Source organism: Cannabis sativa, chromosome 3 (assembly GCF_029168945.1).
Source record: "Cannabis sativa cultivar Pink pepper isolate KNU-18-1 chromosome 3, ASM2916894v1, whole genome shotgun sequence".
Lineage (NCBI taxonomy): Eukaryota > Viridiplantae > Streptophyta > Magnoliopsida > Rosales > Cannabaceae > Cannabis > Cannabis sativa.
The window spans coordinates 11,082,027-11,154,115 of NC_083603.1; the positions used below are offsets into that span (position 1 = coordinate 11,082,027).

The following is a 72,089-nucleotide window of genomic DNA, read 5'->3' on the forward strand; positions in this document are numbered from 1 at the left end:
AAGTTTTATTATGTTTTTTTTTGTAGCAAAGTTTTATTATGTTATTGTGTTTTTGACTAGAATTTGTTTGGTAATTTACGCAGTGTAATTGTGTTTTCTGAGAATTTGTTATGCTACACCAAGCTTCTACCAGTTTTCAAAGGCATATATGTATCTTTAAAAAAAAAAAAAAGAACCACATATATGTATATATATGGGTAAATAGAGAAGACCTATATATATAGGTCATGAAATATATATATATTATGAAATATATGACAAGCGTGAGAAGTTGTGAGAATAATAGATTATGACTTTTCAATTATACATAAATAATATAAAATATAATAAATAATATAAAAATTAAAATTAAATATGATGATGGTGATTGAGTTGGACTATTCAATTGTACCAAAATATATATCTCAATGTCAGATTTATATTATAGAAGATGTTTTTCAATTAAAATAATAATAAAACATGATAACAAACATAAACCATCAATATATGCATCATACATGCATCATCAAAAATTATATATATATATATATAATGAATGATAAAGAATTAAAACTCACCTTGATGTTGATATGTGGTTGTTCCTCTCTCAGAAAAAAAGAAGAAGAAGAAAATAGCTGCTGCAAAAAAAGAAACGAAAGAGAGAATAGAAAAGTAGTTTGTTTAGGGTTTAGGGTATATAATATATATATAATAGGGTATATAATATTTGGTGGCAAAAGTGTCTTTTTGTTTTTAATAATAAAAAATAAATAAAAAACTAAAAAATAGCATTACCCGTAATGGTTTATACCTGAAGAAATTGGGAGGAAAACTTCTCCCATTCTTTTCTCCTAATTTTATGCCTTTCCCTTAGAGTATTCCAACCATTAAATAAAGTAAACAAATGAAAAGGAGTGATTACCATACCTATCACTCCCAATCCTGATTAGTAAACATGCCATAAATGCAATATATTAGTGTTTAAGAAAGCTTAATGATTTAAATATGTTCTTAAGTTAATCCAAAAATAAACTAAAAATTGATGTTCCAATACTTAAAGAAACATTACTTAAATGGGAGTAAGATAAAAAGAAAATTAAAAATCAATCTCTAAATTGTTGATAATTGAAGATAGCATTAGTATAAAAATTGTAGATAAGAAAACTAATGATAGTCATTGGTAGATTTCAATCTTCATTTTCTTTGATAGAGACAATAGTGTAATTTTTGTATTTTGCACTTTTCATTCTAGCCAGGTCCGCATATATCTGGATTATCCATTTTTCTTTGATAAATTGAATATGGTAGTGTCGACAAAGCGGCGGTGTTCCTACAAACAGTGATGTATTTTCATGTAAGATGATTAGACATGGTGTGCATAATTTATTTAATTAAAAAATTAACTTATGAAAGGCATGTAAAACTATTTAATTTTTTAAAACTACACCTCTGCAGTATATTTCATTAGACTAAATAAATGTGAACTCTATAATCAGTTCACATTTATTGATTCACTACATATTTTGTTTTATAATTAATTAATTGTTAATAATTTTTTTTTTCTGTATCTCTAGAATTTCTATTTCTTTTATTAATGTGAAACTTTAGCCTTAATTAGTTCCCATCTAACCCAATAAAATTAAGCCAGATCTACTTCTCACTTCCCTTTTATTATATTTTAATTGATGTTTCTTTACGTGATTCTTTATCTATTCTCTATATATTTTTCTAGATATTTAGTCATTGTTATTATTAATGATTTAAAATTGAATTATTGATCTTAGATATTAATTGATGATCAACATTATTATTAAAGATAGTGTTGGAGAACTTCATCCACTGAAGTGTGCCCGTAAGCATGAGGAGTTCCCGCTGGTGATAAGATGACAACGGTGATTTGAGCGCCGCACTTGACGCATAACTCACTCGCCTTCTTGAAAAGCCCATCCCGTCTCTTAGAGAAACTGACAAGCATATTAGAGGGTTTTTTTTTTGTTGTTTTTGTTTTTTTTTTTGGTTGTTGTTGTTCTTCTCCCTCTTCCAAACTTCTCTTACCCATAATACCTGTAGGAGAAGAAAACATAAAAGTATTGTCTTGGTTCAAAACTTCTCAAAACAGGGTAATTTGTAATAAACGATAGATAAATTAAGTTATCAATACATCCCAAACGATCAGAAAAAGGAATTCAATTTAATTTGACAAAATCAAACTCGAGAAACAACCCAACCGATATCAAATTTTCTATCATAGAATATAATGATCCGCTAACCAAATCCTAAATAAGAAATTACACGTTTGGTATTCATCGTGAAAAGAAATAAACGTACAGTAATTATCAAATATAATCACATAGTGACTTCATCAAATAGCATACACACATATATACTACTACAATTCTTTTTAAACTTATTTCAGAGAGGATAATGAAACAAAAGAAAACTTACAGTAAAAACTCTGAAACGGTCACAAAATCAATAAGAAAAAGCCAAAAACCTAAAAAGCACAAGTGTTCGGTAGAAAAAAAATTAAATAAAAAAATAAATAAATAAAATCATGGAATTCATTTTCTATCCCTAAGATGAGATCAAAACATAAAAATAACATGTACGATTATGATTTGTAAGGGGCAACGAGAGCATACAAGCAAACGAGGTGAAAGAGGAAATAGCAGAATAGGAACGCCGGACTGTAAAATTTTTTAGTCTATTTATCAAAATAAAATACAAAATAGCATATATTTATAGTTCTAAGAAAAACCCATAAAAATTTTGAAGAAAAAATACCTCAACAATGGCTTAATCAGATCTGTGACTCCCTTTCTTCCTGGTCGCGACTGAAAGTCGAAGAAGGAGAGAAGAAAAGATTTGAGGCTGATAGACCCCTTTGACTCCTTCGACTATTTTGACAAAATAGCATATTATTAACTTGAGTACACTGCCAACGCCATGAGCATGCACAAGATTGTTTGCTCAAATCTCCTCTCCGTATTAAATCTCTGGTTGTTTTCTTTTTAAATAGTTTGTGATTCTAGAATATCAGTTCAAATATCAATTCAAATATTAATGAGATTTGTTTTATTGTTATTTTATTATATATAAATAATATTTTATTATTTTATTATATAAAAATAAAAAGTCACCCATGAATTTCTCATAAACCAAGAATTTCAGTTATATAGGCACACTTTATATAGAATAGATATATAGATATATATATATATATATATATACTAAATAGATGTTACGTGCCAAGTCACGTATGTTAATTTTATTTTAGTTATTAGTTTTTTTTTAATATCATAATTTTAAAATTAATAATATTCAATGTAGTGATAATCATTAAAATTTGAAAACATAATAGTGATTTAAATAAAAATAAAAATTACTATTATACTTTGTAATAGTAATTAAAAAAAAATTATTATTCGTGCTAATTTTATCTTCGCAATTAATGAAAATGCTCATCTGCTTAAACTATCAAAACATTCAAATTTAATTTAAAATAATATTTAAAATTTAACTAATTCTAAATATCAAAATTTGAAAATAACTTTTAATAAAAAAATAAACAATATGAACAAATTTATTATTAATTTTAACATTTTAGGTGGATTAATTATATTTAGGTTTAAGTAACTACATGATACTGACCCGTGGCAACATCTAATAATTTGTTATTTTTTTTTATTTTAAAAAACAAAGTCACTCAATAATTTTTCATAAACCAAAAATTCTATTATATAGCCACATTTTACATAGAACAGATATATATCCGAGCAAAGGTTTGTTCATGTCAAAAAATTAGAGGCTTTCGATCGATCAACCTTTTCGTTTTGTTTTTTAATTTGTTTATCTTAAATAATTTAAAATTAGGCTATATAACCTTCCAACTGTCTATTTCTTTCACATGCATAAATCTAACATATAATATTAAATTGACCATTATAATATTACATTGATGCATACAAGAGAATCATTAGTTTTATTTCTAGTTTGCCCCTCAACTACTACTAATTTGATGATCAGCATTATTATTAAAGATAGTGTTGGAGAACTTCATCCACTGAAGTGTGCCCGAAAGCATGAGGAATTCCCGCTGGTGATAAGATGACAACGGTGATTTGAGCGCCGCACTTGACGCACAACTCACTCGCCTTCTTGAAAAGCCCATCTCATCTCTTAGAGAAACTGACAAGCATATTAGAGGGTTTTTTTTTGTTGTTTTTGTTTTTTTTTTTGTTGTTGTTGTTCTTCTCCCTCCTCCAAACTTCTCTTACCCATAGTACCTGTAGGAGAAGAAAACATAAAAGTATTGTCTTGGTTCAAAACTTCTCAAAACAGGGTAATTTGTAATAAACGATAGATAAATTAAGTTATCAATACATCCCAAACGATCAGAAAAAGGAATTCAATTCAATTTGACAAAATCAAACTCGAGAAACAACCCAACCGATATCAAATTTTCTATCGTAGAATATAATGATCCGCTAACCAAACCCTAAACAAGAAATTAGACGTTTGGTATTCGTCGTGAAAAGAAATAAACGTACAGTTATTATCAAATATAATCACATAGTGACTTCATCAAATAGCATATACTACTACAATTCTTTTTAAACTTATTTCAGAGAGGATAATGAAACAAAAGAAAACTTACAGTAAAAACTCTGAAACGGTCACAAAATCAATAAGAAAAAGCCAAAACCTAAAAAGCACAAGTGTTCGGTAGAAAAAAAAAAGTAAATAAAAAAAAAATAAAATCATGGAATTCATTTTCTATCCCTAAGATGAGATCAAAACATAAAAATAACATGTACCATTATGATTTGTAAGGGGCAACGAGAGCATACAAACAAACGAGGTGAAAGAGGAAATAGCAGAATAGGAACGCCGGACTGTAAAATTTTTTAGTCTATTTATCAAAATAAAATACAAAATAGCATATATTTATAGTTCTAAGAAAAACCCATAAAAATTTTGAAGAAAAAATACCTCAACAATGGCTTAATCAGATCTGTGACTCCCTTTCTTCCTGGTCGCGACTGAAAGTCGAAGAAGGAGAGAAGAAAAGATTTGAGGCTGATAGACCCCTTTGACTCCTTCGACTATTTTGACAAAATAGCATATTATTAACTTGAGTACACTGCCAACGCCATGAGCATGCACAAGATTGTTTGTTCAAATCTCCTCTCCGTATTAAATCTCTGGTTGTTTTCTTTTTAAATAGTTTGTGATTCTAGAATATCAGTTCAAATATCAATTCAAATATTAATGAGATTTGTTTTATTATTATTTTATTATATATAAATAATATTTTATTATTTTATTATATAAAAATAAAAAGTCACCCATGAATTTCTCATAAACCAAGAATTTCAGTTATATAGGCACACTTTATATAGAATACATATATATATATATACTAAATAGATGTTACGTGCCAAGTCACGTATGTTAATTTTATTTTAGTTATTAGTTTTTTTTAATATCATAATTTTAAAATTAATAATATTCAATGTAGTGATAATCATTGAAATTTGAAAACATAATAGTGATTTAAATAAAAACAAAAATTACTATTATACTTTGTAATAGTAATTAAAAAAAAATTATTATTCGTGCTAATTTTATCTTCGCAATTAATGAAAATGCTCATCTCCTTAAACTATCAAAACATTCAAATTTAATTTAAAATAATATTTAAAATTTAACTAATTCTAAATATCAAAATTTGAAAATAACTTTTAATAAAAAAATAAACAATATGAACAAATTTATTATTAATTGTAACATTTTAGGTGGATTAATTATATTTAGATTTAAGTAACTACATGATACTGACCCGTGGCAACATCTAATAATTTGTTATTTTTTTTTATTTTAAAAAAAAAAGTCACTCAATAATTTTTCATAAACCAAAAATTCTATTATATAGCCACATTTTACATAGAACAGATATATATCCGAGCAAAGGTTTGTTCATGTCAAAAAATTAGAGGCTTTCGATCGATCAACCTTTTCGTTTTGTTTTTTAATTTGTTTATCTTAAATAATTTAAAATTAGGCTGTATAACCTTCCAACTGTCTATTTCTTTCACATGCATAAATCTAACATATAATATTAAATTGACCATTATAATATTACATTGATGCATACAAGAGAATCATTAGTTTTATTTCTAGTTTGCCCCTCAACTACTACTAATTTGATGATCAGCATTATTATTAAAGATAGTGTTGGAGAACTTCATCCACTGAAGTGTGCCCGAAAGCATGAGGAATTCCCGCTGGTGATAAGATGACAACGGTGATTTGAGCGCCGCACTTGATGCACAACTCACTCGCCTTCTTGAAAAGCCCATCTCATCTCTTAGAGAAACTGACAAGCATATTAGAGGGTTTTTTTTTGTTTTTTTTGTTTTTTTTTTGTTGTTGTTGTTCTTCTCCCTCTTCCAAACTTCTCTTACCCATAGTACCTGTAGGAGAAGAAAACATAAAAGTATTGTCTTGGTTCAAAACTTCTCAAAACAGGGTAATTTGTAATAAACGATAGATAAATTAAGTTATCAATACATCCCAAACGATCAGAAAAAGGAATTCAATTCAATTTGACAAAATCAAACTCGAGAAACAACCCAACCGATATCAAATTTTCTATCGTAGAATATAATGATCCGCTAACCAAACTGTAAAGCCCGCTTAGTTAATTTGGAAATTAGCAGTTATTTATGTTAATCAGGAAATTATTTATAGCTATTTAAATAATTTATCATGGATATTTATGGAATTCAGATATGCATAATTATGTCTTCAGCAGTTTTTATATTTCGCATTTCCGGTGTCCGGTATTTTGGAACGCGGCGTTTGGCTCAGTAGAAATCACAACTTAGTTTGTTAGTATTTTGGGGACGGGTTTTAGACATTGGGAATGTCGGGAATGGCCGGGAATTTAGAATGTCCCAAAAATACCCCTTTAGTGTTTATTATGTGGTTTTAGTATGGAGGGGCAAAATGGTCTTTTTGCCCCAATGATATTTTGTCTTATGTGATTTGTAAATGGAAATAAATAATTATTTATGTGATTATTTGGCTGAAATAAATGTGTTATATTCCTTTTTTTCTAAAATTCCAACACTTAGTCATTTTTGAAGAAAATTCCAAAAACTCACACACACACAAAGCTCTCTCTTTTCCTCTCTTGTTCGGCCAAGCTTTGGGAGCAGCTAGGGCTGGAGTTTCTTGTTAATTTCAAGTTGTTCTTAGCAAGATCATAGTGATTTTAATCAAGGTAATTCTTGTCTTGCTTTTCTATTTAGTTTTCTTGAGTTTTTGTGAAATTAGATGAAATGCATGTTGGGTTTTTTTTATGTTGTTGTTGCTGCTGTAATCTGGTGATTATTTTGTGTTTAAGCATGTTAGTTTAGGGTTGTTTTGATGCTTGATTAATAGGTTGAGCATGCTAGAAGTTTATATGTGAAAATATGTGATTTTGAGAAGAAAATGCCATGTTTTGTTTCTGTGTTATTGCTGGATGTTTATGTTAGTTTGCAGAGGTATTTTCTTGCTTAGTTAAGTAGAATTAACTAGGCTAGGATGCATGTTAGTGGATTTAACCAAGTTTGAGTTCTTGAACTCAAAGCTTGGTCTTTAATGGTGAATTTTGCATGTGTGAGTTCTGGGTAGGTTTGATGCTCTAGAATTGTTATTTGGGACCTATGGAGGAGGTCTGGAAAGTTTGGGATCAATTGGGTTCGAATTGGTCAAGATATGTGAATTTTTGGTTGCTGCCTGCGAGGAACCGGAATTCCGGTTGAGCATCCGGAATTCCGGATGGGGTCCTGAATTTTCCCAGAACCGGAATTCCGGTTGGGCAACCGGTCTTCCGGTTGGGGATTTTTCAGAACCCTAGTTTTCCTCGTTTTTGGGTTTTTAGGGGTATTGCCATGCTTTTTATCGATAGGGAAACTTTTAGTTTCAAGTTTTAGTCCCCGGGAAGTGATTTAGCGTGTCGCTTATAGCGTTGTGATTTTTATGGTTTAGGAGCCGATGTCCGCCGTTCGGCTTCGGTTCCGGTCGGGTTGGCCAAGACACCCGAAATCGGAATCCGAGGTAAGATTAGTATAACGGTATGCATATGTAGATTACATGTTTAGCGTGCATGTAGGAAGCCTGTTAGATTACATTAGATATGTATTTAGGCTTCGAACCATCCAACCCCGTCACGTCGGTACAGTGGAGTATGACCAAGCGGAGTATGACCGGTTTGACCGATCAGTGACACTTGGTTGGTGGTTCCGTGCTATTGACGTATCCCGTCGGTACAGGAGTATGACCAGCAGCGGAGTATGACCGGTTCGGCCGATCGAGGAGGATATAGTAACACGTCGGTACAGTGGAGTATGACCGGCGGCGGAGTATGACCGGTTCGACCGATCAGGTTGTTACGTGTCAATAGTACCGTCCCCTGAACGTTCAAAACTCAGTACCATGTTGGACATGGCAGTAGTGCTCAGTACCATGTTGGACATGGCAGTAGCGGGACTCAGTATCGTGTTGGACACGGCAGTCAGTTTTATGTATGATATTAGTATGCTTTTCTTGCGAGTCCGTCGACTCACGGTTTACGTTCATGTGTAGGTAAAGGCAAGGCGATTCTTGATGGACCGTGAGCGAGCTTATGAGATTGTACATGTCGGGGCGGTTAGGCCTGGAGCGTACGATCCTCGGGACAGCACGGCTGAGAATTTTTGTAACTGTCGTTAGACGACTTTATTTTGATGTAAAAGTTGAACAGTAAAAACGTTTGTAAATATTTTTATAAATCGGGATCCCGAGACTTTTTGCAAAATGGTTTATAAGTTCAATGAAAAAGCAAAATTTTAATTAATCACGTTTTTCCATAAACCTCGTTGATTAGCAACGGGCTGCACAGTACGTTTAAAAATCACGTAATACGCCTAAGATAGTTAGGGTGTTACAATTTGGTATCGGAAGCCGCGGTGTTGTCTTCCGAAGATCGTCACGACATGTACAATCATCATCAGCAGTTAGCTCGGTTCACGGTTCAGTAAGCCTTTATTGCTTTAGTAGTTTATTTTATTCAGTTATAAAAAAAGAAAAGCCTGTTAGGAAGCATGTTAGTAGCCTGATAGTAGAATAGGCGCATGTTTCATTTCTAATTTCCAAATTAAGCGGCATTAGTAAGCTCGCCCTGAATACGACCTGATATGCCAACTCTTGGTTTCGCAGGCGGTTCTAATTAGATGGACGCCAGGCGGACCACGAGGAGTCAGGGCAACTCCGTAGGGTCGAATCAGGGACAGGGAGCTCAGTTTCCCCCACCTGCTAGGGGCCGAGGTAGAGGTCCCCGAGGCAGGGCTCGTGGTCGGGGTGATGAGAACCCACCACAGGCTGCCCAGGCTCCCCGGCCGATCGTGGAGCCCGGGTGGGAGTTACGGTTTGCGGAGATGCAAGCCCGGATCGAAGAACAAGACCTCGAGATTCGAGAGGTTGAGACGGCGGGGTGCTCCTGCCGGTTCCGGTGCCCGGTAGTTCCGGTGGCACCCCCTGCCGCCTGTGCCGAGATGGTAGTGGCGGCCCACGGCATTGGAACCTTTATATGAGCGGTTCGGAAGCAAGCACCTCCGGTATTCCTGGGAGGTCCAGATGTGTCAAAAGCCGAGCAGTGGCTTACGGTGATCACCAGAATCTTGAACTTCATGGGTGTCACCGGCAACGACAGAGTAGTGTGCGCCACATTTCAGTTCCAGGAGGATGCCCTGGTATGGTGGGACATGGTGTCTCAGATTCACGACGTAACCACCATGACCTGGGAAAGGTTCCAGGAACTTTTCAACGCGAAGTACTACAACGAGGCGGTTAGAAGCGCCAAAAGGAAAGAGTTCGTTCACCTGACCCAGCGGGAGAACATGAGTGTCACTGAGTATACTACTCAGTTTGACCGGTTGGCGAGGTTAGCCTCGGGTATTGTGCCGACCGACTTCAGTAGGAAGGAGAAGTATCTGGACGGGTTGAATCCCAAGATCAGGCATGACCTGATGATTACCACTGACGACAGCACCACCTACGCTCAGATGGTGGAGAAGGCACTGCGAGCTGAGGGCGCAGTGGGGTGTATGTCAGATTCAGCCAGTACTCCGGTTGGTGGCGGAGCTCCTACCCCTCCTGCATCAGGATTTAGCAGGGGGAGTAGTGGTTCGGCCATTGATCAGAGGAAGAGGGCACCCACTGCTTCCGGCGGCTCGAGTCAGAACAAGAGGTTCCGGGGGAACCAGAACAGAGGGAGTCGTCCTGGTGGTAATGAGACCCGATTCTCCTACCCCGAGTGCCCTATCTGCAAGAGGCACCATCGGGGAGAGTGCAAGGGGCAGGGATGCTTTCATTGTGGCATGCCCGGGCACTTCAAGAGAGAATGTCCCCAGCTCCGGCCAGAGGCACCGAGAGCTCCAGCGATACCCACTCCAGCCAGGGTATTCGCCATAACGCAGGCTGATGCAGATGCCAGCCCATCAGTTGTTACAGGTCAGATTCTTATTAACGACTCGTTTTATTCGCGTCTTTGTTTGATTACGGGGCTACACGTTCTTATGTGGCGGCCAGAGTCTTTAGTAAGTTGGGTAGACCCTTTGATAGATATGAGTCAGGGTTTGGAACCCTGTTACCTGGCGGAGAATTGGTTATCTCCAATAGGTGGATTAGGTCTATGCCGATCAGGATAGATGGTAGGGAGTTAAGCGCTGATCTGATAGAGATGAGCTTAGTCGAATTCGATATTATTTTAGGAATGGATTTCCTATCTAAATATTCGGCGAGCATTGACTGTAAGAGGAAGATGGTGGTCTTCCAACCGGAAAGCGAAGAACCGTTCGTATTTGTGGGTTCGGTTCAGGGATCTCGGATCCCGGTGATCTCGGCTATGTCAGCGAGAGAATTATTGCACGGTGGGTGCTTAGGGTTTCTGGCCGTGGTGGTGGACACCACTCGGCCAGACACCATTCGGCCAGAGGACATCAGCGTGGTTCGGGAATTTTTGGACGTTTTTCCCGAAGAACTTCCAGGGTTACCACCTCAGAGGGAGATTGACTTCGTGATTGACTTGGCACCAGGGGTGGATCCGGTTTCCAAAGCCCCGTATAGGATGGCTCCAGCTGAACTTAAGGAATTAAAGATTCAGCTCCAAGGGTTGCTTGACATAGGGTTCATTCGGCCCAGTGTGTCACCTTGGGGAGCCCCGGTTTTGTTCGTGAAGAAGAAGGATGGCTCTATGAGGATGTGCATCGACTACAGAGAGTTGAACAAGCTGACGGTGAAGAATAAATATCCATTACCTAGGATCGATGACTTGTTCGATCAGCTTCAAGGGAAGACGGTCTTTTCTAAGATTGATCTCCGTTCGGGTTATCATCAGTTGAGGATCCGAGAGGAGGACATTCCAAAGACGGCTTTCCGCACTAGGTATGGACACTACGAGTTCCTGGTTATGTCATTCGGACTAACCAACGCTCCTGCAGCATTCATGGACCTGATGAATAGAGTATTCAAGGATTTCCTCGATATCTGTGTGATTGTGTTTATCGACGACATCCTCGTGTACTCTCAGTCAGAAGAGGAGCATGAGTTACATCTTCAGATGGTACTGCAACGACTTCGAGAACATAGACTCTACGCCAAGTTCAAGAAATGTGAGTTCTGGTTGTCTCAGGTGTCCTTCCTAGGGCACATAGTGAGTAAAGATGGGATTAAGGTGGATCCCGGGAAGATTGAATCCGTCAGGGATTGGCCGAGACCGAAGACAGTGACAGAGATCAGGAGCTTTTTGGGATTAGCTGGGTACTACCGTAGGTTCGTGGAGGGGTTCTCCAAAATTTCAATGCCCCTAACCGAGCTTACAAAGAAGAATCAGCGATTTATCTGGTCAGATAAATGCGAAGCTAGTTTTCAAGAGCTGAAACAGAGGTTGATTACTGCTCCGGTACTAGCTTTGCCTTCGGACGAGGAGAAGTTCGTGGTCTATTGTGACGCATCCAAACAGGGTTTGGGGTGCGTATTGATGCAAGCCGATCGGGTTATCGCTTATGCCTCCCGTCAGTTAAAGGATTATGAACAGCGATACCCGACTCATGATTTAGAATTGGCCGCAGTGGTTTTTGCACTGAAGATTTGGCGGCATTACTTGTATGGTGAGAAGTGCGAGATCTATACCGACCATAAAAGTCTCAAGTATTTCTTTACTCAGAAAGATTTGAACATGAGACAAAGGCGTTGGTTGGAATTAGTGAAGGATTATGATTGTGAGATCCTTTACCATCCCGGGAAAGCCAATGTTGTGGCCGATGCCCTGAGCAGAAAGGGTCCCAAGCAAGTGGCTAGCATGGTTCAGATCTCACCTCAGCTAGCAGAGGATATGGTTAGGTCCAGCATTGAGTTTGTGGTAGGTCAGCTTCACAACTTAACGCTGCAATCTGATCTGTTAGAAAGAATAAAGGTTGCTCAGACAACAGATCCGGAGTTAGTGAAGATCCGAGATGAGGTATTGGCTGGTCAAGCCAAAGACTTTTCAGTGTCAGATAGTGGGATGCTTTTGTATAAAGCCAGGGTTTGTGTCCCGAACAGTGTGGACTTGAGGAACGAGATCTTTGAGGAGGCTCATTCTACCCCGTATTCTCTGCATCCCGGCACCACCAAGATGTACCAAGATTTGAAACCGTACTTTTGGTGGAGCGGTATGAAGAAGAATTTGGTAGAATTCGTATCGAGATGCCTCACTTGTCAGCAGATCAAGGCTGAACATCAGAGACCAGCAGGGTTGTTGCAGCCTCTAACCCTACCAGAGTGGAAATGGGAGGATATTACGATGGATTTTGTGGTCGGGTTACCTAGGACCACGGGTTTGTATGACTCCATCTGGGTAGTGGTGGATCGATTTACGAAATCTGCTCATTTTCTGCCGGTTAGAACAACATTTTCAGTGGATCAGTTGGCAGAGTTATATGTCAGGGAGATAGTGAGACTTCACGGGGTACCGAAGTCTATTGTTTCGGACAGGGATCCGAAATTCACCTCCAAATTTTGGCAGAGTTTGCAACGGGCAATGGGTACGAAGCTAAAATTCAGTACAGCATTTCATCCTCAGACAGATGGTCAGTCCGAAAGGACAATTCAGATATTGGAGGATATGCTGAGAGCCTGCGTTATGGACTTTGAGGGTTCATGGAGTAAATACCTACCGTTAATAGAGTTTTCATACAACAACAGTTACCAGAGTACGATAGGGATGGCACCCTATGAACTGTTGTACGGTAGGAAGTGCAGATCCCCTATCCACTGGGATGAGACAGGGGAGAGGAAATACCTAGGTCCGGAGTCAGTTCAGCGGACCAATGAGGCAATAGAAAAGATAAAAGCTAGAATGCTTGCCTCCCAGAGCAGACAGAAGAGTTACGCAGATCCGAAACGTAGAGATGTTGAGTTCCGAGTAGGGGACCATGTGTTTTTGCGAGTATCTCCGATGAAGGGGATTAAACGTTTCGGGAAAAGAGGCAAGTTATGCCCTAGATTTACAGGACCTTTCGAGATTCTCGAGAAGATAGGTCAAGTGGCATATCGGTTAGCATTGCCTCCAGCTTTATCGATGCACAACGTATTTCATGTCTCAATGTTGAGAAAATACGTTTCAGACCCCTCTCATATACTCAGTTATGAGGGCCTTCAGCTTCAGTCAGATATGTCTTATGAGGAAAAACCAGTGCAGATCCTGGATAGAAAGGATAAAGTCCTTCGGAATAAGACCATAGCGTTGGTCAAGGTTCTCTGGAGAAACAGTAAGGTGGAAGAAGCCACCTGGGAGCTAGAGTCAGATATGCGAGCTCAATATCCAGAGTTATTCAGGTTAGATTTCGGGGACGAAATCCTTTTAAGGGGGGGATAGTTGTAAAGCCCGCTTAGTTAATTTGGAAATTAGCAGTTATTTATGTTAATCAGGAAATTATTTATAGCTATTTAAATAATTTATCATGGATATTTATGGAATTCAGATATGCATAATTATGTCTTCAGCAGTTTTTATATTTCGCATTTCCGGTGTCCGGTATTTTGGAACGCGGCGTTTGGCTCAGTAGAAATCACAACTTAGTTTGTTAGTATTTTGGGGACGGGTTTTAGACATTGGGAATGTCGGGAATGGCCGGGAATTTAGAATGTCCCAAAAATACCCCTTTAGTGTTTATTATGTGGTTTTAGTATGGAGGGGCAAAATGGTCTTTTTGCCCCAATGATATTTTGTCTTATGTGATTTGTAAATGGAAATAAATAATTATTTATGTGATTATTTGGCTGAAATAAATGTGTTATATTCCTTTTTTTCTAAAATTCCAACACTTAGTCATTTTTGAAGAAAATTCCAAAAACTCACACACACACAAAGCTCTCTCTTTTCCTCTCTTGTTCGGCCAAGCTTTGGGAGCAGCTAGGGCTGGAGTTTCTTGTTAATTTCAAGTTGTTCTTAGCAAGATCATAGTGATTTTAATCAAGGTAATTCTTGTCTTGCTTTTCTATTTAGTTTTCTTGAGTTTTTGTGAAATTAGATGAAATGCATGTTGGGTTTTTTTTATGTTGTTGTTGCTGCTGTAATCTGGTGATTATTTTGTGTTTAAGCATGTTAGTTTAGGGTTGTTTTGATGCTTGATTAATAGGTTGAGCATGCTAGAAGTTTATATGTGAAAATATGTGATTTTGAGAAGAAAATGCCATGTTTTGTTTCTGTGTTATTGCTGGATGTTTATGTTAGTTTGCAGAGGTATTTTCTTGCTTAGTTAAGTAGAATTAACTAGGCTAGGATGCATGTTAGTGGATTTAACCAAGTTTGAGTTCTTGAACTCAAAGCTTGGTCTTTAATGGTGAATTTTGCATGTGTGAGTTACGGGTAGGTTTGATGCTCTAGAATTGTTATTTGGGACCTATGGAGGAGGTACGGAAAGTTTGGGATCAATTGGGTTCGAATTGGTCAAGATATGTGAATTTTTGGTTGCTTGCTGCGAGGAACCGAATTCGGTTGAGCATCCGAATTCGGATGGGGTCCTGAATTTTCCCGAACCGAATTCGGTTGGGCAACCGGTCTTCCGGTTGGGGATTTTTCAGAACCCTAGTTTTCCTCGTTTTTGGGTTTTTAGGGGTATTGCCATGCTTTTTATCGATAGGGAAACTTTTAGTTTCAAGTTTTAGTCCCCGGGAAGTGATTTAGCGTGTCGCTTATAGCGTTGTGATTTTTATGGTTTAGGAGCCGATGTCCGCCGTTCGGCTTCGGTTCCGGTCGGGTTGGCCAAGCACACCTGAAATCGGAATCCAGGTAAGATTAGTATAACAGTATGCATATGTAGATTACATGTTTAGCGTGCATGTAGGAAGCCTGTTAGATTACATTAGATATGTATTTAGGCTTCGAACCATCCAACCCTGTCACGTCGGTACAGGCTGGAGTATGACCAATGGCGGAGTATGACCTGGCTTGACCGATCAGTGCCGACACTTGGTTGGTGGTTCCGTGCTATTGACGTATCCCGTCGGTACGATGGAGTATGACCAAGCGGCGGAGTATGACCGGTTCGACCGATCGGGAGGATATAGTAACACGTCGGTACAGCTGGAGTATGACCGACGGCGGAGTATGACCGGTTCGACCGATCAGGTTGTTACGTGTCAATAGTACCGTCCCCTGAACGTTCAAAACTCAGTACCATGTTGGACATGGCAGTAGTGCTCAGTACCATGTTGGACATGGCAGTAGCGGGACTCAGTATCGTGTTGGACACGGCAGTCAGTTTTATGTATGATATTAGTATGCTTTTCTTACTGAGTCTGTCGACTCACAGTTTACGTTCATGTGTAGGTAAAGGCAAGGCAGTTGCTGATGGACCGTGAGCGAGCTTATGAGATTGTACATGTCGGGGCGGTTAGGCCTGGAGCGTACGATCCTCGGGACAGCACGGCTGAGAATTTTTGTAACTGTCGTTAGACGACTTTATTTTGATGTAAAAGTTGAACAGTAAAAACGTTTGTAAATATTTTTATAAATCGGGATCCCGAGACTTTTTGCAAAATGGTTTATAAGTTCAATGAAAAAGCAAAATTTTAATTAATCACGTTTTTCCATAAACCTCGTTGATTAGCAACGGGCTGCACAGTACGTTTAAAAATCACGTAATACGCCTAAGATAGTTAGGGTGTTACACAAACCCTAAACAAGAAATTAGACGTTTGGTATTCGTCGTGAAAAGAAATAAACGTACAGTTATTATCAAATATAATCACATAGTGACTTCATCAAATAGCATATACTACTACAATTCTTTTTAAACTTATTTTCAGAGAGGATAATGAAACAAAAGAAAACTTACAGTAAAAACTCTGAAACGGTCACAAAATCAATAAGAAAAAGCCAAAACCTAAAAAGCACAAGTGTTCGGTAGAAAAAAAAAAAGTAAATAAAAAAAAAATAAAATCATGGAATTCATTTTCTATCCCTAAGATGAGATCAAAACATAAAAATAACATGTACCATTATGATTTGTAAGGGGCAACGAGAGCATACAAACAAACGAGGTGAAAGAGGAAATAGCAGAATAGGAACGCCGGACTGTAAAATTTTTTAGTCTATTTATCAAAATAAAATACAAAATAGCATATATTTATAGTTCTAAGAAAAACCCATAAAAATTTTGAAGAAAAAATACCTCAACAATGGCTTAATCAGATCTGTGACTCCCTTTCTTCCTGGTCGCGACTGAAAGTCGAAGAAGGAGAGAAGAAAAGATTTGAGGCTGATAGACCCCTTTGACTCCTTCGACTATTTTGACAAAATAGCATATTATTAACTTGAGTACACTGCCAACGCCATGAGCATGCACAAGATTGTTTGCTCAAATCTCCTCTCCGTATTAAATCTCTGGTTGTTTTCTTTTTAAATAGTTTGTGATTCTAGAATATCAGTTCAAATATCAAAATATTAATGAGATTTGTTTTATTATTATTTTATTATATATAAATAATATTTTATTATTTTATTATATAAAAATAAAAAGTCACCCATGAATTTCTCATAAACCAAGAATTTCAGTTATATAGGCACACTTTATATAGAATAGATATATATATATATATATACTAAATAGATGTTACGTGCGCCAAGTCACGTATGTTAATTTTATTTTAGTTATTAGTTTTTTTTAATATCATAATTTTAAAATTAATAATATTCAATGTAGTGATAATCATTGAAATTTGAAAACATAATAGTGATTTAAATAAAAACAAAAATTACTATTATACTTTGTAATAGTAATTAAAAAAAAATTATTATTCGTGCTAATTTTATCTTCGCAATTAATGAAAATGCTCATCTGTTTAAACTATCAAAACATTCAAATTGAATTTAAAATAATATTTAAAATTTAACTAATTCTAAATATCAAAATTTGAAAATAACTTTTAATAAAAAAATAAACAATATGAACAAATTTATTATTAATTGTAACATTTTAGGTGGATTAATTATATTTAGGTTTAAGTAACTACATGATACTGACCCGTGGCAACATCTAATAATTTGTTATTTTTTTTTTTTAAAAAAAAAGTCACTCAATAATTTTTTATAAACTAAAAATTCTATTATATAGCTACATTTTACATAGAATATATATATCCGAGCAAAGGTTTGTTCATGTCAAAAAATTAGAGGCTTTCGATCGATCAGCCTTTTCGTTTTGTTTTTTAATTTGTTTATCATAAATAATTTAAAATTAGGCTATCTAACCTTCCAACTGTCTATTTCTTTCACATGCATAAATCTAACATATAATATTAAATTGACCATTATAATATATTAAATTGATGCATACAAGAGAATCATTAGTTTTATTTCTAGTTTGCCCCTCAACTACTGCTACATGCCACGTTTACCCCCACCAGTTCTTTCTAGCAGATGTGCCAGGAAAACAAAGAATAAAATATCAATTAACTGAAATATGCACAAAAGAAATATTTTATTATCGAAAGACACCTCTCAAATTCTAAATAATTATTTATAGAAAAATGGCGTTGTAATGAGCAAGTAGAGTTGATGAACAATTAATTAATATCAAAATATAATGAATTATACATGGAAAAAATTAAGCATTATATATGCTTAAGAATATTTTGCTATAGTACTCTCTCTATATATATTGAGCTTGCAAGAATTTGTGTCATGACAACCTCTACCCAAAAATCTTTTGGTAGCCCTTAGTGGATTAGCAAGTATCTAACCCTCTCAAGAATGGTCCTGTACATTTTCTCAGCAAGACCATTCTATTGAGGGTTTTTAGGTACAGTTTCATGCCTTGTTATGCCATTCTTCCGGCAAAACTTGGTGAAATCATCTACATAAAATTCTAGGCCATTGTGAGTTATCAACTTCTTTATTTTTCTTTCAGTTTGTGTTTCAAGCAAGGTTCTCCATTCCTTGAAATTGCTGAATCCATCATTCTTGTTTTGAGTATGTTAAACCAAACAAACCTTGAATGATCATCAATAAAAGTCAGAAAATATCTGGCCCCTCCTTGAGACATTGTTCTTGAGGGTCCCCACAAATCTGAATGAATGTAATCTAAGGTTGATCTAGTATTATGTATACCAGTTCCAAAACTTAATTTTTGTAGATTTTCTATAAACATATTGCTCACAAAAATCTAAATCCTTGATTACATTTTTTTCCAAGTAAACCTTTATTGCTTAGAACCTTTAATCCCTTTTTACTTACATGACCAAGTCTTTTATGCCAAAGAGTAAAAGAGTTCTACATTTCTCTAGAAGCAACGAAGATTAAGTTGTTTGAAGTGTTACCTTGTAGGATGTTAACACAATTCATTATAGTGCCTTTCATGATAATTTTCTGACCCTTTTGAACCTTGAGAACACCATTTTTCACCTTGATTGAGCATCCATCTTTGTCTAGCATGGCCACTGAAATGAGATTCTTTTTTATTTCTGGTACATGTCTCACCTGCAACAACTCACTGTGAGTTCCTCCTGATAATTGTAGCTTTATTGATCCAATTCCCACAATAACACAATATTTGTTGTTACCTAATCTCACTGTTCCTCCATCAATTTTTCTGTAGTCCCAAAATTGATTTTTATTTGGACAAACATTAGATGAGCAACTTGAATCAATGATCCGATCTCCCCCTGAATCTCCAATTGTGACAACCATCACACCAACACTTTCATATCCATCACTGCCATCCCATTCACCAACCACATCAGCATTGCCATGATTCTACATTTGATTTAGATTCTAATTCTTGGGTTCAGGATAGTCTCTCTTCAAGTGAGTTGTCTTAGGACAAATGTAGAATTTCTTCTTGTATTTCCCTTTCTGTTTTCCTTTCTTTTGATTTCCAATATACAGGTTGTCCCTTTGATAAGTTATTCCTCGAACAATCAACAACCCTTCCCCAGATTGTTCTTCCTTCAACTCAGACTTTCCCTTCAATTCTTTTGAAATAAGAGAACTTTAAACCTCTTCCAATGTCAAAGAATCCCTTCCATACATCATTGTGTCTACGAAGTGTTCATAGCTTTCCATGGGAAGTGAGTTAAGGACGATAATGGCTTGATCTTGATCTTCTATACTAATATCGATGTTTTCTAAATCAAGAATGATTTTGTTAAAATCATCAAGATGATCTTCAATGCCTTTTCCAGGTTGCATCTTGAAGGAGTATAACTTTTGTTTCAAGAACAGACGATTTGCAAGAGATTTGGTCATGTACAGACATTCGAGCTTAGTCCAAAGACTAGAAGCAGTTATTTCTTTTGAAACCTCCCTCAAGACCTTGTCACCAAGACTCAAGATGATCATAATGTGAGCCTTCTCCAAAATTTCAATCTTCTCTTTCTCAGTCATGACATCCTTGATCTTTTCAGCACTAACCAGAGCATCTTGAATTCCATATTGCACTAGTAAAGCTCTCATTTTCACCCTCCATAATCCAAAGTTGTTCTTCTTTATAAACTTCTCTAAATTGAACTTTGCACTTCCCATAATTTCCCTGGATGCTCTTCACACTCTATCACGCTTGGCTTTTCTTGAATCAAGCCGAAGAACTTGTCCAGCTCTAATACCAAACTGTTAGGGAATGCAGTCTCGATTCCTAGCTACACATACCTGAGTTCTTAGACAGAACTTCCACACACAAAAACAGAGTATAAAGAAGAAAGAGGTATTGTATTGTATTGATGAATCTTTGTATTACAATATATACATATGTCTAAAATGAACTCGATAACATGACTAAAATGGACTAAGGTCCTTTCTACAGTAGTAGGCCTTAGTCAGTATAATGCATACATGTTAACTAGAACCTAATACATATAGACAGTTAGAAAAATAACTATCAACCATCAATAGTAACTAACAACTACTTCACAGCTACCCAGCTTGAAGTCGATAAGTTTAGTGGTGCTAATGATTTTAATGGGTTATTGAGGATCAAGATGAAAGCCCTTTTTATAGTTTATCATGGTATTGCAAAAGCTATTGATGAAAAACCTCTAAAGGAAATTAGTGATGACAAGAAGAAGCGGAAGGATGCTGAGACGAAGGTACATAAATCCTACGCAATTTGAGAGATGAGGTCTTTAGAGAAGTCTTGAATGAAGAGAAGGCATTGGGTTTGTGGAACAAACTTGCAACGATCTACATGAAGAAATTAATCATTAGCAAATAAACTTTATCTCAATAAATTTTTGTACACTTTGAGGATGGATGATATCAAAGATTTGAGAAGACATATTGATGAATTAACAAGATTATGCTCGATTATTCAACATTGGAGTGAAGTTAGATGAAGAAGATCAACCTATAATTTTGTTGAGTTCTCAACTTAAGACTATCTCCAATGGAAGGTGTAACTTTTGTGCTAAATTTAGCTCTAAAAATGAGTCAATGTTTTATATTTAGCCTAAATTTTACAATTGTGCTCCTATGCATTAAGAGTAAAATTAACTTTATTTTTGATAGAAATGTGTAAAAAAGTCAACAAAAGCATTAAATTTTGATTGAAAATGTATAAAAATCTTATTAAATATACTAATATAATGTAAAAACTTATTAATTATATTAATGAGTTGTAGAAGAATAAATAGAAAAATCACATTTATTGTCGTACAAAATTTGGCTCATGCTATATTTTATGCTAGATTTGGGATAACTTTTTGCATGTGCCAAATTTAAACCACATTATACACTACTACTAGAGTTCAATTTTATGAACATGGGTTAAAAAATACTTATACACTATCTTTATAGTACTCCATTGTAGATGTTCCAAGATGTATGACCATTTTGGTTATACAATTCTCTATGGCAAGGAGACATTAACGATGTCTGAGGTGAAGGCAGTATTAAATTCAATGATGATTCATAAGAGGATAGATTATAATTGTTGACCTTAGATTTGGCCAACCGATAGCAGAGTTGTATTTATTACTGATGCTTGCCACATGTTAAACAATAAGAATATAAAAGTAAATGAGACACAAGATTTAATAGAGGTTCAACCCCCTTAGTTAGCGGGTAATGACCTACTCCCCTTTTTATTTTATTAATACCAATGATAATACAACTCAGATCACCAGTGTTGTGGAATCTGAAGTGGCTCTCTTAAGATTAGAATGAGAAAATCAAGTTGGCAAATCTCAAGTGAGGGAGAGAGTATGCCTATGGCATGTGAGAGAAAAGGGAGTGAGAGTTGAGTTTCAAACTTAGAGCTTGAGAACTTAGAGACTTAGAACTTAAGACATAGGGAATTAGGGTTTAACTAAGGCCTTTTTATATAGTAGAGCTTACATCAAGATTAACCAGCAATATCCCTTAAAAATTCGTAAATAAAACTATATTTACATAATTGAATAATAAACTTTAAATGACTTAATTATCCCTTAAAAATAAGGAAGTTGCTGATATTTTCCCCCTATTTTTATGGGTTGTGAAGGCCTAATTCCCAGCTTAGCTTGCTGTCCACGGATGAAGGTTGCACACCAAAGGCCTGCCAGGAAAAGGCTGGCCACCCATGGACTTGCCAAGTGTAGGCCGACCGGACACACAATGTCTACAGGCTAGTTGGCCTTTTCTGGCCATAGGGGTGGCCAGAGGTGGCCGGACAACCCCTTAAGGGTGGCTCGTTCGTCATTTCATTATCCCTCCTAAGTACTCGAACTTCTCATCAATTGAAGTATTGCGTAGATGACTTGGCCTTCATGTTGACGAGTTGTACTCCCACGTTGCATAAATTTTATCCACATTGACACGGCACTTCAGGTGAGAAAAAATTGGAATAATATTTGCCCTCCAAGTCTCTATGCAAATGTGCGTACGTATAAGGACTTTCCTACTTAGTTGGGACTGATTAAGTCTTAATCGGGAAAATTTTACACTATTATTTAGCCTTCAAAATATTTTCTCTTGCTTGTCTGATCACATTCCTTGGCACCAAATTAATAAAATTATATTTTTGTATGTTTTTTTATGTGTGCTGCATGGCAAGTGAGAAAGGGTCCCACAGAAGCTATATAAGCTTCCGGGAGTAACTCACTTCTCATTTTCCACACTTTATTCTCTCTCTTCAAGAAAGCAAGTTAGGAAAGTTCTTCACTTCCCTTGAGGCTGATACCCCTTTGTCTTCCAACTCTCAAGATTTTCACGTTATTTCGACAATCCAAGCTTTCCCCCATCTTCCTCAACGGTTTTTACTAGTGGGCAAGCTTTCAAATATCGTTCTTCAATTGTTCATTTGGATTTTCCATGGTTGCTTTAATGCTTTCCTTTACTTTGAAATTTTTTTAATTCTCATTTAGATTGTAGTCTTTTTGGTATTTTGATCCATATGATAGTTCTAGAATGCATAATGTGTGATTTCTTGATGAAATGATTCGATTTTGAACTTCGTTATGATTCTTAGCTCTTTGAGTCACGAAGAACATGTTTGAGATTTTTAAAAACAAACATTTTAATTTCATCATCAACCCTGGCTTGCCATAGGGATCTTGTTTAAGACCTCGCCAGCCATAGGGTCTTTTCATCGGAGCTAGCCGGCCATAAGGGTCCACCCTAGAGGGCTGGCTGGTCCATGCCTAGGCCTGAGACCCTAGTCGATTCTCGGCCTGGTAAAGGGACCCTAGCCGGCCCTCTGGCAGGAAATTTTTTGTCCTTTTTTGACCTCGACAAGCATCTCGTTAAGGCCTCGTAAGCAAGTACTAGGGATGTACAAAAATTTCCGTAAACCACCCAACCCGAATAACCCACCCAAACCAAACCGACAAAACCGATAAAAAGTACAAACCGACATAACTCGACAAAATTCCAAACTGCCCAATCAGTTAATTGGGTGGGTTGAAAATTGACCCAAACTGCTCAATTAAACCACCCAACCCGATTTAACCCGATTTTTACTTTTTTTTTTTTTAATTTTATTTTATATATATTATATAATATATAAATATAATAATATATAATATATATTAAAAAAAAAGTCCCAAATCCTAAAATTCTTTCTCAGCCTCTCAAAAAAATTCTTTCTCACATATATTGTGTATTTATGTGGTTAATTTTTATTTTAGTTGAAAATAAAAAAAAAAAAAAAAAACAAAAACCTCTTAATTCGATTTGGGCGGGTTAACCCGACTAAACCGCCCAAACCGTCGGTCGGGTTAAGATTTTTTTTTTAATTGGGCAGGTTGCATGCAGAATTTTACAAACCGATCTTTACGTTGGGTTAGGAAATATGTAGTATAAACCGACTAAACCGACCAATGTACAACCCTAGCAAGTACAACCTTAGTCTCATTTGTCCAAGTTGTTACACTTGGGATGGCACTTCGCTGATACTCAACCTTGTACGATTAGATTGTCTGGCAAGTACCGTTGGGTTCAATTGGCCAGAACTTTATCTGCATTTTGTTGCGTTGTCTAGTTTCTCACCTCCCCTTATCTCTCTGTGCAGGTGATCTCGAGTGACAATTGGGGGAGGTGACAATCGCGTCGACAGAGATTCAGTTGGTCTTCCCTTCATGGACTAGTATCCAGTCCGTTCCTCTAGCAGCTTCTCAAGTGATCTTGAGTCTTATAGTTGTCCATTAAGGCAAGGGTCAAACAAACTTGCTATAAGGAACCACATTTTAACCCTCACATTACCAGGCTGGTGACTAGGGTTAGAGTCGGTGTAGTTGAGGAGGTTGCATAGCCTCTAGATGGTAGAGAGCTAGAGGTTGGCTAGGTAGAGGCGCCTATAGTTGACCAAGTTGTGAAGAGCTCGAATAGTGAGTTTGAGATTAAGAAGGTTGTACTTGTTAAGAGGAGACAGTACATGACATGTTCTATTATCCTCAACAACCCTCTAGGCTCATACGATGAGGTTGGGCGACCCTTGAATAGGCTTGGTCAGCCTGCAGTGGTCGATGTAGACCATGTTATGGGGGAGGCTGTCGAGCCTCAGGTTTTGGATCAGGGGGAGCAGCGAGATCAATGGGTCTCTCCTCTATCCATTATCAGCGTCGAGACACTTGACAAGATTAGGGAGAGTGGACTGGTAGGAGGTGTCCAGTGTGAGCAGCTATCGAGGGACCAACGAGCGCATCGGTTGGCCCTTAACTAGATGGCGTGGTTAGAGCGTAGTATCGCTCTTACACCCCTACTTTAGAGACATTGCCACATAATTTAGAGTTTGCCCAACCCAAATCACCCCAAAAGGTATAAAGTACCTTTCGACGATGTTTATCCTCTATGCTGAGTTAGGCTGGACTCAACCTTCCCTTATGAGATAGGGTATTTCTTTGAGTTGAAGTCTATCCCAAAATAGAACCAGTCAGGATACTTCTACTTTAGCCAGATTGGCTATCAGTGTTTGGGTGATACGAATAGCACGCCCTTTTTGAAGGTGGGGGGAGATGCTAAGAACTATTTTATTGCTTAGGACATCCAGTAGGTTCGTCATCACTGCTTTTAGAGAGTGCCAACCTATAAATGCTCCATCCCCACCCTCCAAATACGGGATAGAGCCAATCATATTCTGTCCCTCTCGATTGATTGTAGGAATATATTGAGTAAATTTTCATATTTATTCCTCTGTAATCAAAGTACTTTCCCAAGAAATATTCAAAAATAAGAATGACTCGTGGAGTATGTAGATTTAACTACAAAATTAGGTAAGAACTCTTTGTGTTCTACATATATTTTATTAATTATAAGTATCAATAATTTATTTGTAAGGCTTCATTTATTGTTAACAAAATCTAAGTTAACACATATGATTAGGTGGTGTAGTCCTTTCTTCGTTGCCTTATGCGCAAGCTTGGTTTTCATGAGAATTAGGTTAATTTGGTTCAAGAATGTATATCCCCGGTTGACTACTTATTTAATATAAATGGGGAAATTCTTCATTTGGTAAATCCTACTAAGGGTCTTCGTCAAGGTGATCCTCTCTTTCCTTTTATTTTCCTTATTTGTGTAGAAGGTTATTATTTTTGTTAGTTGTGATTGCTTGAATAGTTTATTGCACAGTCTCTCCTATGGTAGAACTGGGCCCTCTATTTCATACTTGTTCTTTGTTGATGATAACCTCTTTTCCTTTAAAGCTACTGAGTTTTCTTGTTCAAGATTTAAAAGAATTTCGAGTTGGTATGGGAAAATTTTTGGGCAATGTGTGAATTTTTTTAAGTCTACCATTTTATATATCACTTTGGTTGCTTATCTTAAGAAATATGTTGGTCTTCCTTATACTACGAGATAGAGCAAGAAGAGCCTTTTTTCAGTCTCTTCTTGGTAGGATAAAGAATAGAATTTATGATTAGAAGTCTCGATACTTCTCAATAAGTGGCAGGAGAATTCTTATTAAATCTTTAATCGAGTCTATCCCCACGTATTTTATGAATCTTTTTTTAAGCCTCTTGCTTCTTTCATTAAAGAGATTCATAGCTTGTGTGCACAATTTTAGTGGCGTGGCAATGAGAAAAAGAAAAAACTTCATTGGTGTACTTGGAAGAAATTTTGTTGGCACAAGTCTGATGTTGGTATAGGTTTTTGGGACTCATCTCTCTTTAAACGAGATCTTTTTGCTAAGCAAGCAACGAGATTGTATTATGCTCCTAGTTCTCTAGTGGCTAGAGTTATGAAGGCAATTTATATACTATCAATTACTAAGAAAAGGAGATTTCTCGACTATTTAAAATAGTAGGGTAATGGTATTGCCGTCAAACTCTTTTACCGATACCTATTCGATCAACGTAAAATTGGGTTGAATAGCCATTACGGTAAAATAGTCAGATATGCCTATGTCTCAACTGTTTAAAACCGTCAGCAATAATTGACACTATAACTTGCAGTTTTGAACAGTTGATAATTCCTTTGTTATGGCTTTTTAATCGTTAGGTATAGTGAGCAACTATTATTTCAGCTTTAAACCGACACATTAGAAAAAATAAATAAATCCAGATATCAGATATATATCTCAACTCTACCATTATACAACAACAAAAACAATAATCACAAATCTAATATCTCAAATATCATTATTAAAATCTTACTATATATACAATATATATGTACAATGCTTATAAATATATATAAATTGTAGCTTTATCGACAATTAGAGATCCGCCACCCGAGATTGTCACACGCTAAACAACTTGCAAGAAATTAAAATTTACGGGCGAGAAAGAGAAAGAGAAAGAGAAGTGTGAGATCGAGTGGGTTGTTGGTCTAGCAATGAGATGGAAAGAATGAGAAAGGAGCGAGTGAGATCTGAGGTGAGAGAGATATATACAAACAAAGTGGTGGTTACCTAACTTGATGGCGACGACTTGGATCGGCAAATGCTTCGTGGCTGCACAAGAGATTGAGAGAGAGAACATTAAGAGAGAGAAAGAGAAAAATTGCAGCTGAATGTAAAATGAAATCCTAAATATATATTATAGGGTTGTTTTGTGTAATATTGGGATGTACATTTAATTTTCTTTTAAAAAAAGTTAGCTCATTAGCGTCAGTTCTAAATTATCGCTAACGAGGAAAATTGACGCTAAAGGGGTATTATTCCTATTGGTACTTAATGGTTACTCAATTTTTCTCTCGTGGGTCTTTGAAAAAATCTAATTTTCTGACCGACGGGAATGCTCTTTTTGTAGTAGTGTATCATAATTCTTCATTTTTAATGGCAGAAGATTCTAAGATAATATTCTTTATCTGGAGGTCTATCTTATGGGGTAAAAAGATTTTTGAAGCTGGAGCTCGATGGCTCATTAGTTATGTTACTAAGGTGTCAGTTTATCATGACCGGTGGATTCTTAGTCTGGGTGGTAATAATTTTTTCTCTCCTCACTTTCTACTGAACGATGCCTAATTTGTAAATGCTCTATTACTGCCTAATAGTTGTTGGAATGCACCTCTTATTGCTAGCTCCTTCACTGTGCTTGAGGCTAGTGCTATACTTGCCATTCCTCCTGATCATGTTCATAGTATGAAAATATAGTGTGCCATTTGAGAAATAAAGTTATTACTCAGTTTAAAGTGGATACTGGAATACTATATGAATTCTTACAGTTTTTACCTGTCCTTTTTGTTTTAAAGGTCATGAGACCACCCAACATGCTCTTTAGGATTAGGATAAAATTTTCTCTATCTGTGAGGTCATTTCCCTCCATCTCTAGGCACTTATTTTTCTTGGTTAGAATATCTATGAGTTCTTTTATGCTTGTCTTGACGTTTTATTTATGCCTTGTTCTAAATTGTTTTACTACTACAAATTACACTATTTACGTCGCTCAACGCCACTGTTCATTGTGTTGACCGTCGTAAATAGTACCTGAAAATTGCTCACATCTGTTCCTAAACGACGCTAAAAATATAGCAATTGCGTCATTTATCAAAATGACGGTAAAAATGAACACGACAAATAAAGCCAAAGAAAAATTATCAAAAATTTCTCTCTTTTTGCGTCTGTTATCAACAGCCGAATATTTTGTGTGAAATCCCTAAATCCCTAAGATCAGATGCAATTGTTCACACACGTCCCTAACCCTTAATCGCGAGAAAGCTCTGTCAAAACTCTCTCACTCCCCCATTGTTCCCTTCTTTGAAACTCTACCGCTTCATCCACTCATTTCCCTGTGGTTCTCTTATAATCCATGAATACCCTCTCTCTCTCTCTCCATTTCTTTACAATCTCCACGATCCTCCCCTCTCTATTTCTCTCTATTTTTTCATTCTCGGCAGTTGCTCAACACCACTCTTTGATTTCTTCAAGATATTTGCTCAGTTTCCATAGTTGCAGTCTCGATGCTAAAATTAAAATGAATCTGGGTATGCATGTCCCTTTTTGTTTGATTTATTAATGTTTTTCTTTGTTCATTTTCATTTGATGAATTTTATTCTTAACCTTTTTTGTTCGTTTCAAATGCCAAAGTTGTGGAGGCACCTCTGGAGGTCAAGAAGACAACTGAGAGGTATTTGATTTGACTTTGGTCCTTTGGGCTGAAAGTCCTATTGATTTCATTCATAAGCATCGTATAGCTCTTGAGAGTGAACATGTCTCTGCACATCTTCATGAGTGGATTGATCTCATATTCGGGTATATGCTTCTTACTTTCTTTGTGGAAGAGAAAATTCATATATATTCATATATTTATGCTTCTTTTGAGTTTCAGATATAGAAAATGACAGACCAAAGATGTAGTATTTTCAAGTAATATTAGAAAGGTTCCAAACCATATGAAACTGCTAGTAAATCAATTAGTCCACTGAGATTTCCTTTTCTTTTGATTGAAAATTAATTAATAGTCAATTGATCATAATAGTTTGATTTTAGGTGTAGTATGTTAGTAAGTAGTGTTAAAGCTTTGGTAAAAAATGAAAGAACACGTGTAAAGTACGTGTCTATGTAGAAGGAATGTTGTGAAGATGCAGTGGAAGTAAGGGACAGTGAGGCAAGTCGTGTGTGGATTGAGGCTAGTCATAGGAAGATATATAGCGTTATACTGGCAAATCTCTTGATCTTTTGATCGTGTGAGTGTGGAGATTAGATGATGAACCGACTCTGTAACTTATACTATAACTATAAAATAATTTATAACTATATATTATGTGTATATTTATGACGACAGTGGATGCGGAGGCATATTATTATATGGTAAAAAAACAAGGTTAGGAACTTATTGGAATATCCTTTCTTGTTTTGTCTTGCACAAGTTTATAGACCTGTGTTTTGGACTTTAGAAACAGTTTTCAAACTAATTAGTTTTGGAATATTTTTGTTTTTCCATGAGCGGATTCTGGTAATTTTCAATGGTATTTTTCCTTTTCTTATTAAGATTATCTTAGATTTTGTTTAGCTTTCTATAAATCGACCATGATTTGGGTTGTATGTTGGTTTTATTGGCATTATTGTTGGTAGTTGGCTAACCTTTTGTGGCAATTTGGCATAGTGGTTTACCCCAATAGTTATTGGGTTTTATTTTTAAGAAAAGTATAGATGATGTACTAATGTGAAATATTAACGGTTACATTATTGAATGCCTCTGTTTTTTTTTTGGTTTTTTGAGTACAAACCAAAAATAATTAAAAACTACATTTGTGTAGTTGCTTGAATTTTATTTGTGCTAGATTACATAGCTAATCTTCTTGCCTAGTATTGGTTAGGCTACAAGTAGCATAGACGAAAAGGAATTTGAGAAAAGAGAAAAATTAAAGTTTATTTTGAATGATGTAGTCTCTCTTTAGTAAACATGTTAATAACTATTTTATCATTGAAAATGAATATTATTTCATCGATCATCTTCTCTTCTTTTTACCCTGTACTGATCAATGTTTTGGAATGTAAGATGAGCATAATTAATTTTGTGTATTGATAATGTATGATGACCATTAACATTAAGATGAGATAATGGGAGGAGTGCTATTTTGTTATCTTTGTGTAAATTTTAACTTAATGACAAAAGGATTATAAACAGCAAAAGCCATCATCTATAACATAAGCAGAATCGAATGGATTTGACTTCATCTTTGGCATAAAGGCTGTATATGCATTATATGAGTTAAGCATTTTTCAGTCTTGAAATCTGTTGCACTAACTTTCATTTGAATTTCAAGCAAAATGAAATTTAAAATATACATTATTTCTCTGTTTAGGATTATTATTGTTAATTTTTTTTTTATTTTTCTTCACATGTCACTTGTAATAGGAATTATTTTGAGGAAAAGCAAAATTATTTGATAAGATAGGTGTATTTGATATATTGGATGAGAATAGGATTTATAATACACATTTAGAAAATGGAATTTTTTTTATTTTTACATTTCATTTTAACACCTACTACCTTTGTTTTTCTTTTCCCTAAAGTCCAATATTTTGTATTGACATAGCTTCATCGCTTTCGGTTATTTGAAGGTCATATTAGAGAAGCAATAGCTATTGGATAAGGTAAAAGTATTGAGTACCAAGGAGATCAATGCAATACGGGATTGATGAGTGGGCCGAATTTGTGAAGCTTTTGATTATGATTGAATACAAGGTTACCACTTCAATTATGATACATGAGAATTAAGTTTTATGATTTTTACTTTTAACTTTTTTTGCATTATGTAATTAGTTTATAATTAATTTTTATGATACATGGAATATAAGTTTTAAGATTGTTTCTAATAACAATTTTGGTATTAGTTAATATAATTAGTTTTGTCGTTATCGATTATAGAATTGATTACTAATTTTATATAAGTTTTATAATTATTATTTTAACTTTTTTTGTATTATGTATTTCTTGCTATATAAAATCATTCTAAAATCTAAAATAGCAAGTAGGAAAAATTGTATGGAAATCTGCTATTTTCTCTTACTTATATTTATACTTCATTTTATAACTGACGCAATAAGTACTGAAAAAAAAAATTCAGCAAGTTATGCGTCATTAGAAAAATGACGGTATAAGTTTTTTGTGTCAGTTTTAAAATGACACAAAACTATTAGTGACACTTCCAAACTGACGCAGAATATTAAAAAGAACATTATATATTTTGCGTCCGTTTTAAAATGAAGGAAATTGTAATTTGCGTCTCTTTAGAAACGACGCAAATAATAAACTATTTGCGTCTGCGGCTTATACGTCGGTTTTATAAACCGACGCAAAATCTTTATATGTCATTTAGAAACTGACGAAAATACCCATTTTTGTTTGTCTTTGAAGAATTTGGTATCGACAAAATAAATGGGTAACTAAAAAATTTTGTGTGTGAATGATGATTTCTTGTTTGATTGGAGTATGGATTATCTTCAGTGATACTCTTCTGCCAATAGTCCTACACTTTCACATGGTAATCCCCTGTGATATACCTTTTGAGGTGCTGAAATTAATTGTGATACTGGGTTGAATTCAAAGGTAAGTCTAGGGTCAGGGCAATTTTTCGTGATGGGAGTTTTGTCCTAGCGTCTAGTACTTGGACTTAGAATAGTTGTTTCTCTCATGATGTTACTGAGGCGTTGGGTATCTATTCTGGGATCATGCTTGTCTATCGTCTTGGCTACGTACCAAAGGGCATGGTAGTGGAATCTGATTGTCTTACCGTGATAAATGTTCTTCTTCATAATAAGGTTGATTAGTCTTATATATGTTGTATAATTAGAGATATCCTTATTTATTGTAAACATTTTATTGATATTTCTTTTTAATATGGTTCTAGGACTGCTATAGTGTGGCTCACACTTTAGATATGTTAGCACTTTCTATGGATGATCATTATATTTGGTGGCCTTATACTATAATTGTATTGCTGCTACCTTGTGGATAGATTCTTATAATTAATAATATTGTCTAATACTCTTTCTCCTCTTGATATTTATCCTATTGGGGTTTAGTTTTGAAGTTTTAATGAGATTATTTTTCAAAAATATAAATAAATAAATTAAAAATAAAAAATAAATAAAATTTTAAAGAAACTTTAAGAACCTGGCTGCCTTTACTTTTTCTAGGAAAGCACTCCTTCAAAATGGCAATGAGAATAAACATAGAAAAAAACAAGCAGAAGCTTACAAGTACTGGCAGACCTTTGTGACGGGAAATCATACATGCATGGTACTCTTTGAAGACTAGGTCTTCCTAAGTATACGTTATATATTATATATATATATGTACATAATTAACAAATTAACTAAATCACTATGCCAAATCAAAGTTTAATTGTTGACTGTGTACAATATCTAAGATATAGTTTCAAACAAATATATAATACTGTTCTATACATAGAAAAACATAAGTCCCCAAGTCATTTGACTAGACCACCAATTAATAATATTATTAATTAAATCATGGGCTAGCTTCCTTAAAATTGTTTATACCCACGTTTTTTTGTTTCGCTTTACAACACACACCACCCAAATCCAATACATCTATATAAACCCACATATACATAGGCACTCATATTCGATTAATTAACATCTTAATCTTCAACTGTCAAGTACATATTTTCACAAGTATATCCAAAATAAAGGAACCGGCCGGCAACTTTACGAATCCAGCCAGGCTCGGAAAACCCCTGCGTCAACATATCTGAAAAATATTATAGATCGACAATATATTTTGATCTATCATAATATATCTATATATACCCCATACATATATGTGTAAATATATTTTTATAGGTTTTGATGAGGGTAAAAGTTGTGGGTCAAAGAAAATTTGGCGTTTCAAGATAAGAACTTTACAGGATCCACCGGCAGGTGTAGTAGTTAAAGACGAGCCAACGCGATAGAGAGTTAAGACATATATTAATGTATATAAACTTAATAGTTAAATATTATATAAATTTGGATTGATTTAATTATGTATGTATATATGTTTTTTAGATTATCATTCTTTCATTTGTTCCCTGAGATCGTGGAATAAACTTAAGGCAAATTTTAAAGCACTTGTAATGATGAATGATTTAATTAGGAACGTTAATGTTAATATGATCAATATCAAATACATATTATTCTTTGAATTCAGTATTATACATATTATTGTTTGACATTATAATGGTAATAAAAATCATGCTCATCGATCTGATCTACTCCAAAGAACTAGCATACATATGGTCATCTCAGACCCTGCATTCCATGGTAATAAAATAACGTTGCTCGTTATTTTAACTCTCCAATAAAAGACAAGAAGTTTTTGGTTGGGGTGTTAGGGCCTAGCTAATTGAGAAGGTATTTAAGTATATATGGGATGAAATACACCAACTCAGACCCTGCATCCCATGTACTTGTGCTGCTGCTGCACAACACTTGGCTCACCAAAATCATGACCAAGTATTGCAATTCCTTAAGGGCCTCAATGATTCATATCAGGCTGTGCGAGATCAGATCCTCCTTCTTGATCCTTGCCCTGCCTTGTATAAGGTTTTTTCTATGGTAATCAACCAAGAAAGACAAAGGTCTCTAGGCCATCGATTTCTTCCGCCTTTGGCTGCTGCTTCCAGTTCATCGAATCCCCAAGATACTGCTCCTGCAGCCAATGCGGTTTCAAAGAACAAAAGACCACACCCACATTGTACAAATTACAAAAGGCGAGGCCACTATAAAGACAAATGCTACTTTTTAATCGGCTTCCCCCTGGCTATGGCAACAAGAAATCAGATTCCACCACTACTAAAAAATCTGATATGAACACCACTCCTACCAACAACCCACAAGCTTCTCAAGTCACCTCTTCAACACTTGATTTTAACACACAGCTTACATCAGCACAATGCCAACAATTAATATCAATGTTAGCACAACAACTTCAACCAACAGATGCATCTACATCTGACAAAGCCGTGATCAACAACATCTCAGGTATTATTGACCCTTTCTTGTGGATAATGGATAGTGGTGCAACACACCATGTATGTTGCCACCTAGAATGTTTTTCTTCTATTGAATCCATTCCCACTGATCTATCTGTCCATTTACCTACTGGTTCAAAAGCCAAGATCCATAAAATTGGTACTGTGGTTCTCAACTCTCATATCACTCTTAAAAATGTGTTGTTTGTACCCGATTTTAAATATTAGTGCCCTCACACACAACACACATCTTGCTGCTATTTTTAAATCTAACAGCTGCTATATACAGGAATCTACAATGACATCGAAGATTGGGATAGCTAAGAGAATTGGCAACCTCTACTACCTTCAACAATAAGACAATGAGGACAAATATCCAGTCCAAACATGTAATACTCAGTTGAATAATATCCAATGGCATACACGCCTTGGACACCCTTCTGTAATGATTTCTAATAAAATCAATAAACAGTTACAAATTCCCCATATTCCAAGTTCATTTAATTGTCCTACTTGTCATATTGCCAAACAAAAGAAATTACCTTTCCAATCCAATAATAACATTACTTTGGCAAATTTTGATCTTGTCCATATGGACATTTGGGGACCATATTCCCTTCCTTCAATAGAAGGCTACAAATATTTTTTAACCATAGTGGATGATCACTCAAGACACGCTTGGTTATATTTTCTACATTCAAAATCGGATGCCACTTTGGCCATTCCTACCTTTTTTGAACTCATACATACACAATTTAAGACAAATATTAAAGCCGTGCGTACAGACAATGCCAAAGAGCTCACACTTACTAATTTCTATGCTACTAAAGGCACAATACACTACACTTCATGTGTAGGCAGACCACAACAAAACGTTGTGGTCGAAAGAAAACATCAGCATATACTAAACGTTGCTCGAGCTCTAGCTTTCCAATCAAATGTACCACTGCAATACTGGTCTTTTATCATTGCTACTGCTGTATATCTTTTAAATAGAATCCCTTCTGTTCTTTTAAAAGACCAAACATCATTTCAGAAATTACAACAAACTACCTCAATATTCCCACTTGAGGAATTTCGGCTGCCTTGCATATGCATCACATGTCAAAACAGCCACAAAACTCTCTCCTCGAGCTAGAGCTTGTGCTTTTCTGGGCTACCCTCCCAATATGAAGGTATACACTCTATTAGATCTCCAAACAAAGAAGATATTTCAGTCAAGAGATGTCCTCTTCTATGAGCACATTTTTACTTTTGGCCATGTGTCCCAAACTGAACACATAGATAATTTTTTCTCTCAAAATTCTGAGATTCATCCTTCCTCAATTTGACTCAAGTCCATTAAACTTTCCTGAGAACAGTCCATCTCAGCAACAAAACCACGAAATTCCAACATCCTCACCTATCCTTGAGGATGCATCACCAAATTCTGAACCATATACACTAGTTTCACCTCCCAGGCACAACAAAACACGCACCAAATCAGGTCGTGTACACCATCTCCCCAATTACTTAAAGGATTATCAATGTGATTCTGTCACAAACACCAGCACAGACCATCCTTTACTCAATTACATTTCATATCACAAATTCTCTCCTGAGTTTCGAGCAGCTATCCTATCTCTCAGCCTTACACCAGAACCTACATCCTACAAACAAGCCTCCAAATTCAAAGTTTGGAACAATGCAATGGATGTAGAAATAGATGCTCTCGAAAAGAATCATACATGGATCGTTGTTCCACTCCCACCTAACCAACATGTAATTGATAATAAATGGGTATACAAAAAGAAACTAAATCCAGATGGCACTCTTCAACGTTGCAAAGCACGTTTAGTAGCTAAAGGTTACACTCAATTACCTGGTATCGATTACTTCGACACCTACGCCCCCGTGGCCAAATTCAACACTTTAAAACTCATTTTTGCATTAGCAGCCATTTGTAATTGGCATTTACATCACTTAGACATAAACAATGTGTTTTACATGGGGATCTCAATGACGAAGTTTACATGAAACTTCCCCAAGGTTATCAACCAAAACACCCAATTCCCCACAATGCCGTTTGCAAACTCCAAAAAGGCATATACGGCCTTAAACAATCATCTCGCCAATGGTATGCAAAATTGAGTACCACATTACTTCAACATAACTTCATCCAATCTCCAAACGATCATTCTCTATTCATTCGAAACCAATCTGGTATATTCATGGCTCTCCTCATATATGTTGATGACATAGTCATTGCCACCAACAACATCCCTGCCATGAACACTTTCATTACCACCCTTGACACCAGGTTTAAACTTAAGGACTTAGGCCCTCTTCGTTTTTTCCTTGGCTTGGAGATTGCTCGATGTTCAAAAGGGATATCAGTTTCAAAAAGACCCTTTACTCTACAACTCTTACAAGATTCAGGATGTCTTGGTTCTAAACCGGTTTCTACTCCCGTGGAACCCAATAACAAACTAAGTAATGATTCAGGGGAATTACTTCACAATCCTACCTCTTATAGGAGTCTCATAGGGAAACTCCTATACCTGACTATCACACGACCTGACCTTAGTTTTGTCGTAAATAAACTTAGTCAGTATCTTCAAGCCTCTCGACTCCCTCATATGCAAGCTGCCACACGCATTCTCCATTACTTAAAGAACTCACCAGGACAAGGCCTTTTCTTTTATGCTTCTCCAACCGACACTGTTCAACTCAAAGCTTTTGTCGATGCAGATTGGGGTGCATGCCTCGACACAAGACGTTCTATAACAGGCTACTGCATATTTCTCGGCCAATCCCTGATCTCCTGGAAGTCTAAGAAACAACAAACCATCTCTCGATCCTCCGCAGAAGCAGAATATCGAGCAATGGCTCATGCAACTTGTGAACTCACATGGTTAACTTCAATTCTCAAAGATTTCTACATCAACATGACACTCCCTTCCACTCTTCACTGTGATAACAATGCTACCATCCATATATCAGAAAATCCAGTTTATCACGAACGAACAAAACATGTTGAGATCGATTGCCATACAGTTCGAGAAAAGATCAACCAAGGTGTTCTTCGCATGAGCCATGTTCCATCCAAAGCCAACTTAGCCGACATACTCACTAAACCCCTCTTTCCAAGTCACTTTAAAGATATTGTATCCAAGTTGGGCGTTCGAGATTTCTACGCTCCAACTTGAAGGGCCCTGTTAAGAGTTAGTTAGTATAAGTTAGTTACTTTTACTGGTTTTACTCGTTTTTTCTGTTTTTCTGTCACAAGGATCGGTTGGCTTCTAAGCCAATTTCGTTGTATATAAATAAGTGTAATCTTACTCTTGTAAATTCATAAGATACAAATCAATAAAATCTTCTTTTCTCTCTGAAATCCTCTGTTAACACCGCCAAAGTAATGGAAGAGAGTCGAGCTTTGAAAATTTGATGAAGCGTCCGAGAAGAAGAAACAAGTGGCGGCTAGTTTTCTATTTTAGGTCTGGAGAAGAAAAGACACAAGTGGAAATATCAAATGAAGAATAATTAAGAATAGATTTTTAACAATTAGACTGATATGTAATCATACACATCAACGTGTTTTTAATAAAAAAAATTAAAATACTCAAAAACGTTAGGAACATAAGAACCAATAAATGTTAAAATAAAGTCCCACCAATATATATATGTGCTATAGTTCCTCCAAATAAAAAGATCTCCGCAAATGTTATTTTTGGAAAGTTGTTCTCTCACGAATGCTTATCTCGAAAGGAATCTAGTGGAATGATAGTTGTGCCCAGATGGGAGTTCCCAGATGACTATCATGCCCACTCCGGTTCTAGTCTTCTAGGTAGCTAGCCAACTCCAGGATGGAGTTCTAGTTAGCTAGTTATCCCTCCTAGAATAGTATATTTTGATAGTCAGATGGTTATGTCGTATTCAGTAGCATCATCAGCGTGTGTCCTTGGTCCGTGAGTGTAACGCCCTAAAGCTAAGGCACGCTACAGTGCTTTTTCAATCATTATGCAATCTTTGCTAATCAAAGAAATTTCTCGAAAAACGTGTCAAATTAAAACTTTTGCATTAAATACTAAACTTTGTAATTTAATAAAATATTTACAAGTCCCGGGATCCCGATTTTTAAAACTTTACAAACTTTACTTTTCAAGCATACAATCCAAAATATACAGATTTACAGGTCGCACAGCGACTTTCAAAATACAACTCCCAGATGTCCCGAGACCGAACACTCCAGGTCGCGCTGCTTGACATGTACAATCTCACCCGAGCTCAGGTTCACTCCTGTTCAGCCTTCGCCTTTCCTTTACCTACACATGGAAGCAGAAACTGTGAGTCAACAGACTCAGTAAGAAAGGCATATAACATATCATATAATTTCCGACCTGTAAATAGGCGCCCATACACCTATTTACGTAGCTTAATGTATGAGTATGAACGTTCAATACCAGGGTACAACCACTATACCACATACACATCGTACCTCGCTGTACGAGTGTTGGTAGGGTTTATCCCGATCACTGAGTAACACTGAGTGATGTACCACACACCTTAGCATTTTCCTATGCTTGTGTTGGTATCACTGTATCGTACTCAAATCAACAACAATCACTGTACCAATACACTCTATAACTTAATCATACAAGTGTTGGTAGTGTTTAACATAATTCAAGCATGCATATATAAACACATATACACACATTCAGATAATCACATCATACATTATACATAGTTCTTACCTGTTTTCCGAATTCAAGTGTCTTTGGCCGGCACGAACGGAATTCACGTGCTAGATGGATGCCCTAATCACAATAACGGTAATACAGATGAGTGACTCGCTAAATCACTTTCCGGGACTTAAAACTTGAAACTAAAAGTTTCCCTATCGATAAACCTCATGGCAATACCCTAAATATCTCAAAATTGGCCAAAACTAGGGTTCTGGAGAATCCCCCAACAGGTCAACCGGTTCCCAACCGGCATCCCGGTTCTGGGTTACCAACCGGTCGACCGGTTGGTACAGACCACCCAGAATCGGAATTCCGGTTCATCTGCTGGGAACCAAAAAATTATCCCCCTTAATTCAATTCAATCCCAAACTTTACCAAACTCTCCAGTATACCTATACAATGCATACACAATGATTTCCAGGCAGTAATTCACAGAATAAACCATTACAACTCAAGTTGCCATTAATGAGTAAAGCTTTGAACTTTAAACCTAAAATTGCATAAAAACCATCTACACCATTAAAACCAGCAGCTAGAACTTAGAATCAACTCAACTAAACCCTAAAATTCGAACCTTAACCACCTTGAAACCTAACAGCCACTTACTCCCAAAATCACATGCTCAAACTAAGTAAAAAGCTCAAAATTAACATAAGCAAGAGTTCTAGGGCTTACCTTAGATAAAACCACTTTGAATCCTAGCTTAGATTCAAGGAAATGGAAGAAAAAATTCAGGTTTGATCCTTGGTTTGCCTCAGCCGAATAGAAAGAGAGAGAGAGTTCAAGAGGAAAATGCTTTCTTCTAATTTCTTTTCTTTGATTTTCCAAATTGGGAAAAGGATTAACTAACCCTTGGCTGAAAGTATTCTTGCTAGGTGTCAATCAACCAAAAAGCCACCTATCTCTTATCCCTTTCAAATGACAAAAATGCCCTTAGACTTAAACTAAGGTATTTCTTTGAAACTAGGGGTAAAATGGTCAATTTCCATAACCCCGCTCAATCCCGATAATTTATTTCTTCTAAAATATTCCCCACTATGAAATAGGGTTCTAAACTTACTCATGTGATTATCTAGCCATCCATCGCATTTTCCGTTGTCGCCGAGCAAAAATTACAAAATTAACATATTTCACATATAAGCTAAATAATACCCCTAGAGTTTAATAAAATCTCCGGAATTGAGAAATTATAACTCTAACATTTATTTCTAAATATTGGGGTCCACAAATAAATTAATTCACAAATAATAATAAAATAATAAAAATTAGTGCTAATTGCCTTTTCTAATCCACATTACTAGAGCGGTCATTACAGTGAGTCCAGAAGCTTATATATGTTCCTGGAGGCTCTCACTTAAGCTGACGTAGAGACTTCACTCAAAAAGGAGTTGGTTAAGTAGTTAGTTATTTCTAAATAACTTAACAACCTCATTTCTTGCAGCCGCCTACTTTAGGATCTTGATCCGAAGCCTATAAATACCACCTTGACTTGTTATTTCGAGATAAGAGATGATGAACTTAGTTCAGATGTTATTGAGAGTTTGAGAGGGAAAGATTGATAGGTATAGAGAGAGGTACAGAGAAAAGAGAGAGATTGGGTTTGGGTGTTGTAAGATGAATCTTGTGTAGATAAAGAAGATTCTTGGATGTAAGTGTGAGAGTTGAAACACTTAGTGAGAACTTAATAGATAATCACGTCTCAACTGTATTGTACCAATTCTTGCTCAATCAATATAGAAGTGTTTCACAAGTAGAGTAGAGCCATCGATCACATCAATCTATCGGACTTGAACCAGTATATATCTTGGTGCTAATTTTATTTCTGCATTTATTATTTTTGACTTTACGTACTTTGTTTGCTCTTGTTTTACTTCCGATTGTTGTTCTCGATTTGTTAATCTTGTCATTTCTAATCGTTTGATTGTTTAAAATTTAGTTGATTTGACTTTGCACTATTAGTCGTAATTTTTCCACAAATCAGAACTTGGTAATCGATCAAGATTCCAGAATGAAGATTCTTTCCGCTACAATTCTTGAAGAAACTTTGAATGTCATCAATGGCAAGATTCAAATTGGAGAAATTTGATGGCACTGGGGATTTTGCACTGTGAAGAGAAACTCTAAAAGGAATCCTAGTGTACCCGAAAGCCTCCAAGGTTCTTAGAGATGAGAAGTTATTGGCCAAAAAACCATCGGGAAAAATATAATGATGGAGGAGATGACATACTACACGATCATCATGTATCTATCAAACAATGTTTGAAGAAAACTCATCGTAGAGAAGACGACAAAAGTCAGGCCATCATTTTGTTGAGATTGCTCCCAATAGCATATCAAGAAGTAAAAGCTCCTATCAAATATGGTAGAAATGTGATTGCAATGAAGGACGTACTTGCTGCACAAAAATAAAAAGATTTTGAATTACAATTGGAAAAAGAACCCAAGAAACAAGAAGTGTATTTGGCAAGAGAAAGATCACCCAAGACAGTAAGTTCAAAAAGTAAACACCATCACTCTCAATCATGATATCGAAGTCCAGACAGAAGGAAACAAGGAAGTGTTACTTCTGTGGAAGGTCTGGATACTTGCAGATCTTGAAAGAAGTAAAAGGAGCAACAAGACTTCAACAAATCTCACAATGGAGATAGGAAGAACTTTCGGTACCATCACCACGGGAAGGATTCTATTGCAATCGCGGAAGATAGTGATGACTGCTCTACAGATGGAGAGTTGTTCTCTATCTTACTTAGTTAAATGCATTTCATTGTATTTAATAATTGACTTAACAATTTTTTTTTAAAAAAAAATAACCAGATTAACATAATTGTGTTTATTAATCTAATAATTTAACATAGTTTAAGTTGCTAATTCAAATTAACATTTAATATCTATCTTGTAATATCAATAGATGTTTACTTTATGTGTTGTGAAAATTAAAACTTCATGCTCTATTTAAATTGTTAAAATCAAAATGAATATTTGATTTTAACAACATTTTCAAAGATCAAATATGCATGCTTCCTCAATTCAATATAATATTCAAATTAAATATACATTAAAAGTATGTACATCTTAAAAATATCAAAAGTTGCACATCTTTTTGTTAAATTAGATCTCACTGTAATATTTATTATTACTGTGTTACAAGATGAAGTGAAAAATACAGATAAAATACAAACAGAGTACAACAGGAAATAGATCCTATGTGGCTTCGCCTCTAGTGGATCAAGAACTAGTTGTTAGTTACAACCGAAGTTGTAACTAACTCCTAGTTCTGTGATCAACCCTAAAAAAAAAACTACAACTATAAAAGCACTAGAGTAATACAGAAGAGAAGAGAGATGAGATATACCAGAAGCTAAAGCCCTAGGTTACCAGATCTGAGAAGTTGTTCAGCTCCAGATGATGTTTCAAGTCCATGCACAAGAAACAGAAGTGAGTTAGTGAGAGAAATCAGAAAAAAAAAAAAAAGAGAAAAAAAAAATAAACACAGAAAACAAAAAGAGAGAAAAACCTAGAAATACCAGTCGATCTGTGACTTGGATTTCTTACCTGTTGTAACATTCATTCATCATAGTGCAAGATCTGAGGTCGATCTTCAAGGCGAGCTCATTAGAGGATGTACCCCTAATTTTAGGGCGAACCTCTATATTTCTGGTGTTTGATTTCTTACTCTAAACTTCTGTGTTTTGGCTAATCTTTGTGTGTGTGTGTGTGTGTTGTTTCTGGGGTGATTTTCTGGGAAAGATCGATCAATAGATCGAGGGAGATCTCTGGTTCTAGGGTTTGAGAACCAGAGAGAAGGCAGAGAGAAAGAGAGAGAGTTCTGAGACTCTCGAAGGTTCGAAGAGAAGAAATGAGCTAGGGTTAGCTCTGATTCCTCTTGGTTTTATTCTAAGGAGAACGACAGATCGTTTTGAATCAAACGATCTGTCGTGTAGGCGAGAACGACAAGTTCCATTGTCGTGCAGGAGAAACGACCAAGGTTTCTTTGTCCTTGATTGGGGTTTTAATTTGAATTTTTCTGGGACAAGTTTGTCCCTGTCGTTTTTGATAAATTTCTTGAGTGGTGTAGGTTAAACTTGGAATTTCACCAAGTAAATTCCTACAGTGGTATCAGAGCTTTGGTTCAAGCTTAAATCAACTCAAGAAAGAATCAAGAAAGTAACAAAGACTGGGAGAAGAAGAAGAAACACAACAAGAAGTTGTGGACAGTGGAAAACCTGTGGAAATTCCACAAACTGATAATAACTCAATCTTTCTAAACTCAACTCAATTTAATTTTGATTTTTTCTAACATGAGCAATATCAAGGTTGACATTGATCGTTTTGATGGATCAGGTGATTACAGGATCTGGAGAAGGAAGATCAGATCTCTGTTGGCTCAACAGAAACTACTTAGGGTTCTTGAAGACACTATTGAATGGCCAGAAAACACTTCAAAGATTCAACAAGAAGAGCTGTTAGAAACAGCTACTGGAATCATAATTTTCAACCTTTCTGATGCAATTATCAGACTGGTTGATAAAGAAGAGACTCCTGCCAGGATTTGGAAGAAACTTGAAGAACAGTTTCAACAGAAGTCCCTTACTAATAAGATTTACCTAAAGGAGAGGATCTTTGGGTTCAAGATGAGTCACACTAAAACCCTAGATCAGAATCTTGATGAGTTTCTCAGAATGCATATTGAATTGGCAAATTCAGGAGAGAATGAAGCTCTAAGTGATGAAAATCAGGCAATAATCATTTTGAATTCATTGCCTGATTCATACAGAGAGGTAAAGACAGCAATCACGTATGGAAGGACTTCAATCACACTTGATGAAGTCATTTCAGCCCTAAAATCTAAAGACTTAGAGATGAAGAGTGAGAAATCCAATTCTGGACATGGTGAAATGAACCTAAGTAGAGGAAGGCCATCTCACAAGAAACCCTACCAGAACAGAGGTAGAAGTAATAGTGCACATCATCATAGAAACTCACACAAAGGAAAGAGTAGATCACCATCAAGAGATTCTGGTGATTCTACAGGGTGTTTCTATTGTGGAAAACCTGGACACTACAAGAAAGACTGCTATTTCTACAACAACAAATACAAGAACAAGAAAGGAGGCAGATTTCCAGAAAGAACAGATCAAAGCAAACATCAAAGTGACAAACAACAAGAAGCTAACTACTCAGATGGTTATGACAGTGGGGAAGTCTATGTTGCCTCTACATCTTTTAAAGATGACTGGATACTGGATTCAGGGTGTACTTTTCACATGACAAATTCTAGGGAAATCCTAACTGATTACAGGAATTCTAATGGTGGCAAAGTAATTCTGGGAAATAACAACACATGCAATATAGAAGGTTCAGGTAATGTAAGTTTCAAAATGTTTGATGGGATTGTCAGAACCCTAACTGGTGTAAGGTATGTCCCTAATCTTGCTAGAAATTTAATTTCTATAAGTGTTCTAGATGACATGGGTATTGTTAGCAAAATTGAAGCAGGTTCAATGAAGCTAAGTAAGGGTGCAATGACAATAATCAAAGGCCACAAACATGAAGGGTTATACTACTTAGATGGAGAACCAGTGACTCACTGCAACAATGCAGTCACTAGCAATCCAGAAGACCTAAAAGCTGTTCTATGGCACAGAAGGCTGGGGCATATCAGTGAGAAAGGCCTACAGATCATGAGTGATCAAAGGTTACTGGGTAAGGACAGAGTAAGCAAAGTTGACTTCTGTGAATCTTGTGTTTTAGGTAAACATCATAGGTTAAAATTTAAAACTGGTATTCATAAAACTAAGCACATATTGGAGTATGTTCACTCTGATCTTTGGGGACCAGAGAAAACTCCAACACATGGTGGAAATGTGTATTTTATGTCTATTGTTGATGACCATTCTAGAAAAGTTTGGGTATTTTTACTTAAACATAAAAATGAGGCTTTATCTAAATTCATACAATGGAAAACCCTAATGGAAAATTTAACTAATCAAAGGGTTAAAACCCTAAGGACTGACAATGGCTTAGAGTTTTGTAGTGATGAATTTAACAGATATTGTGGCTCTGTTGGAATTCAAAGGCACAGAACTGTGAGAATCACTCCTCAACAGAATGGGGTAGCTGAGAGGATGAATAGGACCTTGATGAACAAGATCAGATGCCTACTATTACAATCTGGACTTACAAAAGGGTTTTGGGGAGAAGCTGTGTTAACAGCAGCATACCTGGTGAACAGAAGTCCATCCAGTGCCATTGATTTCAAGACACCAGAGGAGATCTGGTCAGGTAAGCCTCCTGATCTCTCAAACTTAAGAGTATTTGGATGTGCAGCCTATGCACATCAGAGTGTTGGTAAGTTAGAGCCTAGAGCTCTCAAATGTGTGTTTCTAGGATATCCTGAAGGCACTAAAGGCTACAGATTATGGGTAAGAGAGAAACAAGGGTTTAAAGCTATAAACAGTAGGGATGTTGTTTTTAAGGAAGATTTATTTCCTTGTATTACTAATAATAATGCAATATCTAGTCCTACTTTAGACACTAACCCTGCAGGCACATCTGTGGACATGCAAACAAGGAACACTCAACCTAATACTGTTCAGGTGGAACCAGAACAGGTGGAACATACTCAGGGAGAGGAAAACTTGGAAGGAAATGACCAAGTTCAGGATGACAACATTCAGGTGGAACCTATTACTGAAGAAGGACAAGAAAATGAGGCAATACAAGATTACCAACTGACCAGAGACAGAACTAGAAGGGTTCCTAGACCTACACAGAGATTCAGCTTCACAGCTTCGGAAGAAGTGCTAGCCTATGCATTTTTCTGTGCTATGGGAGTGGAAATGACAGAACCTAAGTCCTATGAAGAAGCTATGACTGATAAAGATGCCAAGAAATGGTCCAAGGCAATGGACACAGAGATGGAATCTCTGAGAAAGAACAGAACCTGGATACTAGTGAAGAAACCTAAGGGAAAGAGCATAGTTTCATGCAAGTGGCTTTTCAAACACAAAGAAGGACTTACTGAGACAGATCCTAAGAAGTTTAAAGCAAGATTAGTGGCTAAAGGGTTTACACAGAAAGAAGGGATAGATTTTAATGAGATATTCTCACCTGTGGCTAAGTATAAAACCATCAGAATTATACTTACCATAGCTACTCAATTTGACCTAGAAGTTGATCAAATGGATGTAACTACTGCATTTCTACATGGGGAACTTGAGGAAGAAATCTACATGCAACAACCTAAAGGATATGAGGAAAAAGGCAAGGAAGACATGGTTTGCAAACTGATTAAGTCCCTGTATGGACTTAAACAGTCACCAAGACAATGGAATAAAAAGTTTGATGAGTTTATGATCAAGAAAGGGTTTTCTAGAAGCTATTATGATACATGTCTATACTACAAAGGCACTAAAATTGATGAAGTCATCTACCTACTGCTGTATGTAGATGACATGCTCATTGTGAGCAAGGAGAGGACCCGGATTGACCTAATGAAAGGTTGGCTAAGGGAAGAATTTGAGATGAAGGACCTAGGCAGGGCTACTAAGATCCTAGGCATTAACATCTCTAGGGACAGGGAGCATGGGACACTAAGGCTACATCAGAAAAACTACATAAAGAAAGTCATAGAGAATTTCTCTATGACTAATGCAAAGCAAACTAAGCAACCTATGACTAATCAGTACTATCTAAGCAAAGATCAATGTCCTAAAACTACAGCTGAGAAAGAATCTATGAGTGAAGTGCCTTATTCTAGTGCAGTGGGATCTGTGATGTACCTAATGGTCAGTACCAGACCTGATCTAGCCTATGCCATTAGTGTACTAAGTAAATATATGGCAAAACCAGGTAAGCAACACTGGGAGGCTATGAAATGGTTACTAAGATACTTATTGGGATCTACAGAAGTGGGATTAAACTACAAGAGAAGGGACAATAGCAGAATGATCACTGGGTACAGGGATGCAGACTATGCAGGTGACAGAGATAGTAGAAAATCTACCTCTGCCTATTTCTTTACACTATGGGGTAATTGTATCAGCTGGAAAGTACAACTGCAGCCTATTGTAGCTTTATCTACAACAGAATCTGAGTATGTAGCTGTTACAGAGGCTATTAAAGAAGCCATTTGGCTTAAAGGACTACTAGATGAACTTAAACTCCTAAATGAAGAACCTACAATCTATTCAGATAGCCAGAGTTGTATCCACTTGTGTAAGAATCCTGTCTTTCACGACAGAACCAAACATGTGGAAATCAAGTATCACTTTATACGAGATAAAGTGACACAGAAGGCTGTACAGATAGAGAAAGTTCCCACTGAAGAGAATCCTTCTGATATCGGTACTAAGGTGCTACCCTTAACCAAGTTCAAGCACTGCTTGGACTTGTTAGGGGTTGGTAGTGGTGGATGACCACTACCACTATGAGCTAAGACCCTTGAAGACGAAGCACAATAATAATAAACATTACAGAAGAGATCTAAGGTGGAAATTGTTAAATTAGATCTCACTGTAATATTTATTATTACTGTGTTACAAGATGAAGTGAAAAATACAGATAAAATACAAACAGAGTACAACAGGAAATAGATCCTATGTGGCTTCGCCTCTAATGGATCAAGAACTAGTTGTTAGTTACAACCGAAGTTGTAACTAACTCCTAGTTCTGTGATCAACCCTAAAAAAAACTACAACTATAAAAGCATTAGAGTAATACAGAAGAGAAGAGAGATGAGATATACCAGAAGCTAAAGCCCTAGGTTACCAGATCTGAGAAGTTGTTCAGCTCCAGATGATGTTTCAAGTCCATGCACAAGAAACAGAAGTGAGTTAGTGAGAGAAATCAGAAAAAAAAAAAAGAGAAAAAAAAATAAACACAGAAAACAAAAAGAGAGAAAAACCTAGAAATACCAGTCGATCTGTGACTTGGATTTCTTACCTGTTGTAACATTCATTCATCATAGTGCAAGATCTGAGGTCGATCTTCAAGGCGAGCTCATCAGAGGATGTACCCCTAATTTTAGGGCGAACCTCTATATTTCTGGTGTTTGATTTCTTACTCTAAACTTCTGTGTTTTGGCTAATCTTTGTGTGTGTGTGTGTGTTGTTTCTGGGGTGATTTTCTGGGAAAGATCGATCAATAGATCGAGGGAGATCTCTGGTTCTAGGGTTTGAGAACCAGAGAAAAGGCAGCGAGAAAGAGAGAGAGTTCTGAGACTCTCGAAGGTTCGAAGAGAGGAAATGAGCTAGGGTTAGCTCTGATTCCTCTTGGTTTTATTCTAAGGAGAACGACAGATCGTTTTGAATCAAACGATCTGTCGTGTAGGCGAGAACGACAAGTTCCATTATCGTGCAGGAGAAACGACCAAGGTTTCTTTGTCGTTGATTGGGGTTTTAATTTGAATTTTTCTGGGACAAGTTTGTCCCTGTCATTTTTGATAAATTTCTTGAGTGGTGTAGGTTAAACTTGGAATTTCACCAAGTAAATTCCTACACTTTTCATATTCATATGTATGATATTTTTATTAGAAATTCATATTCATAAAATTATTTTAAATTAATAAGCAAATAATGTTAATATTTACACTCTTAATATTATCTACAATTAGTTCTGACACGAATTGTCGTATAAATTTATTTTAAATTAAAGTGATGTATAAATAATATCAAAATTTACAATCTTAATATTATTCATAATTACTAGTGACATGAGTTATCATATAAATTTATGATATTACCAAATTTATTATTTTGTCATTAATTTCATGAAAACATATAAATACAATATTAAAATTGGTATCATTACTAATTGCATTATTTTGTAAGATAAAATGGGCATGATTCCTCAATTTAATATAATATTCCAATTAAATGTACATTAAATCTATAAATTTAAAAAATATCAAAATTCAAATATTTAAATCGTCTATTACACAACTTTTCTCTAATGTAATAATAGAAATAGAACCTAGTTTCTTAATTTTAATATTAATTTTTACATCAAATCCAAAGATTAAAATTGAATCGTCAATAAAATGAAAAGAAAACTTAAAAAATATTTTCATTTTATACTTTTTCTCTAGACATGAAATGATAATTTATGAAAAATTTGCCTTTGAAATCACATATAAAGATGCATAATCTTTTTTCAAAAAAGAAAACTTAAAAAAAAGTAATGAAACTAAAATTAATTAAACTTCATATAAGTTCAAGGACATATATATACCTTAATAAGGTCAGTTTTTGTTATCCTAAAATTATCGATGCAAGCCATTCTTCCGCCATTTTTCCACACTAAGGGGTTGTTTGTTATGCAGTATTGGGAGAAGTGGGAATGAGAATCTGAAAATTTACTGTGTTTGGTTAGGTTTTTAATATTTTAATGTGACTACGTAAAAGTGTTGGGCTTTAGTTTGATGGCAAAGAAAACACAATGAAAATGTGGTTTTCACTTAACTTTTAAATGATTTTCTAATGCTACTTGCAGTCTCACACAAACTTTTACATTTTAAAATTATTCTTTTATATATATGAATACTAATGTATATACAAATATTTAAAATATGAAGTATTAATTCCCCCAAATAAAAAAAAATGATATATGAAGTATTTTCCTTTTTTAAAAAAAAAAATATGAATACTAATGTATATAAAAATATTTAAAATATGGAGTAATTTCCCTAAATTAAAAAAATGATATAGGAAGTATTTTCCTTTTTTATATATATATATTTTTTATTTTATAAAATATATTATCAACTAGTATATAAATTTACTCTTTATAATTATTTATTATAGTTGATTTTTTTTTTTATATATAAAATTTTATAAAAAATAATAAATAAAAATTATTTTGAACACTTAGAAAAAAAATATTAAATTATTAGTATTTTAAAAAAAATAATAATTATTATTGTAAAGAAAAAGTTGTCACATTCTATTCTAATATTAACCAAACACGATAATGTTGCTTTTCTAGGTTTATCATTCTCTTCATCACTCTAAAAGCAACCTATTCCCATGAAATAAAACCTACATACCAAACGGTCCCTATGTGTTTTTGAGATGACTCACACTACTTGTCAATTGATGAATTGCATTATAATACTGAAAAAACACATTTCTAAAACACCAAAATCAAGCAAACATTGATTGATGCTAATAAAATGAGGATTATAAAAAGATTTTTTTAATTATGAAAAAAGCTTTGATCAAAATTACCATATTTTGAAGAAGAAAAAAAATCGAAACTAATTAAATCTACCCGAACAATAAAAAGAAAGTGGATTAACAAACACATATCGGGTTCAATAATTTAACAACATTCAAGTGGTTAAATACCATAGCTCTTAATTATTGAAAACATTGAATTCTGTTCAGATTGGTACAACTATGCATGTTTTCCAAGTACAATGAAAGAAAACATTATCATGAAACTCTTCTTTATTATTGTTGTTTTTCTTTCCTCTCCAATATTAAACCATTACACAAATTTTTTTTTTGTTGGACTATTTTTTTTCTCATATATTTATATTAAAAAAATTAAAAATAAATGTGATGCATACGCATGGTGTAATAGGGGCAGTTTTGTCAAACAAAAACTTAATAGACACACATGAGTACATGACCAAATCAAATTATATATCAATCAATGAATTTTATTTTGATAAAATATATCAATCAATGAATTAATTTGCTAATTAATCAGCTTAGTTTACGAAAAAAGTATAAATTAGTAGGATGATTGGGTTTGGCTATAGCTTGGGTTTGAGTGGTCGTGTAACGATCTTATCGGACTTGATTTGAGAGCTTCAATAATTTATGGTCGTGCAGAGCCATAGCTATGTGTTTGGTTGATCGTAAATCCAAGCGAGAGATTAGATTTGGGAGTACTGAGAATACGAAAGATGAAGAAGATGAAGACAGATGTGAGATTACATTAGATTTGGGGGTACTGCAAATAATACGCTCCGAGACAAAATTAAAGCGAACAATATCAAATATCATACATGAAAGTGAAGGTAAATTGATTGTCCAACAAAGTGTATATATATATAACTATAGAAAAATGCTAAAGGGCACCAGTGTTGTCTAGTGCTTTCTTATGTGTCAATATCACTATTGGTCCAATTAAGTATCGGGTCCCATATAATTTAATATAGGGTAAATACCATTTTGGACCCTGTGTTTTGCAAAAGTTACAGATTAGACCCTCTGTTTTGTTAAATGACAAAATAGACCCTGTATTTTCTAAAATGGTAAAAATAAGACTCTAAGCTTAATTTTTGACAACTTTTTCTTTTAATACAACCAACTTAAAGACAATTCTTAATAATAACAGATATAAAAAATGTAAACAGTTTTGTCATAGCACTTTTAAATCGGATTATAATTAAACTTTAAAAATCAATTCAGGGTCCTATTTGTATTATTTTAAAAAATACAGGGTCTATTTTGTCATTTAACAAAACACAGGGTCTAATTGGTAACTTTTGCAAAACACAGGGTCTAAAATGGTATTTACCCTTTAATATAATAATTTTTAGGAAATATCATTAGCCAACTGTGCTAATAAGAATGCTCACATCTATATTACAAGGTGTATATATATTAAAAATGCATGATATAAGCTGTTTGGCCCACGACCATTGCATGACGAAGGTGCCCTCAACAGAAAAGAATATTAAGAAGGTGAAGAGTCAGCATCCATCCTTCAACGTTTCTATGTGTGTTGCGAATAGTAACCCTTCTAAGTTGAGAATGACACGTCAACAAAGGCTAAGGTGGGCCATAACTTCACTCGACAATTACTAATAATAAAACCAGAAATTATATTTTATATTCATATGGCCAGGTTCAAATTCCAAAACTACATGTATATAGTAAAACCTACTACACTAACGTCCTCATTATTATATTGACTAACCCTCCCAACTTGCTTCCTTTTCTTTTAATTACCAAACCAAATTGTATGAACGACTATATCCCCTTTGCAGCTTAATTTTTTAACATCCAAAATTGAGCTCCCGGAAAAATCGATGAATATACATGTGTGTTTTTCCCCATATCTATATATGAACTTCTAACCCTAATACAATAGAATATATATTTATAGAGTACTTTAGGATAAGATATCATGTCTTAGCCAGAGTCTGAGAATAATGGGCATATAAATAATGTTATTGTAAGGGACTGGAAAGGAATTGCTTTTCAAATGAAATCCAGAAATGGATACAAGGGAGAGATTTATTAAGATATATAACACGATGGAGCAGTTTCAAATTAATATACATAATACTATATACACATGATTAAAAACATGAAAAACAGAGCCACAAAAAAGAAAAACGAAAGATCGAGCAAAGAAAACAAAAGATGACAATCCACTCGTACAGTACTGCTAGTTCGCACTAATATTATGTGGTTGTGTCATGGATTAATTAATCTAGGTTTCGTTACACTCCCTTAATTTAAATATATATTACACACATCACGATCTTAATTAAGGGTTATGGTTTCGTTTTATTTCTCAATGTTTTACTCTTGATTATATATAAATATATATAAATATAAGGCAATGACATTATTAATGAAATTTCCAAAGATTTTGATCCCCAGCATTACCAACGTAGTAGTTACGATCATCATCATCATCACCTGCAATGTCCAAACGAGGAGGACTAAGAAGCATTCCTTCAGCCATATTAACTAGAACATTAGGCATATTAAAGATAAGATCTTCATCAACATATTCATGATGATTATAAACTCCTCTTTCCTCATGATCTACTACTAAATCCTGTCGATGAATATTCCCTCCAGAATTATTATTATTACCACCATCTTTGGCGGCGGCCGCACCCGCCCCCATGGCAGCGGCTGCAGCCCCAATTGCAGCGGCAGCTGAGGCTGCAGCCGCCTGAATATCACGAGGGGAAGTGGTGGCCGGAACAGGCAAAGAAGGGGCTGAATTAGGGAAGTTGAGCTCTGCATCTTGACCCTTTAGAGCCAAAGCCGCAACATCATAAGCAACCGCAGCCATTTCGGGTGTAGAGAATGTGCCTAGCCAAATCCTATTAGGTTTTCTAGGCTCTCTAATCTCCGAAACCCACTTGCCACTGCTCCGCCGCCTAACACCGCGGTAGCTACGGCCACGGGTTTCATTAGTATTAATATTACTACTACTTGAACCACTGCTCTGTGGCTTGGAGTAATGCATGTTGAGTAATTAGGGTTAGGGTTTGTTGTCGATGATGATGGTGGAGGTGGTGATGATAAGATTGCAGCTGGTGATGATCGGGGGAAGCCATTTATGGGGATTGAGATTTAGAGAAGAAGAAGAAGAAAAAGGGCTAATCTGTTTTGGAAGGAGATGATGAGATCGTAATAAGATCAAGAGTGCAAACCAGCTGGTGATGAACTCGATCGAGGGTGTGTTTTGCGGCTGATTAGTATGAATAACTGCGCTGTTGTAGAGCGTCTGGGTGTAGGCCAGCTCTTGTGTTGGACATCTGGGTTGTAATACTGCGTTTTTAATTAATTAACCCTTAAAAAATAATTATAAAATAAAAGAAAATTATCCTCTATATATATATAACAGTACTGAAGTGATGAGATATATAAAAGGTCTATATTATTGATGATATATGTCTTTTTGGCCCACTACTACTACTACTACTACTATATCACTTAACTCGTATCTTCTAACAAAGATTTCTTTTTAATAATTAATAAAGCTGATTGTACTCATACACTTAATATAATATATAGGTAAATGATATCACATCCATTTAGGGCAATATGGCAAAGGAAATAATTGTCTTTACCATGAATTGGGATATTTTTGTATAGCACACTTACCCACATATAGATAAAAATAATATATAATATATTGATCACTAACTTGAACATGTATCATATATACGAGTCATTTTGTAATCAAATAGCAGACAACTTAACAATCTATATAGAATTAATTAGTACTCTTGGAATTTTTGTAAACACTCTTCGCTAGCTTATTATTTAATCCATTCTATTCACATAGGAACCATGCTAATTAACGTACGTACCCAATGTATATATAATTATATAAAGACTATATATATAATATAAGCACTGTAATAACAAAATGTTATATGTCTGCAACTATTATTATTACATTGTACATGCATATATATGATGATCATACATGTACCTCCAAAAAATATTTTAACCTATTTTTCTTATAATTGCATATATTTATTTAGAAAATTCTAAATATTTTATAATATTAAAATAAAGTTTAAACAATTTACCACCCCTATAAAAAAAACTGTTATGCATGCAATACAATATTTAAATTTTATTTTTCGACATATAAAATATTAATTTTTTTTTTTTAATTTATAAGTGATCCTAAATAACTATAAATTATACACGATGATGAAGAAAAAATAGAATAAAAATGTCCTAAATATTAAAGCACATAAAGAATCTACTAAATAATTTTTTAAATGGATGCACTATAAACACAAACTATATATATAAAAGTGAGATTGAAATTGAATTATATAATTCACTACTAACCTAGGAAATAATAAGTTTTTTTTTTTTTTTGAGATAACATTAGGAAATAATAAGTAAATATAGAAAATAATATTGGATGATAAAAAAGTACGTGACACTAACATTGTAACAATATGTTGATATAATTTAGTCCTTAATTCACCACCAAAAAACAAGAAAAAATGTTAACAAACTTTGTAATTAAAAAAACATTATTATTTTAACTCATCACTCCATCTATATATACTCTAATAAAAAAAATGTATAATTTTGTAATTAACTATGTTAGTAGGGATAAATTTTATTGTTATTATGATGATAAATTATCATTAACATATATATAACAGTAATTTGGTGACAATTATTTGTATTTATTCTTTAATCTCAACTACTTTTTTTTTGTGATAATTACAAATAATTGTTGTCACAAACATATTGTAACAATTAATAACTTATCTCTCAATAATAATTTTTTTTGAGTATTTATAATAATTATATATATAGAAGCTATATATTTGGAATGAAATAGCAACTAATTAATTAATTAATCTGCAGTTAATTATGGAACCGATATAAATATATATATATATAATATATATTTATATATATATGAAGGTACAAGGTCGTCATGGTTATTGGATCAGAAAAGATAGGAATAAAAATATAGAATATTAAATAAGTTGCTCATTTGTATATTTCCCTATGATATGTACAAAGTCATTTTTGTCTAAGTTTGTTGGCTTCTTTTTCTTTTAGTTAATTCAATGTTCTTTCAAATTTCTTTACAAAGTTTTATACCGAATCCTACATCAAATCCAATTCATATATACTTTTTTAAACTTATAAATTAGGTATATTAATTAATAGGAATTCACACTACTTTTAAACTATATTTATTATTTCCATTAGATTCCCCGGTAGCACAAGTGGGATAAACTATATATGCATATATTTTTACATATAACGTCTTTTCACATAATCACACACTGATCAAGAATATGTTTTCTAATAATGAGTACTTTTTTCTCATTGTTGTACAGCATATTGTTCTGTTTGGATTTTGAAGAAAATTATACTATAGAAAACCACATAATTAATTTGTTATGAAAATCTATGCGATAGGATATATCACCAGTAAGTAGTTCATAAAATACAACATTGATGATGAAATGAATAATTGAACATTATTTACCATAACCTTTTTTATACATATTTTTTGTAGTTTATTTCTTCCAATATCATAATTTATTAAGAAAACGATGGGGGACCAGATGTGATAGGATTTGAGTGAATTTCGATTAAAATAATACAATCTTCAAAATAATTATGGTATTCATATGTACCTTGCTTTCTGATGCGTAGAAAATATATATAGCTAGTGGCTGAGGATGATCCCATGAACTAATTAATAACTAATAAATCAAACGGAAAAATATATGAACCAATTATATCAAATTATGATGTTAGGAGTTCATTAATTAGTACATATATATTACATTATATATCATTTTTACATATATGTGGTCAGTTTTGAATTCGTGTCTAAGAAAAAACCTAGCTGTACAAAAAAAAAATTGTTTTTTTTTTATTATTATTTTTATACTTTAAAATAGGTTTTTTTTTATACGGAATTTCACACAAAAATTCTTATAGCAACTAACGGAGTAACTTAAATCGTAAACTATAAAATTTGTATATAGCAACCGGCTCCATAAAAACCAGGAGAAACCACTAAAATAACCCAAATCGTAAATTTAAAAAAAAAAATTAAAAAATAATATATAAAATAATTCCTCTAAAAATATTATCGAAGATTTTTGACCTATATAGATCATCACTGTTGTTTATTTTCTACAAACATGTTGCGATATATATGAGAGAAGATAATTATTATTGCATTACACATGTATACCTCTCTAACTATTATAATTTACTCTAATATTAATAATTAATTTATAAATATATAATGTAAAATAAATTTTGAGAACTTTATTCTTTAATTTCTTCTCTATATTAGAAAGACCTTCCACTATTTGTTACTTCTACAAAAGCGCCTACCATTAGTATAGTAATATATATAAACTATACTACACGTATTTGTAATTATTGCTATTCATAATAATATTGAATTGAACAACAACACAAGGCGGTATACTCCTAATTTAACCTTTTCTACTCCTGTCATCCTAGTACTCACATCATCTTTGGTGGCCTTTAGCTAGAAAGACTAAAAATATCGGAATAAAAAAGTATTGAAATAAAAATAGGAATGGAACAAATTTAAAATACATAAAAAAAAATTATTAAATTTTTTCTCATTTAGTATATTCATCAAAATAGAATATGCATTCTACTAAAATAATGGAAAAATGATTGTGTTGGAGTGACATTCTAATATTTTAAAATATAATAAAACAAAAAAATAAAATAAAAGTTATTTTTATTCTATTTCATTATCTTTAATTAAACACCCTTTAGTTATTTATTGTTTTGATGTGGTAACATGTAATCAATGTAATAACACAGAATATTAAAAGAAAATGTGGAATGAAATAAAATATTACATTTAAATACATATGGTGTAGACTTATAAATCATATATATAATTAGTTATATATGGTATAACCAATATATCAATCTATAGAGCATAGTTAATTGTCATTACAAAAACTGTCACATTTAGTGACAACTTTTTAATCAAAATATATATAAATTTTTTTTTATCTAAATAGAACTTTTAGTCACAACAATATATTATTTATAACTAAAATATAGTATTTAGATACAAATTGACACTAATTTAGTTCTAGCCACAAAGTATTATAAAATACATTAATTTTGGGTATATAAATTATAAATATGAATTTATTATAGATAACATAATATTATAGATAACATAATATTAATTTGGTATATAAATTATAAATGTGGGATTTTGTAATAAATTAGAGGTAGGGACATTAATTGTGAATTGAGTATACTTTGTTTTATTTTATTTTTTATTTTTGGGAAGATATTGAAATAAATGGGAAGTAAATGCTAATGAAGATAGAGATTATTGCCTTATTAGTTGTATAGGAAGATACTAATATGAATAGTTTTATAATAATTTGAATGGTATAATAATTAGGAGGTTATCTATTTAAATAATAAATAAGGAAGCATTATGTCATAATACCGAATTGGATTAATTAATATTAATTTAATATTATTAATTAAATGTATGATGAAGTGGTATTAGGAAAATGGTACTTTTGAATGTGAAAAGTGCAATCTTAAGTTTTAAGGATATTAATACAATTTTAGTTTAATTTAGGTTGAATAAAGATTATAGATACTATGTTTTACGCTATAAATAAAATAATAAATAATTTGACTTACTAAAGAATTTTGACATGTTTTATTCTATAAATAAGTAATATTTTTAAGAGATAAAATGAAATAATTAGTATATAATATTTTGAATATTTAAGGAATAATGGATATTAAAAGGAAAATTTTATTTATGTTTGATTTTAAAAGAGTAAGAGTAAGGAATAGGGATCCTATGAAGGTTATGAAGTAGAATGCTATAATTTAGTTGTTACTAGCCAAAGGGTAATCCCTTTGGCTAGTTCTAGTATTTTATAGGGAGATCTAGTTGCTTGGTCTTGGTGGTTGGTTGATTCTCTTCAATTTGAATATTTTTCTAATTAAAGTTTTATGCTGTTTTTTGATATTTTTTTCAGGTGGAACTTCAGTATTTATTGAGTTATGAGCGTTGTTTGAAGATGTTATAGCTTCATTGTCTAAATTTCCGGGGGTAGTTTTGTCCCATGGGGCTCGCTCTAAGATTTTAGCGGCCCATGGTTGGCAAAGCATGCTCTGCGGTTAGACGATGAGCTATCCTGGTTCGGGAGGTTCCAACGCCAGTGGCGGACATGGGCGTCGTAAATTCATGAGTGATTTAAATCACTTTGTCAAAAAAAAAAAAAACATTTAATTAGTCACAACAAATTGTAATTTTTGTGACTAGCTAATACATTTAGCTATGAACTTTTTAGTCACAACATAAGAATAATGATTTATAGTTAGTTACAATTTTTTTACTTTTAATCACAAATTTTATTATGACTAAATTTAAAGTAATATTTTTGTTGTTATAGAATGATGTAAAGTTCAATTGCACAAAAGTATATGTATTAATTAAATTGGTATATTTTACGGATTTGATAAAAAAAATATATTTAATTTTATAATTATGTTACATTTGACCTACATATTTTTGTGCATTTAAAATGCATCGTGTAATATAACTACACTATTTCCTTATTTCTATATACGGTAATAGACTAAGCCTTATATGAGTATATAGATCTTAAAAAAATTGCAGTAAATTTTAGAATTTTTTTTCCTTAATTTAACATGTCCAAAATCATACTTCAAAATATTTTAGATTGTTAAAATTTTTTCTTAAACTATTGTGATTGTTAGATTCAAGGTTTATGTTCAATTCAGTTCAATTTGCTAAAGGTACGAATTGTTTATGTGTTAAATTGTACTCCTAAACTTTAATATGTACCAATTATGCTCCCAAATTTTAACATGTATTCAATTGTGCCTCTATTAACTTTCATTCACATTAGGAGTCCGTTAGTAAAATTAGAAGATAGTCCTTAAATACAACTATTACAATAGTTCGAACAGAGAAAATTTTAACAGTCTAAAAAATTCGACAGACTTAATTTAATATATACATGTCATCAATTTTTGAGGGTCCTAATTGCCTAAAACTTAATTTGAATTATGTAATAAACAAAATTGAATTAATAAATTTACTAAAATTAACTATAACTTTTGTTTGAGATATGCAAATTTTGACTTTTCATGGTATAGTTAGTGTATAATCTCTTTGTTTCAAACTCATAGAGAAAACTGAATTTTTACACTAAGTACTCGTGATTCTTTTTTTTTTCTTTTATATTTTCCCTAAAAAATACATTTATTTCCATTTTTATGGACTTTTTTTATAGAATTTTTTTAGTTATATTTTTATGGAAAATAACATTTTTTACGTTGCAATATCTATCTATATATATATATATAAAGGAGAAGTATGAGGCGGTGACACGACCGTCTAAAATCTCTCCAAAATTATTTTTTTTCCTTAATTCTTTCAATTTTTTAATATTTTATTAAAACATAAATTTACAAATTAAAATTTTACGATTATTTTAATAAATTTTCTATTAAAATATCTATTTTAAATTAATTATTTTTTAAAAAACACATAATAATAAATATAAATTAAATTAATAATATTAAATTAAATAATTATGCAATTATTTATATATTTATATATGGAACCCTTCTAAATGGGTAATACCTATTGATGGGCAGTAAAAAAAACTAATAAGGTAACAATCTAATAACCTTTTATGGCAAGTTTCTAATAATTATTTTTTTAAAAAAAAAATATATTTATTTTTTATAAAATTAGAGATAATAATTATAACCAATACTTTGAAAAAATTATAAATTATTTTTAAAAATTAATTGAAATTACTACTTTATAATTTTATGAAATTATGAGTTTATTAATAATTTATTATTGTAAAACTAAGAATCATTTACATGTATATTAATGTGTTTTTTTTAATAAGAGAATAAGAGCTTGATTGTGGAATCCAATTGTCTTAATATTATTCATGCTCTTAAAAATAAAATGATACAATACTTCTTAGTTCTTACTTAGGGTATCATTGTTAGAGAAATATTATTATTATTTAATGATTTTTTTGACATTACCATCATCATTCTCCTAGAATAACTAATGAGGTGTTGTTCGTTATTTATATTATTAGGATTGGAAGATGATAATCTTGTCTAGGAGTCAAGTATAATTTTTTGTGCTGAAATTCTTCTGTTGGCAATTGCCATTAATAATGTTTTGTTAGAAAAATTAATAATAAACCCAAGATCTATTTGTATATAACATAGAACACAATAGTAATATATAATAATTAGGTATGTGTACCTGATTGATCCATAGCAATTATCTCTGTTTGATCCACAGCAGTTACTCCAATTTGATAGTGCAATACTATCAACTAAGTCTTCCTCCCTAGATCTCTATATCAGAAGCAGTTTATTTATCTGATTATCAAAAGGTATACAATTGTGATGAGACAATATGTATTTATAGAGTTAGGGAGGGGACTTAGCTACAAAACCCTAGTTGGACTGGGCCTGCTCATCAAAGGCTTCAGTTAACTAGAAAAGCCCACACTTCTGCTTCACCTAGACTTTACACACAGATGCTAAGCCCATGAACAAGTGATCACCAACAATATGGGCTAACACAACAAAGAACTATCCAATCAACCCAAGTTTTAATAAAACCAATAAAATTTAATGTAAGCCCAAATAAAAGTCTAACATTCTCCCACTTGGGCTACATTGATTTTAATACATATATATTATATATCAAAATAATTTTGTTTGAAAACGACTCATGGGTTGAACAACAGAAAAAACATTTGTGGCCACTTTAAAAAATGATAGTTCTCTGATAGCATCTCAACATACCGGTCCAATTTAACCTTTGATAATGAACTATGACAGTCATATTGTTTTTAACTCAACAAAAGACATTCATAATCACAAATACCAAAGTATTAAATCGACATGGTCAATAAGTCTAGTAGTGTGGTAAGGAATTATGTTCAACATGTGATCAATTTAAAAATAACATAATATCCTTATCAGTCCTCAATTTCACTGATACTGCGATGCTTAATAAATAAGCCAGTGAAATTAAACATACACTACTTAATAAATAAGTAAGTGTCACTAAACTTGCTTAAAACATTAAGCCAACAAAATATTATTGTCTTTTAGTAAATATACTTAAAATACAATGATCACAACAAGATATGAACTACATGCTTTCAATTCAATTATTCTCGAGAATATAACAAAGCCTAACTGAAAGCATAAACATCCAATAATCAAAAAGTATTGGCCCACAAAGTAGTTCATAACATTAACAAGTAAATTACATATAAATGTAATCTCAAAAGATAAAGCAAGAAACTCCCACTAACCCAAAGGAGCAAAAGATTATAAAATGCCTATATCAAAAACATGTTTATCAAACAATATGGCACTTAATCCTTTGGTTAGAGGATCTGCAAACATCAACTTGGTCTTTCAATATTCTATCACAATGTCTCCTTTCTTAACCAAGTCTTTAATAGTGAGATACTTTATTTCCTTATATTTAGAAGCACTACTAATCTCATTATTCTTTGAAAAGAAAACAACAATACTATTATCACAATAGATTAGTATAGGAGAGGAAATAGGATAAACTAGTCGTATCTCTAAAAAAACAAAAATTCTTTAACCATAGAGCTTGCAAAGATGCACCATAACATACGACAAATTCAACATATATAGTAGATGATACGATTAAAGTCTATTTAACACTTTTTCAAGAAATAGCAGCACCAACAAAAGTGAAAATATAGCCAGAAGTTGACTTTAAATCATCTACATAACCACCAAAATCTGAATCTGAATAACCAACAACTTAAAGATTGTTGACATGCTTATACACAAGCATAAAACTCTTCGTTCTTTGCAAATATCTCAAAACTTTATTGGCTGCAACCCAATGATCATGGCCAGGATCAGATAAATATCTCCTAAGAACATCGACCATGAAAGCAATATCAGGTCTAGTGCAAACCTAAGCATACATCAAACTCCCTACTGCACTTGCATATGGGATATTCTTCATTGCTTCTCTTTTTAAGTCGTTCTTAGGACAATGTTGCTTAGTAAATTTGTCCCTTTCAAAATAGGAACGAAACCAGCTTTACACAAATCCATGTTGAACCTTTTGAGAACACGATTATTGTAAGCTTCTTGAGGTAAGCCAAGAAATTTTCAATTCTTATCATGATAAATCTCAATCTCCAAAACTAAAGATGCATCTCCAAGATCTTTCATATCAAAATTGGTAGATAGAAAACTTTTGGTCTCATTTAGTAATGACAAATCACTGCTGGCAAGTAAAGTATCATCTACATAAAGAACAAGAAAAAATATGATGACTCCCACTGATCTTCATATAAATACACTAGTCAAACTTGTTCTCGATGAAACCCAACAGTGTCACAACCTTATCAAACTTCAAGTACCACTGGTAAGTTGCACGTTTGAGACCATAAATGGATCATTTCAATTTGCAAAACAAATTGTCATTTCCATTTTCCTCGAAGCCTTCAGATTGAGACATAAAAAATTTGCTCACTCAATTCTCCATTCAGAACAATAGTTTTAACATCCATTTGATGCAACTCTAAATCAACAACTAAGTCCATAATAATTATGAATGAATCTTTAGTGGAAACATGTGGGAAAATTTTGAGTGTAATCAATACCTTCTCTTTGAGTAAAGCCTTTAGCCACTAAACACGCTTTAAACCTTTCAATCTGTCCCTTTTTATCCCTTTTAGTTCTTAAAAAATCCATTTGCAACCTATTGGTTTGAAACCATCAGGTAATAAAACTAGCTCCCATACACCATTTTTCTTCATGGAGTCGATCTCATCATCCGTAGCTTCTATCTATTTTGAAGAATGTGGACTATTAAGTGCTTCACTAAAAGTAAGAGGTTCCACAAAAATGACCAAGATCACATTCACCTTCTCCAAGGTAAATAAATTTATCATCACACCTTATTGACATCTTTTGTCTTTGAGATCTCCATATAGGAGGTACTTCTGGAATAACCTCTATTTATTGACCATCATTTTGAATGACATATTCCACAATTAGATTTCTCTGATAACAAGACCCTCATCAACAACAAAACCTTCTTCAATAATAGGTTCCTCATCAATAGTAGGACCCTCGTCATCTTGGATAGTAGGAGCAATATATTCATCAGCAATAGGAGTGTTATCAACTAGAGTAAGAATAAGACTGCTATTATTATCATCTCTTGAAAAAGAGATAGGAATAAAATTTCCTTTAGATGACTCCCCCATTTCAAGAGATGGTGAAGTAATATTTTCAGCAACATCAAATTCCAGAAATTTAGCAGTCTGAGATTCAACAATTCGCGTACCACGAGTAGGACAGTAAAAGCGATATCCTTTTGAGCGCATTGGATAACCAATGAAATAACAACGATTTGTTCTCGAATCTAACTTTTACAAATTAGGATCATAAATCCGTACTTCAGCTGGACAACCCCATACATGAAGATGATTTAGACTAGGCTTTCTCTCAATCCACAACTCAAAAGGATTTTGGAAACAGATTTACTGGGAACACGATTTAAAATATAAGTTGCAGTCATGAGTGCTTCACCCCATAAAAACTCTGAAAGATTTGTTCTACTTATCATGTTTCTGATCATATCCATGAGAGTGCGATTTCTCCTTTCAGCAACGCTATTTTTCTCAGTGAACCTGACATATTGTATTGAGAAACTACACAATTTTCTGGAAAATATCCAGCAAAAGGCCTCATGTGTGTTTAGATTCTATATAACAACCAGAATATTCTCCTCCGCGATCAAAATGAACAAATTTTATGACTCTTCCCAATGATTTCTCAAGAACATTTCGAAAGATTTTGACTTTATCAAAAGCGTTGGATTGTCTCTGATTAGGTAGGTGAGGCCATAAGAAGAAAAAAAAATATCGATAAAAGTTATAAAATACTTGTTGCTGCACAACGTGTTGGAATAAGGTTTACTGATGTTACTGTGGATAATCTCTTATAAAGAGTGACTATAGTGAGCGATGCTTTCTTATTTTAGTCAATTTTTCACCAGTACAATCAGCACAAGTATCACAACCAGAAACATCAACAGGAGAAAGAATTTTAGCTAGAAGTAATCGATCAATTCTTTCTTTAGAAATATGACCCGATTTATCGTGCCAGAATAATAAGGATGTTATCTTAATATAAGATTTCTTATCCACAATATTCACAATATTGAAAAAGGAAGCTAAGGAAGTCAATGATAATTTGAAAAGAATATCAGAGTAAAAATAGTTTCCAATTATTCGGAGTCAAACATAATGTCAACACTATAATTGGCAAAACGAAAAGAAAATCATTGTTTAACTATAAGCGGAAGCGAAACTGAATTACTTTAAAAGTAAGAATCAAGAAAGTACTGTTCAAGACAATCTGAACACTAAACTGTAATTCAAGAATAAATATGCCAACATAGATAACATCATCGCTAACATAAGTGCCACTTTAAGCTTTGACTCCTTCTCAGTTATCTTCTTGAAATCCCTTAGCCTCTGGTTGTTGTTGTTTCTCTTCATATTTTCTTTATCCTTTGTTGGGCTTGAGTTGAGAAACAAAGTGAGAAGACTCATTCTTTTCATTTTGTTAGCTTGCTTGTTTCAGCTACACACTGAGAAATTAGATCACTAAAACTCCATGTTTTATTATAAGTGTTGTAGGTTGTCTTGATAAGACTAAAAGAGGCAGGAAGTGCATGAAGAGCTCGATGAATAATGAAAGAGTCAGGAAGAGGAATATTATGATCTTTCAACTTGTACTGAACATTAAAAAATGCAGAATAAAATCTCGCACTCCTTTTAATTCCTCATACTTAATGGTTGTCATTTCATCCATAAGATGTCCAGCTTCAGCGTTTTCACCAGTGTCATATAGTTTTTCTAGAACATTGAAAAACTCATTAGCATTTGTGGTGTTTGGCAAACCACCAAAAGATGTCCAGGAATTAAACGTTTCATAGCAATGAGACTAAGATGATTTGAATTTTTCCATTGTGCATGAAGAATTTTTTCGGCAACAATTCTGATATTAGTATAAGATCAGCAGATTTTTCTTCTCGAAGGCATAAGTCCAAATCTATTATGCCTAAAGCAATTTTCACATCTCGTTTCCATGTCTTAAAGTTGAAGCATTCAGAATTCAGATGAAAACGTTATTGTTGTTCGCAAAAAAAGGAGACCGAAAAATCCAAAAAATTAAAACTTGAATAAGCAATATGAGCAATGCATTAGAAAATATTGTAGAGTCAACTGGTCATTATAAACTCCCCTTTGGGGTGAGAATATAACACACACATGATCTACCTTCATGAAGTTAACAACAAAGAAAAAATACATATCATTTAAGAATTTTATTACCTTTGGGCAAATAAATTTCTTAAAAATATGTATTAATTCAAGCAAAAAATAATAATAAATTTATATATTTAAATTATTACCTTTGGGCAAATAATTAAAATATACACATTTAATATTAACTCACTTCATGGAATGTGAACTAATATATATAACTACTACCTTTGGGCAAATAATTACACATATAGCCAACCAAAATAAATATTTTCTATAACATATGAAATTTGGTGATAAAATAATCATTAAAAATTTAATAATTTTCAACCAAATTTCTAAAAAGTTATATATAAATTGCTTTTAATATATTGATAATAAAAAATAAAGTGTCCACCATAACACATTATTTTTACATCAAACAATCAAGTTTTAAAATTTTAGAACAACAAATAATGTAAAAATGTGAAATAAAGAATATTGGTGGAGATTACATAGTCAAGATAAATTAAACAAGAGAGTGACTATGTCTTATGGAACGAGAAGAAACCCAAAAAAATTTCTATGATTTACGGATTTTGAAAAATCATCAAAAATTATTTTTAATAATTTTTTAACTGCATAATTATCATTAAAATAATAATAATTATTAAACGGCGTCAAAAAATTAATTAAAAATCACCAAAAAATCAGAAATTAAATTCTAATAATATTGGAAAAAAGAATCGTCAAAAACGGAGTCACGAAACTACCTCACTCTCTCTCACTCTCCGACAGCCGCGAGTGGGCATCGCTGGCTGGAACCTTCTTCAACCTCCAGCCGGATCCACATGCGGGTCACGCGACCCGGTTCATGCGCAGGCGGGTCGGAGCAGTTTTCCGGCCAAAAACGCGACAAAAACTTCAAGAAAAGGAGGGGTTTGGATCGGTTTTGTAAATCTAATCTACTTATGGATTCAATTTGGGGTAAAACATCCAAAACAATGGTAGATCTAATAATTTAATCCGAAAATTTCAAACCCAAAAAAAAAAAAAAATGCTAAAATTTCTTGATTTTCAGCTTAATTCGAAATTAAAATATGTATTCACATTATAAAACAATAAAGAATCATCCATTTATAATCAATTTTAATCAATTATAATCAATAAAATTGAAAAACACAAAATTAATTTCATAAAAAAAATATATAAACCCTAAAAGTTTAATCTTAAAATTCTCATAATATACATAATGATTTCATGCATATAATATATCAATTGAAAGAGAATTTAAAGATCAATAAAACCCCTAAAGTTTTAAGATTTATAAACAAAAAATTGCACATAAAATAATAACGAAATTGATATGTAATTTTAGATAATTAATATATAAAAATTAATTATACTAATTATAGGTTCTAAATCATATACAATAGGCAATCTGATACCACATGTTAGAAAAATTAATAATAAACCCAAGATCTATTTGTATATAACATAGAACACAATAGTAATATATAATAATTAGGTATGTGTACCTGATTGATCCATAGCAATTATCTCTGTTTGATCCACAGCAGTTACTCCAATTTGATAGTGCAATACTATCAACTAAGTCTTCCTCCCTAGATCTCTATATCAGAAGCAGTTTATTTATCTGATTATCAAAAGGTATACAATTGTGATGAGACAATATGTATTTATAGAGTTAGGGAGGGGACTTAGCTACAAAACCCTAGTTGGACTGGGCCTGCTCATCAAAGGCTTCAGTTAACTAGAAAAGCCCACACTTCTGCTTCACCTAGACTTTACACACAGATGCTAAGCCCATGAACAAGTGATCACCAACAATATGGGCTAACACAACAAAGAACTATCCAATCAACCCAAGTTTTAATAAAACCAATAAAATTTAATGTAAGCCCAAATAAAAGTCTAACATGTTTATGACACTTTTTTTCTTCGTTCATTTTTTTGTTAAAATTTTCTTTATTGGTTTTGTTCTTATAGATTTTGGTAAGCTCAAGTATTTTTAAAAAATAAAATAGATAAATGATTATCATCAAATATCAGTTCAAATATTAATGAGATTTGTTTTATTTTTTATTTTATTATTTTATTATATATAAATAATATTTTATTATTTTATTAAATTTAAATAAAAGGTCACCCATGAATTTCTCATAAACCAAGAATTCAGTTATATAGGCACACTTTATATAGAATAGATATGTATTTATAACTATATATATTTGTGAAGTTTTTTTTTCCTTTGCAGAATATATAGGAAAAGTGTTTTTTTTAAGAAAAATTTTATTATGAATTGAACCAAAAAAAAAAAAATCGATGTGAGATTATGTAGAAGAATAATTAGGTGTGAGATTATGAATTAAATTTTTTCATAATTCATTATTTTTATATTCCAATCACATATATAAAGTTGATGTTATCATTGTAGTTCCTATTGATATCCTCAAATTTCTAAACTTAACATTCAATTTATCGTTCTGCTAATTGATCAATAAAGTGCCACATGTAAATATAGTACTCGTTAAGCTATAGTAATTCTTTTAGAAAAAATAAATTTAAAAAATAAAAAATAATTAAAATAAATTCATATTATTCAAAGAAAAAATATTGTATTCATATTAAATGAAATAAAAATTAACTTTTTTTATCTTCTTCCAGCTATATTATCTTTATAAATTAACAATAATTTTTTTTTAAGGAGACTAACAATAAACTTTGATTCTCGATTCAAATGTTGTTTTTTAATTCTATTTTCATAATTTAAATTTTATTATACTTGTAATCTAAATTTTAAATTATTACACTTAATTATTTAATTTTTTTATTTAAATATTTAAAAATTAAAAAATGAAATAAGTTGAAGGAATTTTTAGAAAAAAAAAATGGCTACACTTGTTATCGATTGATTAGCTTGAGGCCTCATACTTAGTTCATATAATTGTAACAAAATAATTAATCATTTGAAAATTTATTATAAGAAGAGAATTTTAATTTGTGTCAAAAGAAGTTTAATTTTTGTAAAAAAAAATAAATATTATTGTAAATATTATAATTAAATGGCTTAATTATTAAAATAATTCAAGTAAGGATTTAAATATAAATATTAATTGCTAAAAGAGGTCTTGTTAAATATTTAATTAATTATTTTAAGAAAATAGTTAATTATAATTAAATAATTCTAAAAAAGGAATGTCTACTATTTAATTAATTATTTTAAGAAAATAGTTAATTATAATTAATTAAATCTAAAAAAGGAAAGTCTACCTATTAGTAACCTGCTATTACAGGTTAAAGAAAAATGTAACCATATAGTTACAATAAAAATGTAACCATTGAATAATCACCCATATTCAAAATTCTCATTTCATAAACTTTCTACTAATATTTTTCAATCAATGAAACGAAAAAATAAACTTTAATTGTCGTATGAAAAATCAAACTTTCAATCTCAATAATCAATAGAAACAACATCAAATTTCAAGTTCTCAAAATCTATAAAAATATTAAATAAATAAAAACATATCTCATAAACACAAACTCAAACATTGGAACCCCAGTAAAATACTAAAACTCAAACATTAAAAATACACACAATAAAATTCAAACTCAAAGCTTAACACACACATCAGAATAAAAATTAAATCATAAATGAGGATCTATGTTACTATTTTTTCGAATTTCGGTATTTATTAGCAATAAATTTAATATTTTAAGTATTTATGTCACAAGTTTTTAAATAGTAAAGTTAAAATTTTAATATAATTTTTTTAAGTAATTATTATTAATTAAAATACACAATTTATTTTTTATATATAATTTAAAATATTTTATAGGGTGATTGTACAATACACCCTCTTAAAAGGGATGTACTAATGCACCCCTACTTATTTCGGTATCTAGAAAAAAAAAATTAGTTTAATTTTTTTTCATATTCATGTACGCTACACCTATTTAAGATATCCTACAAAATTTTGAGAAGTTCGGAATAATTTACAATATAGAAAATAATGTTCAAACAGTCTATTTTACACGCGTATAAAATAAAATAGTCACGCATGCAATACACTGCTTGAACGCAATTTTCGGCATCTTAAACTTTTCTGAATTTTTTAAAATTTTGCAGAATGTCTTTAATAACTATATATAATCTATATGACGATGAGAAAAATTTTGATTAAAAAATTATTTCGGATACTAAAATAGAAAGAGATATATCGGTGTATCCTTTTTAAGGAGGTGCATTATAGAATTTTCCTATTTTATATATCCGCTGCGAAAGTTACAGTATAATATAGCATCATGATGTGGGAAAAGAAAACAGAAAAACAATTGTTCGCATTTTTTCCAAAAAAAAATAAAATAAAAAGAAAAGTTTACATCTTGAAAAACTATAGATCAATTTGGGTACTTATAAAAAATATTTTGAGAAAAAAATTATATTAATTATTTATTAATCTAAAAAAAATTAGTTTATATATATTTTTATTTAGGGATATTTACATAAAGGACCAATTTTTGTAAAAAAAGTTATATTTTTACGTTTTAAGATTTTTTTTTTTACATTTTTACGATTTTCAATAAAAACAATACGAAAACAACAAAAAAATTACATAAAACTAACATTAAAATAACATCAAAATAACAACAAAAAATAACATGCAAATAGCAAAAAATAAACAACAAATTAACAATGATACATCATAAAAATACCGTATTTTTTGTAAATAAAATAAAAAAATAGTAAAAATATTTAAAATTCCGTGAAAACGTATTTTTATAATTTTTTTGTTATTTTTATGTATTTGAGAAATAATCCCTTTTATATATCTATGTACCAAAGTTCCATGAAAAGCCCATCCTTTACAAAAACTTGGAGCTTAGAAGTCATCATCATCTACCTACCATCTTTTATATGTATAATTGTATGCTGCACTATACATTGATGATGAAGTGCATGAATTGGGTATCATAATTTTCTTGACCAATTAACCTATTGAGCCTTTTTTTCTCACCAACTTGCACTACTCCAAACCTCTAATATTAACCCTAAATATTACATTGATCATGAATTGAATATAAATAAAATACGACTTCAACTAATAAAAATTAATTAAATTTATATAATTTATATTAGAAATTTTTACATGAAAAATCACTTTTGCACAATTTATTACCAAAATACTCCTACACGCCTATATCAACTTTTTTACTTACAATGTTGATTTTATTACACAAATACCACTTAATCATCATTCCATCCATCATCAATCAAATCCTACTCTCTTCCCTCTATTTTTTCATTTTCTATCAATCAATTCATCATTTCACTCTCTTTTTTTCTTTTTTTCTTTTTATTTTTAATTTTATTTCAGTTTTTAATTTTTTATTTTTAATTTTATTTCAGTTTTTAATTTTTTATTTTTAATTTTATTTTCAGTTTTTATTTTTTAATTTTTTTTCCATAACAATTCTTCTTTTCTTTTTTTTTTTAATTTTTAATTGTAAAGCTAGTTTCTTATATATTGTTGCTTAGGTCTAGGATTGACTTCTATCAATCAATCCATCATTTCACTCTCTTTTTTTCTTCTTTTCTTTTTATTTTTAATTTTATTTCAGATTTTAATTTTAAATTTTAAATTTTATTTCAGTTTTTAATTTTTAATTTTTTTACATAACAATTCTTCTTTTCTTTTTATTTTTAATTTTTAATTGTAAAGCTAGTTTCTTATATATTCTTATGAAGAAACAGACCTTGATAACATATGGAGCGACTGTGTAGAGAATAAAGCCAGAAAGAGTATAGACAACAAAAGCTAACACCTGAAGACAAAATCAAATAATAAAGAATAGTCGAAGTCAAGGAAAGTGTTCTGAGAAATGAAAAATATTTTCACTGGTTTTAGACACAATCTTAGGAAATCATTGTGCTTCTTATGTATGTTTGCTCAACAAATAATGCAGAGATTTCATTGTCAACGTTTCTGGGAAAAAAGCTAATGTTGGTGCTGATGTTCGAACCGAGGTTTGTTTTCGGTTTCTTTTTGGTTTTCTCCCATATTTGAAATTTTACACCTTCTGTATGTATTTTTTTAATATGTTTCTTATCTAGTTGTTTCCTGTCCATTTTTATATCATCAATGGGTAACAATGAGATTTATCATGGATGTTGATGTTCAAAGAGTTTTTCCTGTATTTTAGTTTGTATACAGTTGTTTTGTAGTTTTATTATAGTTTTGCTACTTGCATATGTTATTTCACTATAAAATTAATATGCAACTATTTGCACAAAACTTACTATGTATAACTACTATTTCTTAGTCCCCATCAAATTAAATTCTTGCATAATATATAAACTATCATAAAACGATAATGCAACTATAAGGCAACTATTTGCACTTGCATACAGTTGTTTTGTAGTTTTATTATAGTTTTGCTACTTGCATATGTTATTTCACTATAAAATTAATATGCAACTATTTGCACAAAACTTACTATGTATAACTACTATTTCTTAATCCCCATCAAATTAAATTCTTGCATAATATATAAACTATCATAAAACGATAATGCAACTATAAGGCAACCAAAACAAAAAATAAATCAAAATGTAACTGTATATAACGTAGATGTATTATTCATGAGGTTTTTTTAAAAAATTTCACATCATACATTGTTTTGAATTTGGTGGGAGGTCCAGATCTGTTTGTTACAGATCTACATTTCATGAATCTGGATTTCGATATTAGGGGGAGTTGTTTTGATCGAATAAAACAGAAAACAAATGTGTAATTTCAGTTTTTTCGATTTTTTTTCGTCATTT

At 33.0% G+C, this 72,089-nt stretch overlaps 2 protein-coding genes across 2 annotated transcripts; one reads left to right on the forward strand and one right to left on the reverse strand.

Annotated features, from left to right (window-relative positions):
* Nucleotides 1–35,895: 35,895 nt before the first annotated feature.
* Nucleotides 35,896–37,071, forward strand: LOC133035917 (uncharacterized mitochondrial protein AtMg00810-like). Its single transcript, XM_061112361.1, has one exon. It carries the CDS (start codon nucleotides 35,896–35,898, stop codon nucleotides 37,069–37,071), a length of 1,176 nt encoding a protein of 391 aa, XP_060968344.1.
* A 15,126-nt stretch (nucleotides 37,072–52,197) lies between these two features.
* Nucleotides 52,198–53,175, reverse strand: LOC133035425 (ethylene-responsive transcription factor ERF024). Its single transcript, XM_061111291.1, has one exon. It carries the CDS (start codon nucleotides 52,828–52,830, stop codon nucleotides 52,198–52,200), a length of 633 nt encoding a protein of 210 aa, XP_060967274.1. The 5' UTR covers nucleotides 52,831–53,175.
* Nucleotides 53,176–72,089: the final 18,914 nt, after the last annotated feature.

Coding starts and splice junctions, on each gene's coding strand:
- LOC133035917 (XM_061112361.1), top strand. CDS start 35,896: ATGAAACTTCCCCAAGGTTATCAACCAAAACACCCAATTCCCCACAAT.
- LOC133035425 (XM_061111291.1), bottom strand. CDS start 52,830: ATGCATTACTCCAAGCCACAGAGCAGTGGTTCAAGTAGTAGTAATATT.